Source organism: Saccoglossus kowalevskii, chromosome 4, assembly GCF_978046115.1.
Source record: "Saccoglossus kowalevskii chromosome 4, keSacKowa6.1, whole genome shotgun sequence".
Lineage (NCBI taxonomy): Eukaryota > Metazoa > Hemichordata > Enteropneusta > Harrimaniidae > Saccoglossus > Saccoglossus kowalevskii.
This window is the reverse complement of record NC_140644.1, coordinates 16,283,066-16,355,154: the sequence shown is the minus strand read 5'-3', so window position 1 is coordinate 16,355,154 and position 72,089 is coordinate 16,283,066. Positions and strand designations below refer to the sequence as shown.

At 35.0% G+C, this 72,089-nt stretch overlaps 1 protein-coding gene across 1 annotated transcript; it reads right to left on the bottom strand.

The window, feature by feature from the left end:
- Window positions 1–20,432: 20,432 nt before the first annotated feature.
- On the bottom strand, window positions 20,433–57,249 carry LOC102806600 (prokineticin receptor 2-like). Its single transcript, XM_006819645.2, has 3 exons — window positions 56,813–57,249; window positions 20,752–21,442; window positions 20,433–20,438 (listed from the first exon to the last, which is right to left on the bottom strand). The coding sequence occupies exons 1-3, from the start codon at window positions 57,247–57,249 to the stop codon at window positions 20,433–20,435; spliced, it is 1,134 nt and encodes a 377-aa protein (XP_006819708.1).
- Window positions 57,250–72,089: the final 14,840 nt, after the last annotated feature.

Sequence of the window (72,089 nt, the reverse complement as noted above, 5' to 3'; positions counted from 1 at the left end):
ATTCTCCTGTCACTTACAAGTTGAAATCGGAAATTTACGGGAGACATTTTTTCAAATGCGCGATATGGCCCGTGCCACAAATGTTCCAATTTCTTACTCAAACCTGAAGTCGCTTTAGGCGTATGCAAATAAATAATGTCGCCTACCTGAAAAGTATTTTCTTTCGCTCTTCGGTCAAAATAATATTTCATTTTTAGCTGATTAGCTTCAATGCATTTTAAAGCATTTTCATGGGCGATGATTTCTCTTTCAGTAGTTCTGCGTAGTCCTGGGGTATTTTACTTTCTTTGTCGGGTTCTAATAACACTATATCTATGGGCAACGTTGCCTGTCTCCCGTATGTTAAATAAAACGGTGTTTCCTGAATCTTTCTGGCTACTCTATACGCAAATAATACAGCCAATATAAATACGTCCCAATCTTCTTGTCTAGAATCGCAAAACATACTCAGTATTTGAATTAATGTCTGATTGAAACGCTCTGTATTCGTGTTGCATTGTGGATAATAGGGAGTGGTATTTGCTTTCCTGATTCCAAACATTTGACAGGTTCCCTTGATTACTTCAGAAAGGAAATTTTAACCCCTATCTGATAGGAGGCATCGCGGGGCACCGTATCTACATATGATTTCATCAAACAGTATTCTAGCGGTCGTGCAGGCCGACAATTCCTTGGTCGCCTCCACCCACTTAGTGAAGTAATCCGTAAACACGATGATATAACGATTCCCCGCCCGAGTTTTATGTACAGGTCCCACGAAATCAACGCCTACTCTGTGCCATGGGGCTTCTACTTTCAACCGAATGAGTGGGGCCTTTGAACGTAATGTAGGAGATTTCCTGGTAGCGCAGTCTACACACGTAGACACCCAACTGTGAATTGCTGATGCCATTTTCGGCTAATAATAGCGCTGCCTGATTGAAGAATAGGTCTTTGCAAACCCAAAATGGCCTGCCGTCACTTCGTGAAATTGTACTATGGAATGACCAACTGTTTCGACCTTTGGAGAACCAAAGATGGTAAAATTTTTCGTTTTCCATAAAATATTCATCCCTAGTATAGGTCAGTATTCATGCTTTGCGGGGTTACGGCGCCAGGGTGTCGTTTGTCAAGTAATTTATAAATTGATTTATGTCAGGATCCATATATATAAATGTACCAAAATGAGCCAAGTACGGGTGAAAAGTACGGGTCGTACTTTTCAGAAAATAGCGAGTACGGGCGATATTTGTAGCGAGTACGGGTGATATTTGTAGCAAGTGCGGGTGGTAATTTAGCAGTACATGGAGGTAATTTAGCGAGAGCGAGAGATAAAATGTAGCCAGTATGGAGGGTGGTGGTAAAATATAGCGAGTACGGGGTGAGGGTATTGCGGGGTAAAATGTACGGGATTTATACAACAATTACGGGTGCAGCAAAACACTCCATTCAGAAAGAAAATATCAGTGGTACGAACTGAAACTAGTTCAATCTAACGAACCGAAACTAGTTCCATCTTACAAAAACTAAATGGCAACGTGAAGCAGCCATGTTTAATTAATTATATATTCACGCAATTTGACCCATATGACGTAGCAAAACGGACGCCTCGTAAACAAACGTGCCCCGTAACTGACCAGACAAGTCTAATCATGGAGCTACAGAAATAAATAAATAGACTAATTCCCCTTGGCCTGAGAGTGACGCAACAGTGTTCGTAATAACGTTTTTGTCTGGAAACTGGAAAACACCATTCTGACACTGAAGGAGAAATTATATTTTCGTTTAGCATGTCACCAATTTGTCTCTCTATTTCTCCCCTTTTTTGAGGAGTGACCCTGTACGGTCTGCAACTAACGGGGTCATGTCCACATTAAAATGGTCTATGTTTTCCCTAGGGTAATTATCGTGTCCAATTTCATTCAAATTCAAGTGCTCCTTTTCTAAGCCAACGTCAAATATGCCAGTATCTGGGGTTGAACATTGTATCATTCCAACTCTAACGCCTCGGGGAATTTGAATTTCCGGGTCCAATGGATTCATTATTCTAATTGGTACTTTATTGCTCTGTATTTGGAAAATCCCCTTCACAGTCAATACCCCGTAGTTAGATAGATTATTTACACATTTATTTTTTGTGACTACACCATTGGGGTAGTGCAATCGTGTATTACAGGTTATAATTTGTTGTGATCTAGCGGGGCATTCTTACACTTCTCTGTGACCATATTGGGGATTTCGATTTCAAGTGAAATTTTCGTGTTGAGAAATCGATTACTGTTTTATGTTCGGCAAGGAAATCTGCTCCAATTGAAATTTGAAATGACAAATATCTCCGCATCTGTGTCTAATAGCGACCAAATATACTTGTCGTCTATTTTTATCTTAATCACATTGCTACTATAAATATCGGTTGAAATTGAACACAAAAGAGGACTTTCTTTTATTTCTTTTCTGTGGTCAGGTCTATTTTCCGCCTCATCTAAAATAGACCTCTCTGGTTTAAATTCTCTCCCGGCATGTTAGCTTTACAATTCCTAGCAATATGGCCCCTATTCCCGCAACTATAACAAATAATATCCCCTCTCCGTGCACTGTCTCTGCAATATCTGTAATATCATCAACATTTTTACGGCGGTAACATCCAGCAGCAGTATGACCCTCCTTATTACAGATTTTACAAATTGGGATTGAATTAAATTTCCTACTCTGATATGCAGTCTTCGTCCCGCCAATGGCTTGGTTTTCGAAATGTAACGGATTGTACACGTATTGGGATTGATGACTTTGTTGCAGTAACTGTTCGGTCTTCTGTGTCAGTCTTTTTTCGCCAAGTTCGATTGCTGATAGGTCGGCTCTTGTCTTCTCCGCATCTTGTTTTTGCATGTTTAACACTATTTCGCTCAATCTAGCACTTCTTCGGGCTTATTCGATGGTCTGCGGCTGGTGTGCTATTACTTGGCCTTTAATGTCATTTTGTAGTCCGGCACGGAAGTAACGCAATTGTTCGTCGGGGGTTTTATGAAGTCGGGCACACCGTGTTTTGATGTTCGCGGCATAGTCTTTCACGGATTCAATTCGATTCCCAGTTTTCACTCGGACAGCTTTTGTTCTAGTACCCAATCGAAGTCGGCGTTTTCTAAATTTGCGACAAAAGCTGCCGTTAAGGCTTCATAATTGGGGCCGTCCGATCTCGGTGGAACGTTTCGAAGTCAGTCATCCGTAGGCCATCGACGCATCAACGTCCTTTTTACAATGAGATAAAATAATTTCAGCGATTTCTTTACAGAATAGTCTTCAACAAAACTTAGAAACATCACATAGTAACAGACTCGTTGCAAAACAAATCAACCGACAACCAGTTTAACGCCCCATTACGTGATTTTATTACATTTAAAAATTTTCCATTTTAAACTGCTCATACACACACAGTGGTTTTAGCAAAATGCATATATATCACTGTCATATTGTCAATGATAAAAGTTACTGAAAGCATTTTGAACAATAGTACTAAAGTGAAATATATACGTTCTTCTGCATTCTCCATGAATTTCGTAACTTGCTATTATCACGGTAAAGAAGAAAACATGTGGTTACTTTCAACAGTTTGGATCACAACCGTGTCTCAAAAACCTTTTTACATCAGTTTTTCGTTTATTTTTTCAGCTCGTAGCGATAGAATCAGTCAATTTAAAACTATTATGTGTGCTATTAGAAAGCATTTTGGCACAATTTTACTGAAAGTCGATTTTGTCATTGCATATGGATATTACATGTAATTTATTTATTTCAACCAATCGTGCCATGCACCCCCGTGGGTGAAAGCAGTGATTTATGTTTTTCAAAAAGGGTTAAAGCATTCACCGATTTCATTTTTTGCGAGGCGGTGAACTGTGTCATAGAGAGGGTTTGTACTGAATATTAACATATGTAGCGTTCTCCTGGAAGGCCCAGCATTGCTGCAGTATGATACTGTTAGGTGAATTAATAATGAAATGCTCTCCAATGTAATAAACTGTCCAATGTTTCAAAATGGTGCTTCTGCTATGAAGTTACAAATGTTTTTCCCCAAAAAATATATATCACAATGTCCTTGTTTTACCATTGCTAAGGTCGTTCGTATTTTATAATTTACAAGGATTCTGTCCACATATTTATTGAAATTTTCTATTATGTTATATATTAGCTAAATATTGTATTTTGACTATACAAACACTTGTCAAATTACGTAAGCACACGCATGCATGCGCTTCTAATAGAAGAGATACGGTATCAAAATATATGCTATATATGACAATCCTTTTCGTTTTTTACTATTTATTAGTCACTCCGGATTAGTATTGTATATCTTTTTTTGGCTTTATGTAATGAGCTCTTATCACTCGCTCATTACCTTTTACATTGTGCTGCAATACCTTGACAAGTTTAACCTCAAAGTACTTGTTAATCCTTTTAAGTGGTATTGTCTTCCATTTTTTATCAACGAATTATCATTCCCTCTTTCACAAAATATAGTTTATACTATACTATACTGTGTGCAGTATCTCACTTGAATTTACATAAGAAGGTTCACTCAATCATACTTTTAGTTTGAAGCCATATTTCAAATATTTATTCAATATTTTGTCAGTTGCAAGCACTTTGCAAACTGTCTGTGTTAATCATTACTATAAAAGATTTTGATTTTTCCACTCACAAATAAAATGTTAAAACTCTTAGTTTCTTCATTATTTGTACTTGTATATGTGACTACTAATGTAAACTAACAATTGTCAATTTTATACACAAATATAACTTTTGACCCGGAAATGCCCCCTAAGTAGTACTGTGGAATACTTCATTTTCAGTGAAAACATTCTGCCGTTAAAATTAATTCCAGTGAAAATACCATTTCCCCTGTACTCTATTTAGACTTGACACAGCACAATGAAATGAAAATGTCTGAAAATAAAAATGAAAATGTGACTTCATGAGAGTTTATATGACACCCACCCCTACCCCTCCATATATACTACACCCCAAAACATTCCTTTACCAGTGTATTCTATTTGACTTCAGGAGAAATTGAAATAAACAAATTATATGACGAACGTAATTATAATTTCAGCCTCTAGTTCAGCACTAATTAAATAAACTACCTCGCTTTATGCCAAGTTATTCATTGCCTGCATCAGTGACTTTAGAGTCTATGTTTCAATCTCAGGAATTTCACTTGCTATTAATTGCATGGGAGTGCCAGTCTTTTATTTTATATAGTAATGTCAATTTCTTGCGATTACTCGGAACATGAAGCTGTAACCACAGACCGTCTAGGTGCTGTAACAAAATCCCGGTATAAGTACCGGTTAAGCAGGCTTGAACCATGCATATGAAGCCAGCTGAGAGGTATATCCAATACTATAGATTTCTCATTGTTGGGTAACTATTTGCTGCAAATGCAACAAAAATATTACCCACACAGCATTCTACAGGTTACTTGCTTGTATTAGTATCTGAACATACAGGTGATGTTGACCGATCAACGTTAGACACAATAGACATTGGGGCCGGTATTTAAGATGAATTGGGTCGTCATTTTACATTTTGATCAACAAAAGAGGCCCATGCCTTGGATGACCCTGAGGTCTAATGAGTAGATTCACATAGAACCATAGCCAAATAGTACATTTAACATCAAAGTCTGAAGATATGTGCGAAGGTTCGAAGTTTCAATTTATGAACACCGGTAGATGGCCTCGTAAAACCCACTGGGGCATCAACTCATCAATGGACTGCTATGATATGACACAAGTAGGGAAATGTCAGATACTGAACATTCATACACATACTATGCTAACTATACTATTTTCTTGACCAGTTTATTCATGAGATATTTAAATGGCGTATCCTTTCTGGTAAGTTTTTTTACCTAAAGTCGCAAGCTGTGGTATGAAACGGGAACTATATGTGGCCAATCCCATAAAAATACGTAGTTATGCAATGTCCTCTGGCTCTCTTGCTTTCATTACATTATTAACTCTATCCTCTGTGGGACCTATGCCTTTCTCTGAAAGCAGCATGCCCATGAATACGAATTGTAAGGATCCAATACTAGTATTAGCCCATATTCATGTAATCGCTTCAGGGTATCGCGTAATTGCTTATCGTCAGAAATATTCTGTACACCGGCAATACCAGCTAGCGCAGTTGTCATCTTGTGCTGATATTGTTCACTGGCTGATGACACGCCAAATGACATTTGCTTATATTTAAAGAGTCTCGCATGTGTAGCAAACAGTGAGTTAACGAGAATCTTGAGTCATCTCCAACTGATAATAGCGCCTTTCCAAATCCTATTTAGTAAAGATTTTTGAACTATTCATATTTTGCAAAAGCTTATCTACCTTTGGAGATAGGTGTTAACCTCGTCCAATAGCCCCATCATCCATCTACATATCTAAAAACAGGCGAATATCACCAATACCCTTGTTTTTGTGTGTAGTGTGGAGCAAACCAATATACGGTAAAAAAGAGAAAAGCTTATGAATATTTTTTCAACTTATACATGAACATAACTTTGGCGACTGCAAGTAGGTCTAGCTAATAACGATAAAAGGAAGTATATGCGATATCCCAAGGGATGTCAATGCAAAGTACCAGAAATACTACAATTAATGAAGAAATTTAGTATAGAATCACCAATCAAATGTAGGCAGTTGTTACAAGGAGGTACTTGTAGGCCTCCAAGAGGATACCATTAGTAGCGTGCCATGGCTTGCTGTTGTCGATTGCATGACATCTTTTGCAGTAATGTAAATGAAAGATAAACAAATAAATTAATTAATTTCCTGTTGTCTTACTTCATTAATTAGTATTTTGAAGATCAAACACAAGAGGAAAAATGCTGCATCACAAATTCATTTGAAGTGAGTGACGAATTTAATAGAGCCTGGAAATAAATTACGACCACTCAGATAGTGAACTATTTATTCAACGAGTCGTAATACGTTGCTTGACGTCTCGAATATGTGCCCCACGTGATAGGTCTAGGTTTATTCGTTGTATAAAGCAATTGCGGAGGATCACGACTTCGTATTTAATTTTTTTCATTTTATATATGTTTCAATTGATGTAATTAAAACTCCATTTTTCTTAGAAAATACATTTACATTTCAATTTTTAATATTTATTTAGATTTTAAATTCCATAGTTCAAAATGTATTCATAATTGCATTTTCATCTGCTGCTTGACTTGCAATTTGACCCCACTTTTTGATAAAATAGTTGTGTCTCACGAATTTATATGACAGTAACCCTTCTTCTGTGTTGTAACTGTTATGATTTGATGTAGTAATGGCGTCATAGTATACTTAACAGATATAATTATAACAGTCGAATAGTGACACCATGTACTACAACTGTACAACAAATTATGGCACGTCAAACTTGTGGTTTCTTTAGAAAGCGCGTTGAACTATTTGATATACATTGTGTGTTTATTCACAAAATACCGGAATTTACGTCTTGGGTAATTGTACTGCTAAGGTATTTTTCTGAACGCGAGGCGTCGAAGAAAATATCGTGGCACGGAGACTTAACATTGCAATAGTTGGGGTGTAACTTTATTATACGACGACTTTTGTGTAGTAAAACGCTAAACAAAAAACAAGAGTAGAATAAAGTTGTAGTTGTGCAGTGCTGGGTTTGCGCCTGAATTGCAAACAAATAGAATGCCGCTTCACGCCCGAACAACCGACAGTCTATCTTAGCCTGAGTTTTAATACATTCGTCTGCTTCATTATGAATTGCCGAAATTTTTCTTTGTATTTTCTCGTTTCATTTCGAATTTGCGACATTTTTCCGTGGTGTGAATATTTACACCTCGGAACAAATATTTGAGCAGTAATGATTTAAAAACTCAGCATTCGTAAGTTTGGCGCAATCGTGGGGACCAGTTTGATTCTACGGCAGACAGCTCTGGTATACACATTTACGCCATGTTCTACTTCAAATTTTACAAGATAATTTTGAAAGATTTACTGAATCCTTGATATATTAGTTGTACTTTTTTCCAGAAATATAATTCATAGGAACTTGGATAGCCTATATGCCGCTAAATCCGTCTCTAATTGAGTCTCTAGTGATATATTTCATGTAAAATATGATTTATGAACATAATGGTTATCTTCAACGTAATGACGTATGCAATTTACTGGAATGTTACCAAACCCAAACGCCCACTGTATATGTGGAATATGTATATTATGCGGGAAATGGAAAATAGACTTCATTTCATTATATTTTTTTTTATTAATAAAAACAATAAAATTTGTGAACACGCCAAACTTATGAAACGCATTTTATCTACAAGACATCACCATCAATATATTGCACATAATACAGCAATGTATTTGACCTTCAATATCCATCCTACAATATTCCATCCCCACAATAAAACCTGCCCAGCATTTTATTTTGAAAATACAAGTTTTTTTTAAAGAACTAATTTTCGTATATAAAAACCTAACATTTGGATGTTTAGTTCAGTAAACACACCGTGGTTGAGATTAAACTCTGTTGACGACTTTATAACTAGCCAAAATAGAAACGGAGACTTGATTTACATCAAGTTGAAATAACATTTTAGTCATGTTTCTATCCTAAAACAATTGCACAAATTCAAGAAACACAGATAAATTCACATAAAAAACGTGATGTTTCTCGGATAGAATCGGTACCACGCTCGGATCACGAATCAATATTTGAATCTAAAAATTGATATTTTTGAATATTGGTCTGCTTCTTACCGCTTTCTGTAAACTTTCTGACTCTCTGACACGCTGATTTGAACTAATAAACACGACAAATGTGCATTATTGCTGTAAGCAGACGCGCCTCTCCTTAAATTTAAACACACTTTCCCAAAAAATACAGTTTTGAGAACAAACGCACAATTCGAATCTCTGACGACACAAACAAAAGTATATTTCTTAACACATATAACGCTTATTGTCACGTGACAAACCGTGGTACTCGATGTGTCCCATTGTTACAGCGGCGACAATATTTTAAGACAATTCTAACCGTGCATTGACTTTTAACCATGTGTTTTGGGTCTTGACCCCTATGTTATAAACGGTTCATCACAGAGCGCAACACCAAACCGGATAACAATTATTTCTTTTGCAAACGAACATACCATCCACTAAAGATTTCATAACAGAAAATATGGTTACTGATAGTTTTCTTAAAGTAAAGTCTTCTGCTACAATTGAAGTAAAACAATGAGTATGAATTCTCCCAAAAATGTCACATTCTTTAGTAAGGTGTTATTTTTTTTAAGTGTCGTCCGTTACAATATCTGACGCAATGCATATTCTCTTTGAACCTCCTCTGCCTTATATGAACCTGAAATAGTGGAGACTGTGTTTAAAATAATACTAGTTGTCATGGATTTGGTTTACTGCATCATTTTGGTGCATGCGCTTTAGCCAATGGGATGTAAGCTGAGAAAGGCAATTTGTCCATCAGGTAAATAATTTACAAAAGTCGATGTTAAATTACTCTCTATCTATATAGAATGTGTCTTTATTTGCATAACGTAGATACGCCTGAGGAACATAATTGTATGATATATGGCAAGTTAATTGGACCAAGAAGCAGAACAAGCTGAACTTTAATAGTAGCTTCTCGTATATGTCAATTACTCAGATTGGAATGAATTCACCTTTGTATAAAATTGTTGTATTGAGAGGTATTTAGAAGGTGTGTATGGATTCCCCCCAAAATGTCACATTCTTTAGTAAAGTGTTACGTTTTTTTAAGTGTCGTCCGTTACCATATCTGACGCAATGTATATGCTTTTTGAACCTTCTGCCTTATATGACCTTGAACTAGTGGAGACTTGTTTTAAAATAATACTAGTTGTCAGGTAGTAGGTATAGGTAGTAGGTATAGGTAAATGATTGACAAAAGTCGATGTTAAATTACCCTATATATGTAGAATGTGTGCAATTTGCATAACGGAGATACGCCTGAGGAACATAATTGTATGATGTATGGCATGTTAAGAAGAAGCAGAACAAGCTGAACTTCAATAGTTGCTTCTCGTATATGTCAATTACTCAGACTGGAATGAATTCAACGTTGTATAAAATTGTTGTTATACATTAATTAACATGGTGAGAGGTATTTAGAAAGTGGTCCGTATCCTAATTTCCTATGGTGAGTGTCATCATATATAATCATGTATAACTTTGCGTACGTATATTTATATTAAAATGGAAGGATTACAATGGCATTCATATTGTCAACATGTACTTTTCTACATAAAACGTTGTCTTCGTTATATAGAGTCTGTGATGCTGCTTGTTAAATGTACATAAGATGTAATTGGATGACAATCACATGAAACAATGCTTGTTAAATGTACATAAGATGTAATAGGATGACAATCACATGAAACAATGCTTGTTAAATGTACATAAGATATAATTGGATGACAATTACATGAAACAATGCTTGTTAAATGTACATAAGATGTAATTGGATGACAATCACATGAAACAATGCTTGTTAAATGTACATAAGATGTAATTGGATGACAATCACATGAAACAATGCTTGTTGCTAATAAGGCACGAGGATTTCGATTCCGTGCACGTTCATGCGAACATAAATTATATGTGTAAAACGTAACAGCAAAGTATTTGAATATATGGACAGAAGCTAGACACTAATAATTGTATAATATATACTGGTTCAATGTAGAGTGCTTTTGTAAGTATTGTATGCGACAGCACGCCGAGAACTGACACGAAAACCTTCTTTACAAAGACGTGAGGTAAGAGCAAAGTACAGAAATTGTATACGATACTTTTGAAAGATTTACTGAATCCTGGATATAGTGGTTGTACTTTTTTCCAGAAATAAAATTCATAGGAACTTGGATATCATATATGCCGCTAAATTCGTCTCTAATTGAGCCTATAGTGACATCATTAGATGTAAAATATGATTTATGAACATATTGGTTATCTTACAAACTTCAACGTAATGACGTATGCAATTTACTGGAATGTTACCAAACCCAAACGCCCACTGTATATGTGGAATATGTATATTATGCGGGAAATGGAAAATAGACTTCATTTCATTATACATTTTTTTATTAACAAAAACAATAAAATTAGTGAACTTATGAAACGCATTTTATCTACAAGACCTCATCATCAATATATTGCACATAATACAGCAATGTATTTGACCTTCAATATTTCTCATCCATCCTACAATATTCCATCTCCACAATAAAACCTGCCCAGCATTTTATTTTGAAAATACAAGTTTTTTTTAAAGAACTAATTTTTGTATATAAAAACCTAACATTTGGATGTTTAGTTCAGTAAACACACCGTGGTTGAGATTAAACTCTGTTGACGACTTTATAACTAGCCAAAATAGAAACGGAGACTTGATTTACATCAAGTTGAAATAACATTTTAGTCATGTTTCTGTCCTAAAACAATTGCAAAAATTCAATAAACACAGATAAATTCACATAAAAAACGTGATGTTTCTCGGATATAATCAGTACCAAGCTCGGATCACGAATCAATATTTGAATCTAAAAATTGATATTTTTGAATATTTGTCTGCTTCTTACCGCTTTCTGTCAACTTTCTGACTCTCTGACACGCTGATTTGAACTAATAAACACGACAAATGTGCATTATTGCTGTAAGCAGACGCGCCTCTCCTTAAATTTAAACACACTTTCCCAAAAAATACAGTTTTGAGAACAAACGCACAATTCGAATCTCTGACGACACAAACAAAAGTATATTTCTTAACACATATAACGCTTATTGTCACGTGACAAACCGTGGTACTCGATGTGTCCCATTGTTACAGCGGCGACAATATTTTAAGACAATTCTAACCGTGCATTGACTTTTAACCATGTGTTTTGGGTCTTGACCCCTATGTTATAAACGGTTCATCACAGAGCGCAACACCAAACCGGATAACAATTATTTCTTTTGCAAACGAACATACCATCCACTAAAGATTTCATAACAGAAAATATGGTTACTGATGTTCTTCTTAAAGTAAAGTCTTCTGTTACAATTGAAGTAAAACAATGAGTATGAATTCTCCCAAAAATGTCACATTCTTTAGTAAGGTGTTATGTTTTTTTAAGTGTCGTCTGTTACAATATCTGACGCAATGCATATTCTCTTTGAACCTCCTCTGCCTTATATGACCCTGAAATAGTGGAGACTGTGTTTAAAATAATACTAGTTGTCATGGATTTGGTTTACTGCATCATTTTGGTGCATGCGCTTTAGCCAATGGGATGTAAGCTGAGAAAGGCAATTTGTCCATCAGGTAAATAATTTACAAAAGTCGATGTTAAATTTATATAGAATGTGCCTTTATTTGCATAACGTAGATACGCCTGAGGTACCGTTATACATAATTGTATGATGTATGGCAAGTTAATTGGACCAAGAAGCAGAACAAGCTGAACTTTAATAGTTGCTTCTCGTATATGTCAATTACTCAGACTGGAATGAATTCAACTTTGTATAAAATTGTTGTATTGAGAGGTATTTAGAAGGTGTGTATGAATTCCCCCAAAAATGTCACATTCTTTAGTAAAGTGTTATGTTTTTTTTAAGTGTCGTCCGTTACCATATCTGACGCAATGTATATGCTTTTTGAACCTTCTGCCTTATATGACCTTGAACTAGTGGAGACTTGTTTTAAAATAATACTAGTTGTCAGGTAGTAGGTATAGGTAGCAGGTATAGGTAAATGATTGACAAAAGTCGATGTTAAATTATCCTATATATGTAGAATGTGTGCAATTTGCATAACGGAGATACGCCTGAGGAACATAATTGTATGATGTATGGCATGTTAAGAAGAAGCAGAACAAGCTGAACTTCAATAGTTGCTTCTCGTATATGTCAATTACTCAGACTGGAATGAATTCAACGTTGTATAAAATTGTTGTTATACATTAATTAACATGGTGAGAGGTATTTAGAAAGTGGTTCGTATCCTAATTTCCTATGGTGAGTGTCATCATATATAATCATGTATAACTTTGCGTACATATATTTATATTAAAATGGAAGGATTACAATGGCATTCATATTGTCAACATGTACTTTTCTACATAAAACGTTGTCTTCGTTATACAGAGTCTGTGATGCTGATTGTTAAATGTACATAAGATGTAATAGGATGACAATCACATGAAACAATGCTTGTTAAATGTACATAAGATGTAATTGGATGACAATCACATGAAACAATGCTTGTTAAATGTACATAAGATGTAATTGGATGACAATCACATGAAACAATGCTTGTTAAATGTACATAAGATGTAATTGGATGACAATCACATGAAACAATGCTTGTTAAATGTACATAAGATGTAATTGGATGACAATCACATGAAACAATGCTTGTTAAATGTACATAAGATGTAATTGGATGACAATCACATGAAACAATGCTTGTTAAATGTACATAAGATGTAATTGGATGACAATCACATGAAACAATGCTTGTTAAATGTGCATAAGATGTAATTGGATGACAATCACATGAAACAATGCTTGTTAAATGTACATAAGATGTAATTGGATGACATTCACATGAAACAATGCTTGTTAAATGTACATAAGATGTAATAGGATGACAATCACATGAAACAATGCTTGTTAAATGTACATAAGATGTAATTGGATGACAATCACATGAAACAATGCTTGTTGCTAATAAGGCACGAGGATTTCGATTCTGTGCACGTTCATGCGAACATAAATAATATGTGTAAAACATAACAGCAAAGTATTTGAATATATGGACAGAAGCTAAACACTAATAATTGTATAATGTATACTGGTTCAATCTAGAGTGCTTTTGTAAGTATTGTATGCGACAGCACGCCGAGAACTGACACGAAAACCTTCTTTACAAAGACGTGAGGTAAGAGCACAGTACAGACATTTTATACGATAATTTTGAAAGATTTACTGAATCCTGGATATAGTAGTTGTACCTTTTTCCAGAAATAAAATTCATAGGAACTTGGATATCCTATATGCCGCTAAATCCGTCTCTAATTGAGCCTATAGTGACATCGTTAGATGTAAAATATGATTTATGAACATATTGGTTATCTTACAAACTTCAACGTAATGACGGATGCAATTTACTGGAATGTTACCAAACCCAAACGCCCACTGTATATGTGGAATATGTATATTATGCGGGAAATGGAAAATAGACTTCATTTCATTATACATTTTTTTATTAACAAAAACAATAAAATTAGTGAACACGCCAAACTTATGAAACGCATTTTATCTACAAGACCTCAACATCAATATATTGCACATAATACAGCAATGTACTTGACCTTCAATATTTCCCATCCATCCTACAATATTCCATCCCCACAATAAAATCTGCCCAGCATTTTATTTTGAAAATACAAGTTTTTTTTTAAAGAACTAATTTTTGTATATAAAAACCTAACATTTGGATGTTCAGTTCAGTAAACACACCGTGGTTGAGATCAAACTCTGTTGACGACTTTATAACTAGCCAAAATAGAAACGGAGACTTGATTTACATCAAGTTGAAATAACATTTTAGTCATGTTTCTATCCTAAAACAATTGCACAAATTCAAGAAACACAGATAAATTCACATAAAAAACGTGATGTTTCTCGGATATAATCAGTACCATGCTCGGATCACGAATCAATATTTGAATCTAAAAATTGATATTTTTGAATATTTGTCTGCTTCTTACCGCTTTCTGTCAACTTTCCGGCTCTCTGACACGCTGATTTGAACTCATAAACACGACTAATGTGCCTCATCACAGACAAAAGTATATTTCTTCACACATATAAAGCTTATTGTCACGCGACAAACCGTGGTACCCGATGTGTCCCGTTGTTACAGCGGCGACAATATTTTAAGACAATTCTAACCGTGCATTGACTTTTAACCATGTGATTTGGGTCTTGACCCTCGTGTTATAAACGGTTCATCAGAGAGCGCATCACCGAACCGGATAACAATTCATTTTTTTGCAAACAAACATACCACCCACTAAAGATTTCATAACATATTCTTCTTAAAGTAAAGTATTCTGTTACATTTGAAGTAAAACAATGAGTATGAATTCCCCCAAAAATGTCACATTCTTTAGTAAGGTGTTATGTTTTTTTCAAGTGTCGTCCGTTACAATATCTGACGCAATGTATATTCTTTTTGAACCTTCAGCCTTATATGACCTTGAAATAGTGGACACTTGTTTTAAAATAATACTAGTTGTCATGGATTTGGATATACTACATCGCTTTGATGCACGCGCTTTAGCCAATGGGATATGTAAGCTGAGAAGAGCAATTTGTCTATTAGGTAAATGATTTACAAAAGCCGATGCTAAATTACTCTCTCTCTCTCTTTTGTAAGTATTGTATGCGACAGCACGTCGAGAACTCACACGAAAACCTCCTTAAAAAAGAAGTGAGGTAAGAGCACAGTACTAAATACAGAAACAACTTTGAAGCTAAACAATTTTCTTTTTAAATTAAGTATCTAGTTAAATGCATAAGCAAATGTACAATTTATATAAAACACAAAAAGCTTGAAAAAATAACAAGTGTTTCGGACATAGATGGCGCTGTGACAGCAACATAACCTACGTATTGAAAATAATGTACAAGAGAAGCAGGCATTTATTTGAGTACATTCTTATTCTTTTTAAATAACCTGAAAAAAAATTGTTGTCCATACATTAGATGCGTATTACAAAAATATAAACATGTAAATCCGGATTCCAAATCACAGCAACAAATGCGCTTTTACACTATTTATACACTATTTTTGTTCAAGTATTCAATTTAAACAGCACAGAACATGATGTAAATTCAGAATTCAGGCTGTTACCATAACCTCCTTGAATATGACCCAGAATAATGATGTCTGGATATTTTGAATAAATAAATTCATGAATATTATATTATATTTAAGACCATAAATATGCTACATCGAGGAAAGTTGGGGTCCATCATTTCTACCGTGTACCCTGTGTGTTCCTGCTGCGGTATTATGAGACAAGTGACACAGGCTTCAATTATCATTCTGTGAGACTTGTATGAACTGCTCTGCGATCTCATGCTTTCAGTGGTGCCCTTCAGAATAACAGCGCTCCTCAAGCAAGACTTCTGTATATCTTCGTTGTTGTGTTGCAGAATCTATTGACTGTCATTCATTTCTACATCCAATGCACACTTCCAAAGGCAATCCCCTAATTTAGTGAGTTTATTCATTGTATTTTTTTCTTTGCTTTAATTCTTGTAATAATTTTAGAGGTATTAAGGCCAGGAGCTTTAACTCGATATGTTGGTGTATGCATATTTCATTTCTCAGTACTATTGTCTTGTCTACCCCATTCTAGCAGTGAAAGAACCCCGTGTCCAATGTGAGTCCTTTGGGTGGCCCTCACAATAGCAATAAGCAGGCCTTGCACTGTGACATCCATTGCCCAATTAAATAAACACCTAGGTGGAAATGTTTCGTGCTGTTATACCTAACATTAGCGAATGGCGAGAGTATATTTGTGATTTTAATTCTAGCTTCTGCTTAATAAATATTTCTGATCCAAATTTTAAAAATATCACTTTGCATTCATGTATATTTTGTTCAATCTACTGTGACTAGATTTTTTAACCAAGAACTATATATGAAATATAATAATTTTATTATTAGTCGGTATTTGTTCAATGTTTGCTTAGAGATGAGTTCAGCCATACTTACCAGCCATACTTATATCACCGGCAAAATATTAACCTTTGTGATTCAAAGGAGTGCCAATCACCATGTCTGTTACGGAAAAATAAACCTGATGGTGCACTGCTGTATCATCCAAATTTCTGAGTGGGTAATTTAATAGGTACTACCAATACGGTTGTGATCACAACTCGATGAAGAGGTACGCAACTGTATACACATAGGACTCAACTTGGAAAACTTAGTGGACACTATATACTTACCAAGTTGTACAGTATTTTAAGCGATCACAGCCTGAACTCAAAAGAAAGTTTTGTCAAGCTCACATATAAAACACACGCCCGTGACTTCAAATATATTTATCAACGGCGTGTCATTTTATGTTTAACATCCAACAAGTAACACTTTTCTCAAATTCAATGAATTACCCAAAAGCAAGAGTTCTCTTCAGAGCTTTTGAATGAATGCTAACTAATTGCTAACATTGTACCTAATATGGCAAATTTCATTTATAAGATATTTTATTTTTAATTTGAAGGATTTCCCACGCGTGACAAATCGACTAATTTATTTAAGAATACACGTGTAAATAAGTTAACAAGAATAATAGATAATATACATTCAGAACGTACAAGACGGCCTTCACAGAACGCCGGGAATCAAACCTAAATTACTTTCTGTTTAGTAAGTGAGCATAGTTAATTAGTTAATCTAAATTTACACATCCTTATATAGACACAGAAACAGATTAAGGCGCTTATGCGTGAAAACGAGAAAATATCATAAAGAAAAACGTAGTCTGTATGTTGTTACTGGGACGATATCTAGTTACACAGTCCGTAATGTTGATTAAATTATCCTATGTAGATAGAAATATACACGCTGACATAAAGCCTGTGAACATTTTCACAACAAAAAGGTCATACATCTACAACTGATTAGAAACTATTTCGGAAATTATTGAACTATCAGTAAAGTAATTACACTTTATCAGGGTATTATAAAGTCAAATTGTATAAGTATGTATCGCTTTCACTTAAGAAGATTGTACGTCACACGAACAATCTTACATTGAATGTTATCGCCGTTGATTAAATGACATTACATTTTCTTGAATGCGAATAGGTCAACTGATAGAAATTCTATATTCAGTGTAGAGGTTTAACTTGCTATACGCTTATACTATTTTCGTGACTCATTGCAGTTTTTTTTGCTTCATGTATAAAGTGTATCTTTATGTGAAATGTATCTTTAGTATTAACAAAAAATCAGAATGTTTTACTGGTATTCAGTGTCACGTGATATTTTGTGAACGAATGTTGTAAGTGTCAGTGATGACAATGAACATTTATTGAATACGTCGTACTGCTTAACCAGCATAGTTATTATTATTCATCTAAACATATGTGTTAATATCCTGCCATAGTCAACATGTGTAAATCATAGATCGATCATCTTTCAAAAAACAGGTTTGAATTTAAACCGGAGAAAGCACGTGCACGCTGAAATATCCGACGTATTTAGATACATTTAGTTTTGACACTAATAAATTGGCTGTTATTTTCACTCATTTGCAGTAGTGACAATGACGACCGTCAACGAATTAGTCATAATCATGCCTCTTTAACTTCTTGTCTACCTAATCCATCTTTCTCACGCTATATTAGCAAGAGCAACCCGGCACTCAGGGGAAATTACTTCTTCCTTTTTTTTCTCCTCCCAACTAACCGCAAATGCTCACTAATACTCGCACGATCTTAGATTTCAACATACCTGTCAATGTCGCTCCAATGCCCAGGTAATGCTCGGGGGCTTTTAACTCTCAACTTTATATATGTAATGTAATGTAAGCTGGCAGCTTATTTATCTCTACAAATGCATTGCTGTGAGTGGATGATAGAACGTTTGAAGTTATGCGTTCTAGTAAATTAAAGTCGTTCAATAAATTCATTAGCACAAGTTTATAGTGAGTATAACAACTGCTGAAAACGTATATATTTTGGTAACCTAATTGGACAAGTCTTTTATAAAAGTAAATTAGGACGCTTTTATTTGGGAAAATATCGACGGCTCTTGTGTATTGACTGTAGAATTGTACGTTGAATTGGTAAATAATATGGGTTACTAATGTGATCTGTATTTTTTTGATACCGAAAAAACATCAAGTTGCACAACATCCAGATGTTGATTACATTTCCCTATGTAGATATATGCATATTTTCCCCGGGATTTAGCATGGCAACATTTCCACATCAATCAGGTTAGAAACATTTCATGCAATTATATAACTCTCGGTAAAGTAATTACACTTTTGAGAGTGGTTTTACCTTTTCAGGGTAAAGCGGTTTTCGAATTGTATGATTACAAATCCCTTTTACTTACGAATATAATAAATCAACTACAAAACACACTACTTACGTTCAATTGCGTCGCTTTTGATTAAATGACAGTCTCAATTACCTTGAATGTGAGGTAGGTTAACTGATATAGATTTCAGTGTCAGTTTTCTGATATAATTTGGTTTGCATTTATTCCAATATACCAATAAAGCATGTGCTGATACCCAATGTCTTTTTCAGTTCTAAAACATTTTGGAATGGATGAATAAGCACACGTGATTGAGCTTTTAACTTTCGAAATGCGTTTAGTGTTTTCATAATATTTGATTGTGCTGTTATCTGATGTTTCACCGTCTCTTCTGGCGTTTCACTGCGGCTTTCACAGAACCTATATAAATACTTAAGACAGTGGTGCGCGTCTTAGCGATAGATAACGTTCTGTAACGTGGTTCCACCCTGCGAATGAGCCCAGAAAGCAATGGCCGACGTTGTGTTCCAGATAGCTCAGTGGGCAGGATGTCTTTCATACCATTGTTATATGGGCTCGGAGTTGAAACACAACCATTGTGGTAGGAAAGTAAAAGTTGCTCATTGTTCTATCATTGCTGCTGCGTCCTAGACATTCCTGGGACAACGTTATAGAAACAAAGACATTTGATTTGAAACAATTGGCAATATAGCACCGTGACTCCATGTAGAGTGTGACTATTCATTTCAGATAACTGACATACGTATGCTTTATTAGTTAAATGAAGAAAACACATTTACCACTTTCATCTTATAGTAGTAGATATTCAAGAGGTTTGTAATTAATCATAAAAACATGCTTCGTTTCTGTATATGTCATTGTCAATTATTGTCTACATAATAACGTTCATATTGAAGTACGGAAATGTTTCTAATAAACACTATTGATGCCTTTCACTTAGATATTTACGATAACATGCAATTATATTATATTATACAGAATTAAATATATTATTCAAAATTAACAATACAATGTAATTGAATCTCTAATATACGTACTACATAATTTACATTATACAGTGACTGAACTTTGTTTAAATTAATATAAATTAATTTGTGTCTAACTATCACGTGTTAAATTCTGTGTGTGTACAGCTGTAGTTTCGACTCTCAAAATCGTTTCTCATTCGTATATCTGATCCTAATTCACAAAGTGAATATCTGGTATAGAATGTATCAAAATAATCCTAACGCTACATCGAATAACATTTAATAAATGTCAAGTCCCCGATTTACAAAAGTACACATATTAAATATTTACAATATATTAAACACATGCTACATCTATGGGAAAAATAGGAAACATCTAATAACTACATACATTGTCAATGTGACATATACATACATAATATATTGTAATCACTGAAATTGTCATTGTAAGCCCAATCACAGCCCACTGTTTTAGTCACCTTTCTTATGGTCAGGGTAATTAGACTTGAATCACGCAATTTCATGTATACGTGCGTATTACATAAATGTATTTACAAGCGGTGAGTTGGGGTGAATGAGGTATGCGTTGCAATGTGCTGGGTATGTGGTTGATACCATGAACGAAATCCCGCTTGCTACGCTATATCCTTGTCGTCCTCGTACTCACCCTCGGACGAATTGTGAACGTACTCTGTGCTGTGTTCATTGTCATAATATTAGCCCCATTAACGAATCGTTTAAAGCCAGGTATATAAGCAATTAAAATCATCGTCTCTTTTCGATAAGTCTCATTCATCAGAAAGTACACAATCGTATTCAATATACAGTTGGACATGGCAATGACTTCCACTATGTAGAAAAGCGTCATGTTGTTCTTTTTGAAAAATAGAACGTCTTGGTAAAAATTGATAGTGACGTTGTAAGCGTGGTAAGGACCCCAGCAAATTCCAAATGAGATCACCACCGTTATCAGCATTCGAATGGTCTTCTTCTTATTGTTATTAAATCTGAAATCACGCTGTTGCTGTCGCGTTCGCAGAGCAACACTTTCGCCAGGAGCATGGCGGAACCACACTTTACGCACGATGCTCACGTATGCCATGGTCATGATTGTCATCGGAATAAGGTACTCGAAAACACAGAGAAACACAATATATGCCTGCGCCGAGTGTAAATGTTCCCAAAACTCGCCACAGTACTGTAATAGGTTGCCGTTTATGTCAAATCCAGATGATACCACTGTATATAACGGGGTTGGTAGAGACACCAATAACGAGACCACCCATATAGAAACTATGATGATAACAACAGCACACTTCTGCAGTCTCGGGGTTAGTGGGTGGTAAATGACGTAATATCTGAATGAAAAAAAAATAGTTAGAATTCAGTTAGAAATATGTAAAACTAATAATAACCAATAAACAAAAATATTTCATAAGAACATACTACATATGAAGCGAAATGTTACAATAGACAATGAATATCTATATGATACATGGAGTATATGAGTTGTTGGAAGAAATCTAGTAGTTAATCTGACGTACGGCGTATCTCGAATATTTGTCGTTGATATATTTTATTATTTCTAGTACTAGAATTCTGAATTCTGAATTGTTTGTACGTAAAGCGCATTTCAGCAGTAACTACAACAAAAACCATTCACATTCACTTGAAAAAATAAATTTCATTAGAACAGTCTTCACAACTTGGTATTCTTATTTATAATCATATTTGTAAATATTCTTATGTAGTACTGTGTTTACGTCCCCAACTCGCGTGTGGAATTATATTATTTACCCTTAACTTCCAATGTACTCCTTCAATCGTTTTTGACCGACTTCTAGAAGCTATAGGTCCTTGTACATAATCGTTATTATTATATCATTCAAACGCTAATCATACAAATTCCATTGGACGTGTAGCTGGATAGTTTAACTATGTTAGCTTAGATACAATCCAAATTACAGCGAAAATCAGTGAATTAGACAATTGGTCAATGACACCGTTTGTATTCTTTAAATAAATGAGCCATTATAAAGTCAGTAACAGAGTAATGGACTATTGTAAACAAGGTTGACGTTGATGAGCTCTCAAGGCCGGTGTTGACACGCGCCATCAGTTTAATAATTGACTTTTGTACACCAGGGTGTTCCATCGGTAAGCTTGTAATAAACGTTTCAGTAAATTACCAAAACCACATAACGTTGCACGCTGATCCTGTCGAGTAGAATCAATTTCCGCTGTATTGATATATTATTACCATTATAACTTTTATTGCATTGTCACAGTGATATATGGTACTGTCTATAGTATGACTCATTGCATTTAATGAATCTCGTATCGGTTGAGGAAATCACCAAAAACACAAGACGTTGCACGTTGATCGTGTTGAGTGGAATCAATTTCCGCTGTATTGATACATTATTACCATTATAAAGTGTATTGCATTGTCACATTGATATATGGTACGACTCATTTTATTAAATGAATCTCGTATCGGTTGAGGAAAGTGAAGATGATATACCAAACTGTAGTTCTTAGTTTACACGACGGCAAACAATTGACAGGTAGGGGAAAAATATATGGATCCAATAGTATACATGTTTCGAAAGAAGTAAACACACTCTGTTGCACACGTGGCACCAATATATCATTCTGAATCATAATTAATTGATTTCTAGAAAGAATCTGCTGTCTACATCATACGAACTACATTGATGCCAACCAAGATAATTTTTGAAACTATTGTTGTATTATTGTAATAAAAGACATTCTAACATACTGATGATTTCATCTTCAGTGTACAAAATGCACCTGTCTTTTTCTAACGTTGTATTGTAAAGATTAGTACTGTTCATATGAAAGGCTTGATGGATAATTTTCCACATACATGATTTTAATTTATCATGTTGGATATATAAAGTGGATAATTCAAACGTGTTACTATTGTCCCACGTCTTCAAATTTTTACCTTTTATTGAATGATATCATAATGTGAAGTTAAGTTCGCATTATATGTATCACTGCGATTATAGACACGTTGCAGTTGATCGATGTCGTAATTCGATACGGTAATCATGAAATCTGTTGCGCGTGCTTGATTTCTGTTAGCGATTTATTTTCTTTAGACTTCTCCCCAGTGTTTGCTCAATTTCAACTTGTTGTAGAGTACAACATGCTACAAAACGTAAGTCAGAAACTCAAACTCGGCGTATGTTTGTTAATGTTGAGGTGAACATGCTTTATATGGCTTACTTAGTTGATTTTGTCACGACTATCTCGGTTATTGTTTTATAAACTGCATACAGGAGTGATCTTGTTTTTAATTTGTTCAATATCCATGTTTGATTTATAGCACTTCTGTGATTGTAGACAAAATAGAATTACATTACAATGCAAAATGAACATTTAAGTGATCCAGCAATGAATTCTAGCTTTGTATGGTGTTTTATGAAGTATGGATATCCAGTGCAACCTGAGCAAGTCATCAATGTCAACACTAAGGTAAGTATCCACATTATATGAATACTGAATGCAAAGTATATCAAGTATTTTCAATTTCATCGTCATTATTAATCATTTAGAACACCAATGTAGCACTCAGTTGTACATAAATTACATCAGTGAAAATCGGATACATGGCCCCATGATGCACAACAACAAGGTAATACCAAGTGTTGTGAGTGATAAAGTTGTGCTCTACGTGCATCTCCCGCCATGTACCATTTCGAAAATTATAAGAGCAATAATCACTCTAACCCAATTACAATAGTAAGCTTCTGCTAACAATTGTGGATTGATATGTCTTTGTGGGTGGTATTGTTGATCAAATATCTATAACAATAACTGCACTGTAAATCTAAGTGTTTGGAAATGGGACACACTTTTGTTCCCACTCTAAAATCACTCAACACATAAAGGTATAGATGCAGGTTCTAGGACACTTGGAGTGATTTTTTTTTATTTTTCTTACCAAGACAGTCTTGGCTAGATAGTGTTAACATTTCAGAGCATTGCCAATGCTGGAACATACATTTTTATTTTAAAATATAGGGAACCGAGGCATGCGTATGTGATTAAAAGTCTTGGAAGTTTGTTTACGTTTCTCTTTGATTGACAATTCACTGTTGATGTTATATACAAATGATAGCTGGCCTCAGTTACGGTGCGGCGATGTGTAACTTCGTGTCCTCGACCCTGTTTACCCGCCTGAACTAGTATCGCAAACTACAAACAAAACAAGAGACAAGAAGTAGACGCCTCTAGCATGCAAACGGAATCAAAAAATCACCCTTATCTCGCAACATGTCGACAACTTCTAGCCAGTGGTATACTGGTAAATATTTTTGTTTTATTTATTTTCACGCATTTTAAAACTGAAGTATACATTTTTCGTTTCGCTGTAATGATCACCGCGCTAATAGCATTGCGGATACACACCAGGGCTGTGCTGTCATCGATAACTAACTTTTCAGTTGCAAAATACACAAACGTAAAATGCTCTGCTAATTAAAAATTAAAAGAATACCCTGGAAATTACAGAGAAATGGGCAAAGAGGTGCTGTTTTTAAACACCGCGGAAAAATCACGCACTCTGTGATGCCATCTTGATACCTTAATCGTAGACCCCCTTGTCAGCTAGCATGCATCTGTAGCGATGTCGCAAAGTACGTTGTACTAAGGCACTCTATGAATGAGGTATTGCCAGAGGTCAGAGTTCGTTTCATTTTTATCGACCCGTCACGTCTGTAGTTGAATGAAACCTGTCACAATTTACAAACTATTTCGATTTTTTCTCACCAGTGTTTCAGCGATTGAGTAGCACAAACAGCGAATAGGCGCTGTGTAGCAAAATATTACGGCCCATTTGAACCTGTTCGTCTAACTTCGCATGGTCCATTTATTATTTTTTTTTTATAGATTTGAGGAAAGGTAAATGTAGACTCAACCCACTGAATGGTGATCGCTATGTTTATATATCTGTATGAATATCTCATCGGCTTCACATCGTGCTTGACAACTTTGTAACATGAAAACAAAACATACTATATACACGCTTGGACGCCTATTTGTTAATAAACAACTGATAAACGTTGTGTGGAAGTTTCACGTGCAATAAACAACAATTGTGAAAGCTATTTAGATTTGAATTACCCTGGTAAACTGAAAAACAGAAGTGGAGATAATGGCTAATTTGCATAACCATTCACTCAGTAGGAAGTTATATAATGCTCATAATTAAAATGGCTGTAACAATTCCAAATTTAAACCTATTATCGTTTTGTGAAAAGTTAAATATAGTGCATAATATGGAGACCCCGTTTATGTACAGCCTTGCTAAATCTTGCTAAGAATTCAAAAGAGAGAATGTTTGTACCTATTTTCAAAATTTTTAAATCGTCTTTTGAGTATATTCCACTATTCACAATGCAGCGAAATTTTAATAGTCCATAGCCAAGATTGTTTGAATAATAAAAAGCAAAAACAAAATGTCACTCCCAAGTGTTCACGAATCTCATCTATACCTTAATTGTGTTTCTTAAAATCGCAAATGAGGTATTTTAAAACACTACTGTTTTAGGAGAAAAAAACAATTTTACTCTTTTGTGGTAAACATTTAAGGTGTTTATCAGCAATTCCCACGTTAACAGAACTTATTATCTGCATAATTACGAAAAGTGTATATGATGAAAAAACTTGAAGTCGGTGTTTTAATTTTCGGGATAGTTTCGCAATAGTTTCGAAAGTACTAATTATCGCAACACAAATGAAAAGTGTTTATGATCACGTACAAAGATGTCCCAACAGAGATCATGTTTTAATGAAGTGTTTGCAATCATAACTCTTTGGAAAGAGATTTCATTAGGCACACATATTTGAAGGTGCTTTCGTTAGGCATATGCATTGAAAAAAGTATCATCACAACACTTTGAAAAGTGCTTTCACGCAAAGCATAATCTGAATATTGTCAAGTGTTCGTAACAGATAAACATTTTAAAATGTGTTTCCTCTGATAACATAGTTAAAAAATCATTATCATCATTTTGAAAACTATTAATGAGCAAAGTATATCAAATGATGCGCTTTGTGATCAAGCACTTCGCACTGTTATACAGAACATTAAAACACATACATATATAGTTGTTTTAAAAGTAATATCAATTGACGTGTTTTGAAAGTGTTTTCGACTTATGTGCAGCTGAATAAGTATGTTTACAATTCAACTCAAACACAAATTCAAACCTTTCGTGAAGAAATTAAACTGTAGATACCATACCAAATAATTGTGAACATCGACACTTCGAAACAGATGAGTAATGATTTGAAACGAACAATACAAATAGTAACCCCTTTCGTCACTGACATAAATGTGGTCTTCCCATGTGGTATTGTTGTCTCGAATGTAGTCTCACCGGGCACATAGTGGCACAAAATAGCGGAACAAATAGAAAAACATCAATTCAATACCATGCTGATTCAATCCTTGAATCTGTATATATGTACTAAATCCACTATTTCCTTCATATTTAACTTTTCTATCCTTCAAATGCTTGCATTATTCACACTTTTAAAATCATCCCTAACTCGGAAAGCGTGGTATTTTAAAACTGTATTTACCTAACCATAGTTCTCTTGGTGTGGAGGACGAGGACACTGATCAAAAAACTATATTAGCAGGACAAAATCAATTCACAATATTAGCAATATCATCTTGTTCGCTGCGTTATTTTGACTTAAGAATTGAATAGAATAATATTATCAAAATACTATGAGTAATGTTTAATTAATTATCAGTATTGTTTCAAGCAATCTGGATCAGAAATATGTGATGAAAAATAGTTTTGTTGTTATTATAATGTAATGCACATTTAACATACCATGAATACGAATTGAACTAAATTTTGCATGTTTTATTGTGGTCATCTCGGATCCTTAAATGGGATATCTCATCTTTGTAAATGTTTTCACAAAACCTTTCGCAAAAAACTTTATAGTTATTATTCTCTGTATTTTAGTTTTATTGGGACAAACTTGATGATTACGAGGATTTATAAGTATGATAACTGTTTCCGTTTTTCATTTGGCGACGAAGGAGTCAAGCGTAATAGATATTAGTGTACTAGGAAAATTTAATTAATACTACTATTCTACCAAAAACAATAAAACATCCTACCAACCAACCAAAAAAGATAAAAAAACTAATAGGCATGATTGGATCTCCCAATATTAATGGTGAATCAACCACCACGTTTTATTTATTTATGTACAGTTATTAAGTACAGTACAGTAAATTATATTTATGTAATTTGCGCTTTTTAGAACGTTTCTTTCGAGTAGGGAATCCGTTATTTCAAAAGTTTAAAATAAATGTATACAAATATAAAGCAAAAAAACAGCACAATATACAGAAACGGCAGTTAACTCGAACTTCTACAAAAAGTCTTTCCTATGGAACGCCATCATTGTCTTATATAATGTATACACAATATATATACATATATCAATGTACAACTTATACACCTGCATATCAATGGATAATGCATCCTTAATACATACGAATCAATATACATTGCACACATACCATTATATAATGTATACTTATCATATACAATGGATATAATATACAACGAACAATCATCTATACACAGTGGAAATTGTAATAAAACACTGTTCATTTTTTTGACATATCAATACAGTGGCGGCGGCACCGAAGGGGCAGTAGGGGCGGTCGTCCCCGCGACCTATTTAAATAAATTAAGGTGAAACACTCATCTATATTTTTCACTAAAATCCACCGCAAATGTCGGTCATAGCGGTCATAGCGACTTTCAATGATGACCTCTGGATAATCCGCATCTTGTCATGATCACGTTCATTTGCATGTTAGTGAGATTAGCAAGAAGACAACTGGCGAATATATAATTGTCGAATACGGAATGTTGGTTAAAACAACGAGACGCCTATAAAGATGAGAGATATGTCCCGACATCACATCGGGGGCAATTAATCAGACATTATGGCGTGTTGATTATTTGCGTGATTGGCTATATGTGTGGAGGCCACGCCTCGAGCTCTTAAACTCCTTTGTAATTGGCTAACAGTTGAGAAGTGAATAAAGCCGATCTCAGAATTGTGGCAAGCTCACCACGAGGCGCGCAGTCTTAACGCGGTCTTGAGAGAGTTCCGACGTGGCGCTGAGATGAGAGGTTGAAACAATTCGATTCTCTGTGTGGTTTGTTCGATAGAAAGGTGGAGAATTCCCCGAACTTGGTACCTCTGACGTGAAAGTTTAATAACACTCAAATTAATCTGTCACAGTACCATCAAAATTTGCTCCCCAAAATGCAAGAAACAGCGTTCCAGAGGGTCTAGATTTCAACATTTTCCCGGGGAGCATGCCCCCGAACCCCCCATGAAAGGTCGGGCCTTCGTCGCTCGATTTGTTGACATTCATATCAAATCTTCGCCCCCACAGACAAAAAAAGCTGCCGCCGCCTCTGCAATATACGTATTAGTGAATCTTTTTTTAGGATGCGCATGCGCAATCACCACTATGAAAGACATTTGGGCAAAATACTCCCACAGTTGATCTGTACCACATCGAAAGAAATTAGTTGGATAAAACCGTTTTATATTACTATAATAATATAATACTTGTTATTTGATCAGTCTTGCGTGATGACAAATTGATTCATGATGGCGTGATATTACTTTTTTTAACAATTTGATATCACATGCATGAATACCGTCTAAGAATATCGATTTGCTATACTAACATCCAGTATCGAACTTATAACCAGACATTAATATCTGTTTTTAGATACGTTGAAACTTAACCATCCCGACATTGGTAAAATTCATTTAACATTAGTACTAGACGAATATCGGGACCTTTGGTAAAAACATTTATCTTGTATCGATATACTAGTTCTTACAGTATCGAACAGATTGTTACAGTTATTTGGTCTATGGATTATATCGAAAGTTTAACCCCAACAACACAACAAACTCAATCCAAGGCTTACTCTAAAAACTCTGATACTAGTTTCATGAATAATATTGTTGACTATAGACAATGTACTATACATTTATTTAGATCTTTGAGTCGCTGGTGTTTTTTTTATATATAACTTGCACGTATTTATCAGTCGTTGTTTCAGTGACGCTGCGTCGTCACCGACCTTCATTACAGTTGCTGTTTTATTATGGCACCGTTAATGTTTTATTGAAACGTATTAAAAAGCTGCATCTGGAACATTTATTACTCTTTGGTGTTTTAGTGAGACTTACGGGACTGCGCATGCGTTAGCGATACTTAATTTTGTTAATATGTCCGAAAGTGTAGGATTTTAAAGTGTCGGCCTTTGTCGGAAGCTTGTCCGGGGTCGGAACAAGATCAACATGGGTGCATGAAGTGAAAAAGCTGCTATTTTTAAGTGACTTATACAATGTGTGGGAGAGCAACAAATTAATGACTATATAGTTTATTTAGTAAGGTTATCACCAATTAGGAAATATTCATTCCATAATTGGGAAAACGAAATCTGTATTATTGACAGAATAGTAACTTACCTTAAATTTAATTTCCTTTTAGCACCTGAAGAGTAGTTCTATTCTGATAGACAACATGGAATTAAAAGAAACGAGCGTTTGTGTATACTTTGTGTATCAAATGATTTTAAGGATGAATAACAATTCTTATTGATTTGTCCCACCCCAGACTTATTCATGAAAATTGTTTTGAAGCCTCATCTAAAAAAAATCACTGACTTACAAACATGAAGATATATTACAACGTATATCGGGTTTTATGTTTCACGCACGTAATATACGCACGTGAATAAGTTTATTGTCTGAGTATTTCTACACGTCACATTTTTTTTTGTCAGTTATTTTGATATTGCATAATGGGTCGATGGCTTTGGAATACGAAAATAACAAAGTGTATTTAGACTTGACTACCCAGTGGTAGACATGACAAAATGTTAGTAGACTTGACTACCCAGTATATCAAGTTGATCATTCAGACAAAGATTACGACCCAGTGAATGGCAATCACATTATGTTGAAGACATATCACATTCATGTCATAAGGATATCCGATCACGCGTAGGAATTAGAACATATTAGAATACTGTAAAAGAATTAATTATTCACTGGGTTTTAATTTTGCTTATTTCGCTGACTGGAAAATGCGCTAAATTAAAATCCAGTGAATATGTAACATTTAGCATTGAACACATTATCCAAATGATAAAACCGTGAATTTAAAACCCACTGAATATGCCTGAAATGGTAAATCAGCTAAATTTAAACCCAGTGAAAATTAGTCATTTTACAGTATATAAAATACACTTTTAAGACACAGGAAACGACGTGAAAACTGATTTGATATGTTGAACTCTATTTGTCGTCATTAGTATTGAATACATTTTGATGTGCCATTTTTTGTTTGTTTAGGCATTTTTAATATATGCATATATGTAAGACTAAAGATTACATTCAAAATTTGTAATTTGCCAATTTAATGTTGTCATTAAAATCAGAAGAGCCGTGTTCTGGCAGTGTAGGTCTTATATAACTTAGAGCGAAATGACATGTTTGTAAGCCATGACACGCTATGGCCATGACGCATGCGCAGGTGACGACTCTCCCGCTTTAAACTTACACAGGATATTGGATGTCGCATAATCAAGTCTGATTGCCTGTTTATTTACTGAAATTGCAGTCCTATAAAGATGGATTTGCATTTGCATTGTTCTATACCATGATATTGTGATCGCGTCGGCAACAACGTTCCGTGTAATGAAAACGAACGATTAAATACACTGTGCATTCATACCTTTACTCCATTTAAAAAAAACATCACTCTATATGTCAAGCCTTGGCTATATAAAACTATATTAAACTATATAATCATTTGTCGTACTGTGTTGGGATATTTTTACCGTATACAAATATATATTTATATTTCTTTCATATATATTGGCAGTTCAGTGTAGTAGGGCTGTGTAATAATTTTCCATATTCTATGTAATAACAATCCATGCAAACCGATTAGTCCGTCCAAGCAATTTGAAATTATGACTGATTATTGCAAAATAGTACAATATCTCAATATAGTGGTTATACACAATATTTCTTGAATTTTATTAGGTATTATATTATATTAAGTTTCAGGAATCTGAATCTCAACTTGTCTTATTATTTAGTTTTAAGCCGTATTCAAGATAGCAGCCCCATATTGTAAATTGCATTTATTTTATTATCACGCGTATGACAGCTGTTTGTGATCGAAACGAATGGTATCTAGTAGTATCCAGTGAAGACATTACACTTGTTCTTCGACTTAAGTACACCGCAATTTTTCAACGCAGATTAACAGTCGAGAGGGCGGCGTTAGGTACTATGGATGCCTGTAGGAGAAGTTGTAAAGCACTGATTTTTAAAAAGCAGATGTGCTTGCAGTTCATATTTCATTTTCTACCTCGCTGCGGTGCCATTTATGTTATCTATTTATCGAATTCAATACCACCTTCAAAATATATATATTGAAGTAACATCTGCCATTTACGGTTCAGACGTTGGAGCAAATCTATTCACCATGAGTATTATAAAGAGTAATTCGAAACTGTTAAGTTTGTAACGGATATTATATATTCATTAATTTGTCGGCAATCATTGCACTTTTTCATAGGCAAATATGTCTTTTAAATAAATCACCGAGCTGAAACAAACTCCCGGTATCAAATTGTCCACTGTTGACTGGGCGCTCAATGATCTGTAGAAAACCTCTCACTGTGATCAAAACATTAAGATTTGGAAGTTTCCGAGCTCCATTATAACTCTGACAAAGTTCTTTGCACTTTACCCACAGCACCCAAATTAGCAGAGAGTCAAAGTTGGACGGGAATAGCTGCTCATGCATTGACCAATCACATGCGAGCTCATAGGCACCAATGAAATAATTGCCGTTGTACTTAACAGGGAATATTAGCACTAAAAACAAAGAACTGGTGATAGAAGTAAGATTTAGATTGTTTTATAATACAAATCCCTCTTGGAAGAATTGTAAGCACAACTTTTCGTGCGATTGTGAAACGACCATGGTTTGAATTGACCCCAACATTAGTAATTATGGTACCAAAGCATCGCCGAAACCGTAAAAAGTGATGGTTCCAAAATATATATACCCAAATTGCAAAAGGTTAAACTAGCCGTAATGATATTCTATGAATATAGGATCTACAATGTCGTGAATACTTGATTTAGAAAGTGCGAAATGAGTATATGGGATAAACATTGGGATCAAATGTGTAGTAATTTTCATTTGTTCATATAATCCCGTGATATTTTCGTTAAGGTAGACTGGTTCAAGCGATTATCATCACAGTTTTATAGCCGTAGGTCGGGGACTGATTATACTGTAGTGGTGATTTCGAGTGAAGAAAATATTGTGCGTTAAATATTAATCATATACACAGTACGATGAAGTGAACCAGCAGTGAGTTGAAATGGACACCTACTGCTCAAATAACACCCAAGGCGAATATACCATTGAGGGCGCTTTGTAGCTGATTTTAACTAGAACCTAAAGACAAGCTTTTGGTAGCGCGTACAGAAAAGAAAGGTGTTCCAGGGAATCGTATATGTGCCATGCAATTTGGGTTTGCGCTATATTATGTCACACTGCGGGGATATCCCGGGGTTACTTGCCTTTCAGTTTGGTAGGGATGTGCATCAGCGAGGTAAAACCCCAGACCCCATTGCAGACCATTTTCACCTAAAAAACCATACCCCATTATTGTCCAAATAGTGATTTTATATATTTCCATCAGAGACCAAATTGTCATTATATTTATTCAGTTATAGTTTGAATCTACTTAATACCAGACTAAAAGTAATAAACTGTACTCGGGTAAATACATAAAATTCCCCCCCCCCTCGGCAGGCAAACCTGATATTAGACCTAAAACTGGTATTCGAATTTCTTGTAAAAGTATTTTACACGAGTTGACATTATCGCATTGGCAACTATTTCGAACAAATGCGGCTTGAGGACTGTGGCGCTTTCAGAAAGTAATTTGAACAGTAGGCACTTCCGCACGGATGAAACTAAACTAAACTTCCCAAATAAACATTTGATTGTAATCATATTCAGTGTAGAGGTGAATATGCAAATGACATAATCAGAAGATCATTTACTAGTTTATCACAACTTACTGTTGTTACACATGCTGTGATTGGCTGACTCGACATTGAATAAAAATGGATATTACATGGTACTTTGCTCGCCAAGTGGATATTACATGGTATATATGTGACGTCACTGAAAATCTTGCGCAGCGATACTGCACATACCAAATTGTCGTTCGCTACCCAGGTGTTGTTCCGGTCACTGATATTTTGGGGTTGCTTTCAAATGATGTTGAGGAACTCTAGCTATCCGAGATAGACAGTGAGCGTGCTAGAATGGATATTAAGTATGGTACTCCATTTTGATGTTTATGGTGTTCTTTATATGAAGCCGCCATTTACACGTCACATCCGGGCCGCTGGGGCACGTTCTACGCTGTGAGCATTTCTACTCGAGCCACATCGATGCTCACCGAGAACGCTCTAAGCTGAGTGATTTGAGAAAGTCATTCAGTCACTTCCACGGCACTCTGACATTTTTCTCACGCGAATGGTGAAATAACTTGCGTTTGAGAATTTCTCAATTCATATCAATGATTTTATACTCGTTAACACTTAAACCCGTACGTTTTTATTCGCGCTTGTTTTTATCGCCTGGCGCCAATGATTTCAGTGACATACTCTTTCTATATTTCAATGGAAATCTGTCTCATCGATAATGTAAAGGTTATGTGTACATAAACAGTTGTAATCCAGACATCACTCCAAGGCACGATCAATATAGTTTAAATGCAAAAGACATAAGTAAAAATAGACATTGTTTATTATTAATATTTTTTTCTTTTCTGGCGGCCACTGTGATAGGCTTATGTAAGTCTGAAATCAGCAATATGCTAACATTGTATATTTTTGGAATTATAACAATGAGAATTACACCAGGATAAAAAGAATAGGATTCAAACAATCACCCATAAATGAAGGTGTAGATGTTGCTTCAGGCAGGTAGCTCGAATTGGATAAAGATTTCCGTTGTCACACCCAACGGTAAGGTGCAATCTCCACTATAAAAACGAAAGTTTCATCCATCTCTTATCCTATTCAATTAATCCATATATGCCACGTAATAACCAACGTGTTTTAGTGTCCTAGTGCGGATGTAAGGTAATACTTTTGTTCTGAAAGTCATTTTACAACACGCCTTTTCCTATGCAAGCATTCCTCAATGCATGTACACTATGTTCCTAACAATATATTACGAGAGGACGAACTCATTTTTAATTATTGCATTGCTTTTTAATGCAGGATTCATTTGTCTTAAAAAACAGAAAGTATTGTTGATTTCAACTTTTGAAATGTACATATAAAGAAATGTTGACACATTCTGTAGCCGAACATTGATTTCCTCAATGAGCATGACATTAAGTCCATGCAATACATGTACAGTTGAAAACTTCCATATTAGATAGACTAGCACAGCGTGACAGTAAATGCCACTCATCTGCACTTAAAAGTAACAATTAATTCCATACAATAGAACACGTCTGATGTCACGATAATTATGTTATTTACGAACAGTTATTCCGAAATACCCGAACAAACCAATTATGTTTTATTAAATACTTACATAAAACGTATATTTTCATCGGTGTTTCAAACAAAAACATAGTGCTAAACTAAATCCCATATAAGAAGTTAAAAATATTATGAATTTATGCATATGTAAAGTTTTAAAATACATTTTGATTATCTAACATGTTTCTGTTTTTGCACTTTATTAATATATTCGGGGGGTAATACAGAGTACCAGCTTAGTTGACCTTTAGTGAAAATGTTATTTAGTGCTTGCCTGATTCTGACAGTTTTACAAAAACCATATGTTCAGGAATATGGCTATTTCTAGTTCACCTTGCTTCTGTATTCGGAAGTAACAATCATTATCGTTAAGTATAATTCAGATACGTATATGAGAAATCAAAATGTATGCTTTAAAATTGTAAATGCCGAACAATTGTTAGTCATTAGTAATTCAATATAATAATATTTTGCAAATCATAACAGTTCATATGGCAGGTGTTTATATAGCGATTAAGAAAACACAATTTCCATACCTTGGTTTAAATATTGAACTGTATCACAATATATACAGTCTGACTACGCCATACTATACAACTCGTATTGTTCAAAGTTTCTCTGTTGACAACAACTCATAATTATGACAATTGAAAGTGAACTATAAATTATATTGAAAAAAGGGGTTATATTAGCCAAGTATCGATAACCGTCGATGATCACAACAAATACGGACCTTTTGACAAACTAGGCATTTAGTAAGCGTATTACCGTAAAATTATGATTTGTCTGACTTTTTGCAATCGGTACACGTTATAAATGATATGACTTATTCGTAGCGCACTGGTTGATACGCATGGAGTAATATTGCATTATATTGTACACGATAATTTGCTTCTATTTTAGCGCTTGTTTGTGTGGTCTGGCGCTTGCAATTACCGCGAGACATTGCTTTTAGATGCGATTAGTAGAACAGCTCCGCTGATAATTTGAATGTTGTATCTGACAAAAACAGTTGCAATCACGACGTCATTCGTTGTCGGTCGTTCTGAAATATAGAATGTAAGTAGACGCTTCGATCATCGCTTTTGATATATACGACCGGTGGCGGATGTTCACCCCGCAGGAAAGTAGCTAAAGGCGATCATTACCTTTTACATCAGATTTTAAACAAATTTCTGTTTTTAATCAAAGTTTATATGCCTATTACGCCTACTACGTAATGATATTTATTCGTGTACGTCTTTGTTTTTGCAAACTAAAACGAATCATCAGTTGTCAATGCTTTTTAAGAAAATGGAAAATGAGAGGGGCATGTTAAGGAAGCTTGCATAAATTCTTCAAATTGAAATTTGTAAACGAATTTCAACAATTGTTTTAAACGATGACTGCCAGGTGAAGACGGCGCATTTATAGTGAATAATGCAGTCCCGAAGGCAAGATAACTTAGTTCAAATTCTAAACCCAGACCCTTGGGGTTCTGTCATCTGAAAATGAGTGCTGGAAGCTGTTTGCGATGTTAGATTCATTAAGGTTAAGTATAATGGATCAGACAGGGATTTATTCGATGTAGTTATGATGTCATTATATGTAAACTCTCCAGGACTGTGCAAAGAAATTGTTTCAATGGTGCAGACATGTACATAGGTTATCATTCGTAAACGAACGAATGGCGGGGACCAAGCCTAAAAGAATACATATATGTGAAAGTGGTGAAAGATGCATACGCAGCAGTTTGAGAGCAATAAGTATACATTGGAGATTGTAGTAGCATTCGACAGTTAAATAACAAGAAGTTCTGTAATGCATTTTTTGTATTCAAATAAACTTCCTGAAATCTTATAATTCGATTACAAGGATAAACGCTCATGGCATATAATAATATTTAATATAGTTGTCACGAGGTGTTTGGATCATATCAGAAACTGTATTATTAAAAGGACACGCTTGTTATTATGTAATTTTGTATTTATTAATTTATTGTTATAGTATAAATTGATAACAGCCCAGAGGTAGGTTTTGTAGCCCAGTAGGTAGCCGCATTGTCACTACACGTACAGAAAGTACCTATTATGTGACCTCGAGGTCGCACTTGGACACTGCTGGACAAGTATCCGTGTGATGAATGAACAGGTGTCGCGGACCAATTAGCGATTGACACAATTAGCCATGTGATGACAGGGTATTTAAAGACTGAGACAGCGTGGTGCTCGGTTGTTCATTAATTTACTGATACGAAACTCCAAAAAAGTATCAAATATCACGCAGATGGTTGAAAAAATGCTTGCACGTTTTATGTAAAACATATATAATATTTCTTAGAAAGCTGGGAAAGCTGGGATATATATTTATGAAGTCCGAAACAGAAATTCTGCTATGTCGGATTTATTAAACAGGTGTAGTAATTTGTGCTTTTGACGAGTACTAAATACTACACGAGTTATACTACATCGGTTGTGGGGTCACAAGTTTAATATCTATAAATTACACACACAAACAAACAAACAAGAAATCGTAATTTATTGACACGTCGCCGTTCATGAACAGTAATTTCGGAAGGTATAGACCAATCAGAGAACTGAAGTTATTATTATGTAATTGGGATTCATGAACAATTAGTATATTGATTCTATCAGGCTGAGCTTTCGTAATTTTGTTTTCGTCTATTTCTACGTTAAACCCAGATTAAAATTTGTTTATTTCAAACGTATCGAGACCAAAATTTTCACCAAATTTTAGACGTTATAATACGGCTACAAACAAGGTGAACAACTCCCAATATCGTTGATAAAGTTCGCCCCCACAAACAAAATTGAATTACTTCCGATCTGACATTCCAGATGTTATTGTAAGTTTCATTCGATCTGACCTCATACAAATGCTCGAGACACTGGCAGAAAGTTAAATCCATATATATCGATAGTGTCAATAAAATGTACTGTCCTCATGTAAGAAATAATTAACGTGGCAGATGCCATTATGTCGAGTGATTTTGATTGGACAATCAAATGGTTAACTGAAATCATTAATATTTAGGTTATGCCAAAATGGCAGTGCTGTTGGTGCAAATGTTATTATATTACATTATATTATTATACATCTGTCACCGTAACGCCATTACAGCGTGCCGTAATTTTGCTGTATTTAACCGAGTATTTTAATTCTACCCTATTACAAATATGGGATGATTACGCGCGGAAGCTGTCCGTGGGTTTGACCTGGCCTCGCACAAAGAAGTTCTTAAATCTGTGTTAAACATTTTGGATTTCGCCATTACCATGATGTATTCCTAAGAGGAAAAGATGTATGAAAATAAGGGTAGACAGCCAGCACGCGGTCGCATCGACCTCCGCTGCGCGCCGGTCAATACTTCGCTGTGCTTTCTTCAGGCATACTTTACAGTTTTGCTCGTAATAACCTACTATATTACATGTTTTATGACAACTGGCGGATATAATTGTCAACTATGGAATGTTTTTTTTTTAGTCTTCGTGGCGCCTATAAGTATGAACTAACGTTTTCAATGTTATCTCCCGACATAGGGGGCAATTAATCAGTGGATATGACGTGTCTAGTAATTCATGTGATTGGCTGTATGATTGAAGGCTACGCCTTATAGTCTTTATGCTCCCTTGTAATTGGCTAAAAGTTGAGAATTGAATAAAGCTGGTCCCAGTTAGTCTTAACAAGCTCACCACGAGGAAGCAGTCTTGAGGCAGTCTTGAGACAGAGGCTGCCTTGGGTCAGCCTTGAGACAGTTACAATGTGGTGCTGAGATGCAATGTGACTCAATTGAATTCCCTGAACCCTGGTATCTATGAATTGGTTTAATAATACGATAATTAAGGCCTCATAGTAGACCTTCATACACGCACGGGATATGCCTCTGAATTGAAAAAAATATATATATATATTTTTCTATCTTGATGCCAAAATAATGACACACTGATTACAATCATATTAAAAATGCAAATAAAACATTTAGTTTACTTTACATTAGATATTTCTTCGAGTAAGAAATATACCGCTTAGAATTCATTATGATTGTTTGGGAAGAAATATTTTCTTAAACAATTGACTCGTGCACATAGCAGTGCGATCTTGTCTACGCTGTGCATACTATATTGTCCATTGATTAGTGTACCTTAACAACAGGCATGATAGTACTAATGAACTATTTTAAAAGCTCGTACAAAACTTGTTGCCTGGAATTCTCTGAATCCTTTTATTTATTAACATATTTGATACTATATACTCTTCTGTACTTGTGTTTGTGTGCTTGAGAAAATATATAAGATTGAATAAAAAAAGATAGGAATAGGAATAATTGCAATCAAGGGGATTTCAGAGTGCGACTGTGTATGGTGATTTACTACGGTGTGCTGAAGAATAAAAACAAAATATCTTGTTTATCAATGTGTGAATTCTTGTAACAATGTGTGAAGTGAGATGTAGTTGAAGGCACAAAATACACTTACAGCATTTCGGAAACATATATAAGTGTATGTGTATATGGGCTGTGTGTCTCTTATAATTTTTATAATTATATGTGATGCCAAATCTAATAAGATATGTATTTGCTAATTTAAAACAATATTAGGTTTGAATAAATCTAGTATGATTCTAATTGTGCTCTGCATATTGTATTCATATGGCGTTAAGTAGTCTGACTCATCTTTATTTAAATATTTTAATTCCTAAAATCACACGAGAGGTGAGAGTCAAGGTTTCTCGATAATAGTATCACAAAATATTAGTTTCATAAATATGTGCATGTGCTTCCATACGCCATGATAATAAAATACTAGAAATGTCAAGAAAACATTTATGTCAAAATGATAATGCTGTATATAATACAAAAAGGGGTAATTATTTATATGTAACTTCTATTTCTATCTAAAATTCTCATAGTCCTGATTTATATTCTGATCATCAGCCAAATCAAAATTGACAGACTTTGCTTTGTTGAATTTCCTGAACACAAGTCGACGTGTATCTCGATTATATTTCTCACAATACGTAAACGTGAACTACGATCCGCTAACGAGTATGTCTAAGGGCGGTAATTGGTTTGCTGATTTTGAGGTTAACGTGCTTCAACGCAAGCGATAGTGAGTAATGTTGCAATGTATTAACAGAGACGCGTATAATGTATTTTCTTGGATGACAGGCTCAATGATTTAGCCTTAATCACAAATTCAAATAATGTCTTCAATAAGTAAGTAATTATCTCATGTCCCTTGGCACTAATGGGCTAATCCGGTAAAGAAACGTCATGTTTGAAACGCAAAAGTAGTTAATAAATAAACGCTGCTCGGACTGATAAATATGATATATAGTAGATAATATTTGGTAATCGTAGCCCTAAGTAACTATTAAAAATAGCTAGACGTTTCGAGCAATGGCTCTTTATCGATAGCATAGAAATAAATATTTAAACGTATAAATAGAACATAAGAACGTAAGAACACGCACGTCATGTTTCAGTTTCAATTGACATTATTCTTATAGTAGTAATTCTTATTATTTGTGATTTGTTTTGCTACGAGAAATATTGATTTTTTAATATATTTTCTATAGCTAACCATGCTTAAACGCACATAAAAATAAAGAGAACGTGCAATGCCATGTAAAATATAAAATTGTATTCGATTATGAGTAGCGTATTCAAATATGACAGTTGGTTCTTCATTGATTTTGGTAATTGATCAATAATCGGTATGTCATATATAACTTCAACCAGTAACGATTTTTACAATTAGTTTCCATATCGCTCATACGTAATACAATCTAGTTATGTATTATTATCTGTATTAATACATCAATGACAAAAGTATAAATTTTACCTCGATTTCATAGTTATAAGGGACAACTATGGGACATAATTTCAAGCATCATTTCCCGACTGATATTTGAAAACGTATCCCCGTAGTTCTTAAAAGCGCGCGTAAAGCAATAGAGTTACATGTAATGAGAGAGGGTGAACGTCTGAATACGGTGTGGGCTTGCATTTATGTCTCATTTTATTAAGTTGATGGAGTACGACAGAACAGAACAGAAACGAGTGAATGGTGATGCTCACTAGAATTCGCAAATTGTGGGTATCGATGGAGTTAAGTTAAAACAATGTTTTCTCAGCAATGATGAATTTACCTGAGTGATGGTCATGCAAGAGACTGCGTTTACTGATAGAGACTTGATTAGTGTGTTACTATATATCCGATAAGTTAAATCGCTGCAAATAATAGTAGTATTGCCGAGTGTCAATACAGACATTAATCTATCAAGCGATTCTTCAAATCGAGAACTGATCTAACAGCTTGTAATTTGTTCCGATTATTTCAACGGTAATTAATTAGTTATACTTGCTACAGCTACTCGCCGTCTACGTAGGCAAGACTGTTTAAAATAATAACAATTTAGTTCATTTGAAAAAAACACCGAGAAAAGTTAACAAAATATTTATGCGTCTCACTTAGTAAAAACCCACAATTTATTTTGTATTTTATAGTAATTCAAATGGGTTGATATTAAGAATGACTAAGCCTGAATTACTAAGCGAGATTCCGCAAAACGACTAATAGTCCTATGATCGAATACTCAGGGGTTGAAATGAATATTTCTAATATTCAATGAGGTGTTCAACAAGGCTATAATTATCATCATTTAGGTACATCCTCATCACAAATGTCATCAGGAGTTGGCATGTTAAAATTGTTTTACTATGAAACTGTGGTAGGTCTTCGAAGCTTTGTGAAATTAAAACTATACTAAGTAAAAAATTACAGAGAAATAATAAAAGGTTCCAGTTATAGATAGCGTAAACACACCCATCAAATGTTATAACTATTTGTATATTGTATTGTTATGTATTATCCTCTGTATTAATGGTTCAATGACAATTATAAATTATATATAAATATAAGAAATATTAAATAGGTTCTATATAGATATCCATGAAACAGATGGGAAGAATGTTACTTTAACCATATTCAACACAAATATAATTCTAAGTACATTATAATAAATACAAATACATAATACCCAGTTGAAAACAGTCATGAGGGAATGTACATAGCAACCCGTTCAAAGCACCAGTTTATTTGAATTGGACATAGTCACTGTGGAGTTTATATAAGGGATTGTTTATTGTGCATTCTTTAAACAATTAATTTTAATTTTTGCTGAATATTTACTTGGTTAGTATTTGTGGAAATATTCTCTGATTTTAACAGGATCAAATTGTAACACAACTTATAGTATCTGCCCTTACGTTTTGCCTGACTATATGTTAAAAAACTGACAACAACATGATGCGGAATATTTTCCTAACGACAGATAGCTGTAAGTCAGTTCGAAAGATCGCTGAGAAATTATTAAGGTCTTGTTGCTACTCTGTATGTTACCCCCCCCCTCCCAAAAAAAATCAAAATGTCAGTCAGATATTATTCCAGTAAACTTATCATTTGCAAATTGACAACAAAATATATGCAGACTACATTTTGCATCATATAATTGTATGTATTTAGTTCAAAAGAATAGAATAATTGTGTATTCTATTTAAATTATATATCTTGCCAACAAGGTCGAATATTTTGAGTTTTAGGCGCATCAACATTACGTACTAATCACATTTCCCATGAGAGTAGCCCTTGCGTGGACTATGTAAATTTCTAGGCTATTGACTAATTAGAATTTTTATAACGTCTACCTCTAAAATTTGAATAGTTTGAATATTTTTTCACAAAAAAAACGGGACAATTCAGCCAATGGTTTTATTGGCTGTTCCATTACTCAGTTGCAATGTTACAAAGCTACAATGATATGAGTTATACAGATTATTTTTTAATATAGCAATTTTAACCTTTATTCTTAATATTCAGACCGCGTATAGCAAGTTGGTGTTGGCTGTGGCATCTGCGCCATGCTATGGGGCACTGTTCGTTCATTAAGTTACAATTGTCATTTAACCATATTATATGTAAAGTACACGAATTACAATTATTTACAAGTAAATTATTGTGTAATAACAGAAACCATATATGTCTTTCGTGTACATATAATCCTAAAAATCTACACCTACACGTAGTATTTACAATATAAAAAAGATGTTATTGATTAGCATACACGCAAGTGTTATTCACTTATAGAAGTTACACATATCACACATAATTCATTGCAGTGCTCGTTATACAATATCAGTAACGCGACTGGTTATATTTTCACACTTTGCCGGCACTGGATTGCTATGGAAGTAAAACAGCTGGGCAGTGTAAATAAACGTAATTCATTCGAAATGCGTGCATTAGTTTCAACACATTTAGTACACATAATACATAATCAAATGTGGTTTCTAATTATATGCAAGCAGTACAGATATTTTCCGTAAAAACTATGTACTTCTATGTAGTTGATGCCAGCTTGTCAATTTCGGTTAGCTCTTATTTTTCCTTCTTCAAATTCTATTGCTTCCAGCACAACGGTACCGAATCATTGTTCTTCTGGTCCACAGTTAATAGCAGGACATTTAATGTTAACATTTTTATCAATCAATTCCGAATCGAGCGAAAGAAAGCGTGTACGTCATTATTTATGTCAGTGATTCCGACTGAATATATAGAATAACACCTTCATATTTTACATATCACTGTAAAAATGTTGATGAATGTTTGGTTTTGAGTGTTTTAATAACCTTAAAGTTTAGCAATAAATTAAGTGACTAAAGAAGGCATCATCTGATTTTCTTCCTTTTTTTGAATATTTATCTACACATTTAAGTATGCATGAACAACATTTTATATATTTAATGCGCCTGTCTGTAAGTACATTATTGCCACGTATAAATGTAAAGTGGTATTCAATTCCAATACGTGTGTACAATATCAACAATGTTCGTTTTATGTCAATCCGCTCGTCACTGCCTTCATGTCAAAGGGCATATGAGGTCGGACTTCCGAATTAAAGCCTCTTTTAGTACATACAAGTTTCATCTCAAATGAAGAAATGAATTAATCAATAAAACTCAATTGGGCCTGAAACACATTGAGTTTGCGATCCCTCTAATTTTCTTACTTTAAAGGCCAGCCATTTCATAATCATGTTCGATACTAATAGCTTTTAACATGAATTTACCCTAATTAGCCTAAGGGTAGGTCAATGACATATGTGCTTAACGGCTTGCATGAATTACATCTTCTATTATTTCGTTCTCCCGAAGTTTTATTTTCAGATTTACCTTTTTGTGTATGGTGTATAATACATAGTACGTACTTGGCGATTAACAAAATACAATGTTTTTGTCGACCGATGATATTAGGTATTTGGTAGTATTTTTGACGTGCACGTTACAACTGTCATTCATAAATTAAAAAAAACACCAACCTATTAATGTCGCCAATCGATAACGAAATCAAAGAAGTGAATAGGTATCAGGTACACATGATGACAACAGCTGCGGGGCATGCCGGGATCTGTGTAATTAGAAGTATATTCCTGCAAGATGACAAGCTGCAACTTGTTCATATGTTGGAAGAGTAATTCAAATTCTAATAAAAACAATCCAGTTTAAGAGATTGATATTTATATATATTTGGCGTTTTTCTTTGAAACTATTGTTGTGTCTCACAGATTCCAAAATTCTCTATAGGAAGTAGATAATTACTTACAATCTCGCAGACAGTTATTTTTAGTATAATATTTTGGGAGGTTCAAAGCTTGCTGGAAAACTATAACTTCTAAAAGTTTGGTGAAATGTGGGATAAATGTTGCGTACATATTGTGTTGCATGATTTTCTTACGTTTGTCAAACATCGTACGAGTTTTTACGAGATAGCAACGTGGCGAAGCCGATCGGTCATGTCCCATATACCAAATAATGTTGTGTATCAAAGGAGCACAGCATATGAAAACGATTAACTCTCAACATTTGGGTATGTGAGCGAATCGTAGGTTCGGTGAAAATACCAAGTGATTATTTCCTGCATGAATTTCCTGCAATATGATTAAAGTGTGGTAAGCGGAATTTAACAAGCCCGATTGCATCAAACTGTTGCCAACGCGTCTTGAATTGATTTATCATAGTTTAAAACTGTGGGTCAACTGTATTCGTAGAACGGTGATAATGTATCCATACAAGATGTTCCGCTACTTAGAAAGTCTATTACGCTCTAAAACTTCGTGCTCGTCTAAATAATGGTCTCCAAGTATGGAATTCTCGAGATTTATAACATGGGTGTATAACATGAACGTGATATACCGTGTCCACAATGTGCAGTGGTTATTATTTAGAACAATAATAGTTGGGCCAAACATGCACTATCGATACTACATACAGCGAGAAAAAGATATATCGTTATGGAAAGTAAGGTTCGGTGATTTACCTCGCTAATTTACTTGAAAGTTTAATAATGACTTCATCAAACACTTTTAAAGTAGAAAAATGTAGTACGGTTCTCTAATAGTCTATCGCATATGCATTAAGTCCATTATGACGCCATTAGTACTCCTACAAAGTAGCCAATACTATGAGATTACGATATCACGGGTTAGGCGAAACATTTAATACTAGTTTGATATTAGTACTACTACACTATTATCGTGAACAATTTTGGCAGTTACCTAAAACATTTTGAAGGTTAAGTAGTTTTCTTTACTTGCCTTTCATTTGTTGTCTGTATAGGCAATCTCGGGGATTACGATAATACGGGATAAGCGAAGCATTTGATATTAGTTCATCTTAAAACATTTGTTCTCAGTAATAAATGCTATGTCTTTGAAATCATGTTGGATAATTATTGACAGGATTTGTATACACATTTATCTCAGGTTCTGTTGCTCTGTGTATCTTATAAACACCATTGGAGTTACGGTATTTAAGGTAGCGAGAAGGGTTTTGTGACGTTTTTGATTAAAGTATTCTCTGCCCATTGTCTCATTTAGAACCGTAATTTAGCGTACTGTATATATTTCAAAAGCCTAAATATAGAGGGACAAGCTGGCACAAACGGGAGAGTCAATGTTTACGTAATTACCACGTGACCACAAACCTTGTAAAATAGACTAAGTCCGCGATTGCGAGAATACAATGCGGAATTTTCGGGTGAAATTTGCGCAAGGCATTGTCTGAGTGACTGTAATCAAGTCCTTTGAAATGCGTCTTCGATAGTCAAAAGACCTATTCTTCCGATTTCTACGCAGGTTTGTTTTTTGTTCCCTAATTATTCCATACTTGGCAGCTTTAACAGACTATTATTCTGTGACGAAGCATTTTCTTAAAAAACCCAGACATATTTCGCACCATCATTATCTTTTGAACGCTAACTGCGAGTTTGAATGTCCTAGTCCGAACGCACTTGATTTGGCGGGGTCCAGATAAGTCGTACTCAATCAAAGCTTCAACTCGCGAAAAACAGTTTTGGTTAATAAAACACTTTAGATTTGCTGCATTATTATAAATATGCACTAAAAATGGCCAAACACATTAACCACTGATATCATAGAACCCATAAAGAGTGTCAGATAATGAATAATTTCAAGCTCAAGCGTGAAAAATTGCTGGCATTTGAGTCCGTACTTCAGGAACGTTCGGGTTTCCATTGTTATGCAAACGAACAACGAGGGATAATCCTCTGACACACATTACTGTCCCACTGTACACGCTGAAAATTTACAAACAAGCTCATCCAAGTGTCTCTAATAAGAAATCTAATAAAACGGTTTTCATGGTGAAACAAAATGGTCGATGTTTGAAAAATAATTGCTGTGTCAGAGTGCGACACTGAGTGGCAGATTTTTCTTTGCCTCGTCTGTCAACGCTTTCTTTCTTTTCCTCGCCATTGCGTTAGAAAAAATGGTATTAGTAAAATAGAATATTGACTTGGAAAATAAAACTATTTAAAAGAAACTTGCGCAAAGTTACAGTACTTTCGCACAACCTCCCGTCCGCTTCCGCTTTCCAATCACTTTTTTGTCTCGCTTTTGCGACCGCTTGTTGAATTCGACCAGACAATTACTAAAAAAAAATTCTGAGGTTCACATTGCCTTATAATTGTTTTTTCTGTTTTTTATAGATGTTGAACAGCTGACATAAGTTCAAATACTTTTTTTTTAACTATCTATAATTATATACACGCAATCTGACCCTTTGACCTAGATTTGGCTTGGACTGAATATTTTATTTTAAACAATATTCTGACGTGAAATACAAAATGTATTTTAACACAAGTACGACATGGTTGTCTGGGTTTTCTTTCCTGATTATTGAGTCTTCGCAATGTGTTTTGTTTAAGTATTGTTGTTTTCCTCCGAGGCGAAGACAAGCTGAAAGACCATGAAGCTAAATTTTCAGCCTGAAGTGAAGGACTTCCGTGTAAATCCTGAGTTTCGAATTGTTCATCGACTGGCCACCAAATATTTATGGGTATAACTAAATTTGACACGTTTTTTTGAAGCCCAATAAATTATTCATACATGTTTGGTTCGATTTTTTCAGGGCATGTGACCGTTTTTAGTCGAAAATATTTGTTGTAGGAACACTTTTACGGTACGTATAGACCAAAGTCATTCACTGATCGTTACTTAATTTTGAAAATTGAATGTCAAGTTTTACTGTTGACCGACGTGGATTTGATATCGTTGTTTTTTAAATTAATCATTAACATTTCATTGTTTCTCTGCTCTGTCAAAATGAGTTACCTATGTTTTTTTCACGTAAGGCCACACTGATTTAATTTTATGGATGACATCCTCTGGAGACCCCAAAACTAATGCGAGAGGGCGAAAAAAAAAATCTGCCAAAAAAAAAATCCTGCTAAAACCACGGGACTACGGAGCTGGTATTACGAATTGAACCACAGAACAGAGTGTATAAAAAATAAACAAGAAGTCTTTATTTGTAGGAGGCACATGTTGATGTACATATCTCGTACTGTATTATTGTCACAGGTATAATCATTCCAGACAAGCTCTAGTACATGATGAAGTACCTTCAGTCAGAAACACTGCATTCAAGGTACAGCATGAACACCATTTCCAGTACAAGTCAAGGCGGAATGTAAATATCACTACTTTATGACAATAACTAACAAAACATTGCACTGTGTGTGCAAGCAAATTATCCGAATCAGAAAATGAAAAAAAAAATGAGAAGAAAATTTTCTTCACCTCGAACGCGGACTTCGGCCGAGGAGCTTCCTCTGCTTTTGTTGCAGTTTTGTCGACTTTAATGCGAACAAAGCAACCGAACTGACTTGTCGCCTGACCAACTTTAAGGCCACCATACACCTCCACTCCTCTCCAATTTCTCTCATCGTTGCAGACAGAAGAAACGCGGGACAGCCACTCCGGACTATATGTCCTTAAAGTTGTCTGGACGAAACACGCTTGCCGCTATCAATCTCTCGTATAGCTGTGTAAACGTCACATCTCCGTGACCGACGTCAATTGCGTACCAGTCTACAACAATCCCTCCGTTTTTCTTCTGAACTTTTATGCTCACGTATTTTGGTGGCGTGGTCGCCATGTTGGAATCATTTACGACAAAATTGGCACGTTTTGAGGTAGTTCAAAACGAGTTTTACAACAAGCCACGCTTTGGGACAATATGAGTCGGCATATTCCGGGCAGACAACCGATCTGTGGAGACTCATCGTCGTTTTTTTGAGAACAGGCGAAACTAATGCGCGCGCGGATGTCATCCATAAAATTAAGTCGGTCGGGCCTAACTGTCTCATTAAAATAAAATAAAATATTACATCTAGAACAAGCACCCAAAACACGTAACAAGAGGTCCCCGTTCAGTTGCTTTCACGATACTCATAGTGTCATACAATTATTATATTTGAAGTATCGTTCAGAATTTAATATTATTTAATACTAGTTGTATGTTCACACTTTACTATCAAAACCACCATTTCGACCACTCATGATCAGTGTTTGAGCGAGCGGTCGGTGTTTTCAATGAGCGAGCGAACGAAAAAAACGCGATTAAAATGCGGTTGGTTTCCGGTCGGACAAGACCGTGGTCGGAAGTTGAGCGATAAGCGGTCGATGTAAATAAAAGCGGAAGATTGGCGAAATTGGTACTGTATGACCATGTTTCTCCGACGAAGTCTCGACTGACAATAATGCTGACAATGGACGTTAGATAAACATGCACTGTTTGCGATAGGAAGCTTACACCCGTTATATCAGAAACGTCAACAACGGAGTATACAGATAAGATGTTATCATTTAAGCCGTTCCAAAGATAAACATATGCAAATATCCACGAAACGGCAGTTGTAGTCTTTCCTGTTAGCGTTTTAAAACACTAATTTGAGCAATGTTATTTCGCAGTTTCGATCTTTTGAAAACATGGGATGATGTATCAAGGTCTAAAGTAACCGTTTTATAAATTTTTGAAAAATCAAGAAAAAAGTGAAAATTTCCCTTCTCGCTACCTTAAATGGCATGATGACACTGAGAATATAAGTTACTCTGAAACAAAAACAATCAACATGATTGGTAAATTATTATAAGACAATTCTTAAGAAATTTTGTTATTTGATCCTCGGTAAACAAATGTGTATATTGTTGATGATAGGAAGTGTGGTATGGTTCGCTATTAGTCTATCGCACATGCATTAAATCTATTATGACGTCTTCCACTGTATAGGCAATCCCATTCACCATTGGGTTGTGGTATAATGATATACATATGTCACGATTCTAATTTGTTAATTCATAATTTAATAACACGAACCATCAGTGCAACCAATCGATAACGAAATCAAAGAAGTGAATAGATATCCTACGATGACCATGAACAGCTGTGGGGCATTCCTGGAAATGTGTAGTGAGAAGTATAATCCTTCAATATGACAAGTTGTAACTCGTTAATATGTTTGAAGAGTAGTTCAAATACTAGGAAAAACAGTTCAGTCCAGTCCAGTCCAAGGTATTACAATTCAATATAGTTGACTTTTTTCCTTGAAACAATTCACTAATGGGAGTAGATCTTACGATCTCGCAGAAGGTTATTTTTAGTATAGTATTTTGAGAGTTTCAAAGTTTGGTGGAAAACTGTACCTTCCTGAAATTGAATTTTATTTAAGTGGTAAATAAAGCTCGCGTACATATTGCTCACTTTTGCCACATATCGTACAAGTTGCTACGAGAAGACAAAGTGGCGGAGGTCGATCGATGATGCCCCATATAGCAAATAATGTTAGGTATAAAAGAAATATAGCATATGACACTCAACATTTGGGAGATATCACCAACTGTAATTGAGACGGTGTGGTACCACATTACGTATTATAACATATAAAACATTGCAGTAATGTTATCATTTATTAGCATATTGCACAAAATGCGATATAGTACTGTACTAATGTTTATTATATCAAAGCTACAATGCGATCATTGAGACATCGAGAAAAACAACTTTTACCATGCCACAAACAACTTTTACCACATGACGCACAATATGGAGTCAAATAATCATTCAGTTCTGTTAAAGGTAGTAAGTAATACGATTCAACGGTACACGGATGATGGACACTAGTGCGTCAGGCACAATAAGACTAGCAATAAACAGATTGGTCACCTTGCGTGGTGATTTCAGACGAAAGATCGTGCAGCAAAAAAGGCTTCCACAAACCACGAGTATGAGTACGAATATATGACAAGTCATCGGAGTTCAGTAAACTCCAAGCAGCATGATATGATACACTACTATTAAATAACATTTCTGTTGTAAATCCATTGCGTAGTTACAATCTGATTCTGATTTCAGACGTTTTTCTTTGTTCAGTATTATTATAGTGATTACATCAGAACTAATGTGTACTATGTGTACGTAGCTGACGATGCACTTTTTAAGCAACCAGTTCCCATCAACTGTTAAATGATATAGCCACACAGAAAAACTTCTGCCAAGCCAGCGCACACATAGCATTTATGGAGTATGTTACAGCATATACTATTGTACTCGAGAAAGCGCAGTTTTGGAATGGCAATAAGTGAATCTGTAAATCAAAGACCCCTTTTGCATTTGAGCGTCCTCGTGCCGAGACCGGATGAGGCAACACATGTTTAGCGTCAATTGTTATTTAGGCTGTTCGTTTTATTTCTTCTCGTACGTACGTTTAAAAGTATGGCCAGAAAAATCATGTATTACTTGGGAAAAGATCTATCTTGTCCGCAGCTGGTATGAGTAATTGTTTTGATTAAGAAACCGGAACAGAAATAAAAGACACGTTGTATACATTAATCTGATAAAAATAAATATAAAAACCTACAGGCTGTTTATATTTTCCGGTACTTATACACGTTATGTATTAAAATATGTGAGACAATTAACCTGTGCAATCAACACACTCAACCACACACATTGCTGCTTACTTTCGTGTCTTGCCCTGTACTAGTTCATATCTTTTAATTATGTGACATTCTCTCAAATATATTTAGTGATTTTATATTGATTATCAAAACAGAATTTGAAATAAAACAAGCCGGGAAGTGTATTGCTATTTAAAAAAATGTCATGTTACTAGGATTGCATTATTTCTTTCTTACGATAGATATTTTTTGTACCATGCTTATCACGTGATTAATGGCATCAGTCTTTTTAATGAAGTATCTACTAAGTATAGCAACACATTATTCGTTGAGTGCAAACGGTTTTTTATATTGCTATAATCCCTTCGTGCTAAGTGAGTGTGGTATTGGATATGGTTTTAATTTTGAACCATCTTTGCGTCAGTACGTGTACTCATAGTCTATAATATACCCTTTCTTCTAAATTACATGTACGCTTTGACATCAATAGTACAACGACGCAGCTATAATTGCTTTTAAGTGCAAACACGCCAGGCATTGCTATAGGGGAACTAAATTTGATCTGAAAAGGAATAAATTTTCAGGTGATAGGTTGTTCATTGACGGGTCCGCGAGAATTCCAAGAATACAATCCGATTACTATATGACGACAATAAAATCCCAAGAGTTAAATTGAAACACATGGAGACAGTTGCTGATAGACAAGAATGTCAATAAAAAAGCAACCTAGTCTTTCGTATTATAAAGGAAATAAGGAAACGTGGATGACACAAACACCTAAATGAAGGAATACATAACAACCAATCTCGACAGTGAAGAGAACCGAATCGAATTTTAAAAGATTTGCCCACTGATTAACTCCACGCTTCAACCGAAAGCAATAATTGTTTTCACGTTTTAAACAATATTAACAAGTGTTGTATGCAAGCTAGGAAATGAAAGGTATGGATATAACATCTTCCAGAATACGAACTAAACGTATATCGCAAACACGTGAAGAGAACAAGGTTGGGACTGGGGTTTAAGTCAGAATATAACTATGAATATTAATAGTTAGTTAAAAATATGTACACCTAAAAATATCACACTGAAAATATGGTTTTAGAAAATCAAGACAGAACATTGTGATTTTAATAATTGTGTACAGCATTTTAATTTTGTGTTTTTTGTCAGCAAGTGAGAATGTCGTATTGATTCCAGGATTTTAATAAATTCGTGTAACGAGAACAACGCGTTCACATTTTAGAAGGCACATTCCATCTCTAATTGTTAAACGTTCTTGTGATATAAAAACTAAAAGAGCGTCTGGTAACATTTTTTGATGCCAATTAGACGTGAATGCTACGTGAATTCTACGCACATAGTTTACATTGTTTCACGTCTTGCCGAACTACGCAATATAATAATAGAAACTTGTCAGCCAAAGGGTACAACGTGTTGTACTTGATATTATAAGAGACACGTAGATATAATAGATATACAAATGAGGAAAGCCAAAGCGATCGGTATGATAATGATTGCTTGGATATCAAAAACTTTTCAAAACAGCAATGAAATATAATTCTAATAAAGAACGTTGGTAATTTTTCCCAAGCAACTGCTAATGGGACACCTGAGAATGTCTACCTTAAAGATCGGTATGATTATATAAGTCTCTGTTTGTAATCTGGTTACAGGCATAGTAACAATTATCAAGAAATAGGAGAGCGTTAGAACGATAGAATTTAATAGTATATAATATGGAATATAGGCATCCTAATTACTGTCAACTATTTATCAAATTTTCAAGATGTAAACGCGACGTTGGTAATTTTCATTAAGTATGATTACTATCTTATACTAAAATATGTTTGGATATTTAGAGTAGTAACAAATTCCCACTACTGGCCCGGTTAGACTTAAAATACACCACGAATATTCACTTTTGAGATATAATTTTTGGTATGTGTTGGTTCTTGTATATTTCAGCTTCGTCGTCCTGTACTTCGTTTAGTAATTCAAACTTCCCAGATTGCTTAAAAACGGATAGTTTCGCAATTTTGAAACGGAAAATGTTTTGGCTTAATTATTTGCTGAGGGATGGCCACTTAGGTATGTGCTCTGTAACTTGCAGCACGTTAAGCTAAACGCGTTAGGTAATCAAACAGAAACGTTGGACTAAATTACAAAAAAGTACGTTCAAGGTTTTCAATTTTTCATAGCATAAAAACGAGTTGCTTCCTCGCTTATTGTTACACCCTCAAATCGAATGATTTCCATTCCCCTCAAAAGTCAACAATGGTTGAGCCCCCTATTTTACACTACCATTCAAAACATTCATTCTTGCTTCATATGTTTATTTGCCTTAATTACGTTTCGGTGGCTATGATATTGCATTACTTGCATTACATTGCGTTTTATCGCCCACATCAATAGTCTCTCACCCCTTGGTTATTACACAGGGACTGTGGTTATTACAGGTGTCACTGATTCACGTTCCAAATACTGGTTCCCAGGCGCCTATAATAAATAACTTAAGCTTTTTTGGCCTAGATGGAATTCCTGTTCATACGCATTGTCGAATGTTCACATGATTGTACGTAAAAACACACTCTTGAACTTGACAATCATATTCACTTTCAGATTAATAAGCAAATATATATAAATACCAGTTGCATAAACATGAAGATTGATGATTTAGTTGCTGGCCGGGATAGGTGCATTTAGTGTTCATTTATATGCAATGTAAAATTATATCGCTGCTATGGGCGCGACAGCTGACAGACTGAATTGTTTCTGCGGCTTTCATGGCACGAGCAACTGATTTTAACTGACTTTTTTCACTATTTTGACGTATTCAGGGCTGTATATAACAGTCAGACACTGACTAGTAAGTAAGTATTAGTAAACAGTCCCTGACATAGTCAATATCGGAGTTTGAGTCAGTTAGGCCCTGAAGATAGCTTCATCACACAGTATTGCATTAATTAACACAATCCCATAACAATCTTATACTTACAAATAATCTGATAATCATTGACAAATTAACAATCCCTATTATTAACGCCAGTTGTGAACTTGATTAGGACTCCTGCATGAAGTTACACAGGTAGAGAAAATGCATCATTCTAGCAAGGAAAAATATTGATATCTTTTTTCCAGGTTATATATATTATATAATATGTACACACTATATCTAATAGGGTGGGAATTACAAAGCCAGTTTATAAAATTGTGAACAAATATAACTCTGACCGCAAATATTCCCTCTAGAAGTGTTACTGACGAAATATTTTATATTGCAATTTATTTCAATTTTAATTAGTTGTATTGCAATGCATTAGTAATAATAATAATAATAAATATATATACTTTTGTTCATTGTTGAGACTGAGTTATACATTATTACAATTTATCTATATCGGAAAATTGTTATGGGGATTATTATCAATGTCATTAAGATCATTAATTACAGTCCATAAGCAGTATAAAAATACATGATGCAAAGCCCATTATAAATGATCAAATGTTTATTGGTCTTTGAAACCATTATCAGAGGCATTATCAGAGCATGTGTCTTATTTTGGAACTTCAGCGCAACTGCACAAATCATAAGGGCAAATTAATATCGTTTAAGGATGGTATTCCCAGAATAGCGCCAGTTGTTAAAGAAACATAAACCTTCTCAAAAACGATGAAAGGACCAGTTACTGCGACAAAGCCCTGCTTCCCGCAAAAACCACCCGATACGAAACCCACTCGCGAAGCTACTAGTATCGATATTGAATATTTTTTGTCGTACAACATTTTGTCATTCAATTATTTGTCTAAGAAAAAGAGTGTACTTTACTTTAATCAAATTTCAAAACACCATTCAATAGAGGAAAAAACTTATTGAGAAAAAATTAGTGTCACACACCTATTTGGGTGTCCATGTTATTAAGCTTTGGGAATAAAATACAAAAGCATTTTCATTGCAAAAGTGTGATCCGCATAGCCTTCTGTATGATGCGCATTTCTCCTCTCCTGAGGCATTTAGACATCATGATAACTTTTATGCTAGTGATATGAATTATTGAATGAGCGGCTCTAGAAACGAATTATTTATGAAACTGTAGCCTCCAATTAGATGGAAAAATGATCAATCAAAAAGGCCTTCTTTACCATACAGATATATCCTTTGGGGTATGTGTGGACTATCTTGCAATTTCTGTAATGTTACTTATCTAAGTACATCATACCATACTTCATTCAATTATATGGCAAAATATGCGTATAACACTACCCGACCCTCATGAATCCGGAATCGGTTAAAACGAGAAATGGTATCAGGAATTCATGGCGACATTTCATAGGCATTTCAATGTTTGTTTAGAGAGTGTTTTGTTACATGACTAACTACACTACTAAAACGATACATGAACAACACAGATACCTTACATTCAATCGATATTTGCTAATGCATTATTCACAGTTTAAGAGATAAAAAAAATATATTTTTGATTGAAAAAAATGCATGGTTCATATGTTAATGAGCCAGCACTACAGGGAAAACGGTCCAAAACATTGGTACAATTTATTTTACTCACAATTTCGCGAAATGTTCATTTAATGTTTCAACATCATTCAATTTGTGTTTTTTGAGAAAAAAAAACAGCGGTCTCCTAAAGCTGATGTTACAGTCACCTGGAATGTCGTCGTATGAGGTTTTACGAGAATATAAATGTACAATAATGTTTTGTAACAAAAGGGGGATTGGATAGAAAAACGATTAACACCCAACATTTAGGGTCGTGATGATACAATAGCTGCGAGCGAACAGAGAGGTCGCCGAAGAGATCAAGTAATTTATATCTGCATGACTTTTGCGCGATACCATGTCAAGAGGTTAAGTCGAACTATCATCAACAGTAATCGAGTAAGAGTGGTTTTACATTGTATAATACATTGTATAAATAACATTGCAGTCGTTTTAATATTTGAAAATATACCATCATCAATTTATATTACACACCATCATCAATTTATACAACGATGTTATCTATACGAATATGTGCGTGTTTCGTAAATTTTGAACGAGCACGTGTGGTAGATATATTGAACATGGCGTCGACAGTTATACCTGTATCACGACTGAGAAAAGCCTTCAGTCATTGCTGACAATTGATGCGTGATGATTGTGAAATGAGATTGAATTTTTCAAATGTGTGTACGTGGTACCATGGGTCGCTATATTGCTTGTACATACAACAATGCTGCTTTTACTGTGCCATCAGTAGTGCACAAGATAAGATATTGTTTGTTGTGGAAAATGTTACCGTTATTGCGGGGTCAAAATGCCATTTAATATGCAGATATATCGAATCATAACATATAACTGAACTGATAAAAGGATATAGAAATTATGACGACACCAACGCTTTACTGTCAACATCGAGCGAGCACTATGGTTACGTAGAAATATTGAACACGACGTCGACAGGAAAACATGTATCACGAATTGCAGAAAGCTTAGAGGACATCAAGCAGTCATTGCAAGCGATTGACAAAAACGATGCGCGATAAATGTGAAAGAGCAATGAAATGTACAAATATGTATATGCGACACAGATGATTTTATATTGCTGCACATACACCTTGTTCCTAACTAATGTTTATTATTTAAAGCTACTTTGCGTTCATGGTCAATTATCTAATACATAAATACATTACGCGCGTCTTACCTTTCCATCGCTATTACCAACAACGTGTTGACAGAGACATTGAGAGAAACAACTTTTACCGTGCCAACAATGGTGCACAATATAGATCCAAATATCCAGTTCTGTTCAAGGTAGTAGTACAGGGTCAACGGTGCACAGATGATGGCTACCAGTGCGTCGGACACAGCTAGGCTAGCAATAAACAGATTGGTCACCGTGCGTAGTCGTTTCAGGCGAAAGATCGTGAAGCAAAGAAGGCTGTTTCCAAAGCCACACACCAAAAATATGAGTACGAATATGACTGTAAGTACGATTTTAGCAGCGGTAGGAACTACCGGCAGATTGTTGTATTCTCCATAGTAGTAATTTCCGTACAAGTCATCAAAATCCGGCAAACGCCAATCAGCATGATTAAATGCACTACTGTTAAATAACGCGTATGCCTGCTGCACATCCATTGTTACAATCAGATTTCAGCCTTCAGTACGCCGCAACTGATGTGCACTACGGATACGTTTTACGGACTTTTACGGTACCAGTTCTCATCAACTGTTATATAACTACACTGCACTCATTCGCCAAGCCTGTGCACAAATATTATATATGAAGAAGTTTACAAAATATATTATGTTTAAACGGGCATGCGCACACTAAATCTACGATACAGCCCATTTCGGTATATTATTAAGAGCGCCATCGGGAGATGTAGACAGTTTGATATTTAGCGACAATGTTTTATCTAGACCGTCCGTATCATAGTACGCTGGAGATATTACATCTTGTTGGCAGCTGCTATGAGTAATTATGTTGAATAAAGAACAGAAATAAAAAAACACATTGTATATATTAATCGGAAAAAAAATCAATTACAGCTTCTTTAGATTAACTACCAATGCCTATAGACGTTATGTTTTATATTATGCATTCATATTCTTTTGATATCGGGAGGTCAGTTATTCTGTAATCAGACATTCATCCATTGCAGTCGCTTTCTCTTTCTGTGAACTAGTTCATACCTTTTAATTATATGAGGTTGTTTCAACCATATTTAGTAATTTCCTTAATTCTCCGATTACCTTAATACATTATACTATATGTAAATTGCTCAAAATGCACATTCATGTAATGACGATTACGTGACTGACGAAGTACGTACGCAATATAACAACACATTATTCGTTAGAAGTTGTTGTCTTTATATTATGTTATGGGTGAGGGTGTCATTAATATAAACCAGCATTGCGTCATTAAGTGTGCTTGTAATCTGTGACGTTGACAGGGGTCATCGTATTGAGAATGATGTACATATTTCATCACATTTGAACGTTTTGACACTCAGTACTGAAAATAACAATGCGACTATTATTCATATGTAATTTTCATCTGTGGAAAATGTAATAAATGCGTGGCATAGAAGTGCTCTGAAAGGAAATGGTAGCTAAAATATTAGATATCAAAATGGTCGGTCGATAATGCATACATCCTATACTTTTGTTAGTGGTTCGGTAACGTACAGTTATTCATTTATTACAACACACATTACCTGACGCGACTTCAATTTCGTTTACTATGTGCCATGATGCAATGCATAGAAAACTGAAAATCCACACTGTGTTTATGTAGACATTATATGAATATCTCACCCCTTGCTCAAAACAGGAAGTATTTCTTCGTAAATAATTGATGAAAATAGGTTTGATAAGGTTTGCATGCAGACTCTTTTTGTACAGACAAAATACGCATGTATTAATCTGTATTCTTCCTAAATACCTCTTATTATCCATTTAGAACATGTTTTGCATGCATGTACTAAGGATATAGTGAGTATTAGGCAGTATTCTTCGAGAATATTTTTTAAAATTTACCTGTATTCTTACCTATCCAGTGCATGGTTTACAATGGGATGGAGGAATGACACTTATTCATGAGGATTAAGGGTACTCATTTATTAAATTGATTGACAGTATGTGTCCTGTCATGCAATATCATGCAGCAACTGAGTGAGCATATTTGCTTATCATTTGAGGAGTTATGACCAGCATATTTATTATATTAATTGTTTTTTAGAGAGAGACATTTTATGCTGTATATATCATCTGCAAACCAAATCTTGCACACAAACGTATGCAATAGCAATCAACTCTGACAGTTTATCTTAACTGTAGGTAGACACACTTGAATTATATTTTGGTGCTGTTTGTGAATTTAGAGTTTCGAATTGCGTATGTTTACCTGAATAAACCGACTTCCTGTGAACACCGACTAGTTTCATTAGTCCCGTAAAACACACATAGACCTCTTTGTTAAAAACCCCTGGCCAGACCGACCCCTGTCTACTTCGAACATCGACCGACGTGATTGAACTCACGGTGGTCATTCACACTGAGCAGATCGACCGCCAATATTATGCTGTCGGTAACAAGTTGTTTAATCGTCTCACTTTAACCCGGAAGAGCGACCATGCTCAGTAACGTGAACGAACCAGACAGCGATGTATTGCCTGAGTACACATAAACAAAGGCAAGATTTCACAGCGTGGGTTGGTGGTGTTAACGAGTGATTATAAAACGAAGTTTATGCAGCAAGCTGTGTTGGTTCCAGTTGTAATCTGTCATAGTGACAGTATTTATTTTAATTATGTGTACAATTATCACCTAAAACAAAAGAATTTCCCTACAAATATGAAACCAGAACAAAGAAAAAAATTATTCTGCATATGGGAGCCGATCATAACGATCCAACTCTACGCTTTACGCTTTACCGCTTTACAGCATTGCGTTATTGCCATGACTCATCAACCACAGTAACGCCGGGGAACATAGCTCACCGTCGCTGACAATGTGGAACTCATCAAAGAAGCACAGTCGACAAAATTAACTCTACAGCAACTGGATCAAAAGTATGGCATTGGCAAAACGACTGCTACTGACATCATAAGAAAAAAAGCTGACTACCTGAGACAGTACGAAGTAAATGTTAATGGTTCCCTTCAACGCATCATAACAACGTCCAAATGTGAAGAAATGTACGGCATGATGTGGACAGCAGGCAAGGGAAAAAAATGTTCGGATATCCAGCCCTATGCAGCAAGATAAAGCACTGTCGTTTGTCGAAACTGATGGTGTACGTGATTTCAAAGCATCAAATGGTTGGTTGGAAAGCTGGAAAATGCCGTTACTCCATAAATTCATTCAAAATTGACGGAGAAAGTGCTAACGTTAAGCCTGATATCGTTCGTGATTTTAAATAACGTGTTGAAGAAATGTGCAATGGCTACAGTCCTGAGAATATCTGTAATGCTGACGAGACCGGTGTTTACTCCCGAGCTCTTCCCGACAAGACGCTTGCAATAAAGACCGACGAATGTAGGGGGTGGTAAAGTGTTCAAGGAGAAACTCAAGGCGCTGTTCACTTAAAGCCATTTTTGATAGGAAAAGCTGCAAAACCTAGATGTTTAAAGAACATTGATAACAAAACCCTGCCAGTTTATTGGAATTCGAACAAAAAAGCGTGGATGACCGGCGCACTGTTTACTTAATACCTACGAAATCTAAACAATCAGATGCGTCGCCAGCGAAGGAAATGTTTACTGTTTATAGACATCTCATGGTCCGGACATAAGACTTTCACACGCTAAAATGAAGTTCTTTCCCGCAAATACAACATCGGTGTTACAGCCATTGGATCAAGGAGTTATTCGTGCATTCAAGGCTAGATATCGAAAGAGACTGTTACGTTCAGTAATTGCTAAAATTGTCACAGCCGAGAGTGCTAGCCAAGTTGCAAAATCTGTCAATGTGTTAGGAGCTGTTTACTGGATTAACGCGGCATGGACTGAAACCAAAGAAGCAACGATCAGAAAGTGTTTTGCTAATGGTGAATTTAATGCTGATATCGCTGCAACTGACGACAATGAGGGTCAGAGAGACGAAGAAATTGCAATTTGATGCAGGGAATTGAACACATTAGCGGTTCTGGGGCCCTGTGTAGCGTGGAACAGTATGTCAACTTTGACGACAACATGTCCACCGAGGAAACGTACAGCGGCGATTGGGAACAGGAAATTGTACAAACTTCCTTGCCAACACAACTGAAGACAGCGAAGATTGTGACGATACAAATATCGATTGTGACAACATTGAGAACACAGACTCCAACGATGGCAGTAAAATGGCACACGAAGATGTAATAACCATGTTGACAAAATTACAGAACTTTGCACTGAGTAAGGATTCTCGTTATTTACCCGCCGTTCAGAACTTAAAATCAATCACCGAAGCCGAAATTGTACAAAAACGCTGTGCTAAAAAGCAATCAACATTGGACAAGTATTTCATGAGACAATAGACTGGCATTTTATTTCCAATATTATCAATTTCGTAAAACTTTGTTTTGGCTTCATCAAAATTCAACATAAATTATGCTAATTACACAAAGGCGTCGTCTGCTCTCAGCTTTGAAACAACAAAAATGACGTACCTCTTGTGCCGTTATGCATCGTACACTAGTGTTCTTCTTTATTTATAACACATTGTGTATTTGTTTATCCATGTAAATGAATTTTATTCATAATCAATGTGATTGTAAGACATGCATATAAAGTGAGTGTTGCTTGTACATGAAACTAGGGCCAAGGTCTAACTTGTGAACAGACTCCTATTATTTTTACATGTGATTTTTTGCGACCACACCTACCCTGATAATGGAGGTCGATTTGAACAGGTTTCACTGTATAACCTCTCCTTACATGGCAACATGTCTCGTACTACAATTAAACCCAGCAAAGAAGTAATTATAATTAAACACCTCATATACAACAGTTTAAATGTCTAATTGTACAATTAAATTCTTAATAAACTACACTGGAGAAGTCTCTTGGACACTCCTTGGACGACAATGGACAAATTGCACTCAAAATCCTTGTAGACGACAATGTACAGTCTCATACTACAATTGAACCCAACAGAGAAGACACTGTACAAATCACATACGACAATTTTACTTCTCTAGAAGACAATGTATATGTCGCATAGTACATTAAAACACCCCATACACACAATTTAAATGTTTCATACTACAATTAAACTCCAAATAGATTACAATTTATAACTAATACCATGGACGACGTTGTTCAAGTTTCATACCAAAATTAAACACGTCATAGATGATGCTGTAAATGTCTCGTACTCCAATATATCATCCCATAGACGACAATGTACATTTCGCGTACAACAAATCATAGAATACAGTGTACATGTCTCATGCTACTATGAAACTTGTGACAGCAGATTAAATTACACATGTACTGGCGAGTACTTCCTCTAAGTGTACCAGTTCGCAAATATACATAAAATCTGAAGCTTACATTTTTGGACGTCTTTGTGTATCCGCGACTTGAGACAAATTATATGACTATGCTTTAGAAGATATTAATTACGTAAATATTAATTAAAATAAGTCTACTGATTGAGATACGAGTAAAAACTATCAGAATCATATGCGTTGTGGTGTACATACGTTGTCAAGTACATCACATCAACCAGTACAATTACATATACCATCTTGGATAAACGTAATAATACATGACATGCAACATACGTTGCTGTGGAATACTACCCCCATTCTTTCTGTAATGTTAGAAACAGTCGCGAATTCTAGTTGTTCCTAATGCCTATAAAAATATATGCTAATACGCTTTTAACCAATGTTGCGGGAAACCAAATGGGAGTACCTGAGCAGATCCACTTCAACCTTTCGAGACCTTATCGTGCCTTCGAGGGTTGACCACAAATGGTTTATTCCAGGGGAAATGACAGCTGCAAGTGATAACCTCGGGCAGTTTATCCTGTCCCATAGTCAACACGAATACTAGATGTAACACACGTGACATGGGGCAATTCAAATGAATATATGAGTATTATTTTTGCTTACTTAAGGTATAGATGCAGGTTCGTGGGTACTTGGGAGTGAATTTTCTTTTCTTTTGCTTTTGATCATCCAAACAGTCTTGGGTATAGACTGTTAATATTTCGCAGCATTATGAATAGTGGAATATACTCAAAAGACGATTTTAAAAGACAGAAACAAGTACAAACATTCTCTCTTTTGAATGCTTAGCAAGATTTAGAAAGGCTGTAGCAAACTACTTACTGAATGAGTGGATATGCAAATTATTAATTACCGCTTGTGTTTTTCAGTTTACCATGGAAGTTCAAGTCTAAATAGCTCGCACAGTTCTAGTTTATTTTGAGTGAAAGTTTACTTTATCAGTTGTTTATTAACAAAAGAGCGTCCAGGCGTATGTATAGTATGTTTTGTTTTCATATTACAAAGTTGTCAAGCCTGGCCCCAGTTACATGTACAAGCAACACTCACTTCATATGCATGTCTTACAGTCACATTAATTATGAATAAAATTCATTTACATGGATAAAAAAATACACAAGATGTTATAAATAAAGAAGAACACTAGTGTACGATGCATAACGAAACAAGAGGTACGTCATTCCTCAGCTCCTGAGAGCGAGGTTATTTGTAGATATGCTGGCGATCGCCACTGTGTTTCCGGAAGTACTATGGGGGATTGCATGATGGGAGTAAAAAGTCTTTTGATCAGTAAAATAATTTTAGAAAGGTAAAAACTAGAGTGACTGTGAAATAAAGGTTGGTTTTAAATATTAAATATCGTGGAATCTGGATGAAATAATTAAAAGAAACTGAAGTGGCATGAAAGGGCAGTAAATGTAGCCAGAATGCAAGGTCAGAATCCGGGGTCAAAATACGTCACAATACATCCATCAAGGCTGTTGCAAAGTGTCAACAACTATGGATGAGGTAAAAGACTTCGTTTGCAGTCTGTTTGAATGGCTGGAGAAAAAAAATCATGCAAATTCTATGCTTCAGTAACAGTATTTGCTACTTTTTGTGCAATGGAAATTAATACAAGAAATGCTGCCAATAAACATGTCCTTCTAGAACACAAAACAACCTTGGGACGTTTATCTTGAGAAATTGAGAGGACGAAAATCCTTTGGGACAGTCGTTGTGAAACAATAGACATTTTTCGCCAGGGTATCAAGGTTATTTTGATTATTTGAAGATGGAAACTGCTGCTTTATGGAAGAGCAAAGTTCAATGTCATTGGCACAATAATGACGTTTTTAGAGAGATGACTCGCTAGAAGTATTCGCCGTGACTCCGGACTTTTCATTCGGGTTTATACTACACTTACTTGTTACTATCAAGAAAGTTTAATGTCTTGTGTGTATTTGCACAATGTGAATGAGGGGTTTATTGTCAAAATATATACAGGTGCTTGTATGGATATTGAAACTATACAACATTTCATGTTTTATGTGTTAAAAGAACATTGTTAAATCGTGGTATGATTCCCAACTGTCACCAAACTGTACGTGTTGACGAATCGTATGCACTTCTGGGACTTGTAATAATTTTCTGGAAACTGTACAGCAAATCACATATTTTCCTTATTAATTGTTCATAGTTTTTCTAAATTTTAGTTTTTATTGTTCATAATTATTTACAGTAATAACATATTTTTCCGATTGTGTGCATGACAGCTTTGCCCACACACAATTGGACAGAATATGTATGGATATGTGTGAGTATGTTTCATGGATTAATAGGCCACTCCTTTGCTTCAATTCCAACTACATCTCTGGAAATATCACTTGCATTGTATACAGCATCTAGGGTAGAAATAACATTAGATGTGTTAACACAAGTCGCATAGACAGTTCAAGAACACAAAACAAACTGATAACAACCGATATAGCACAAAGAAAACATAAACGTAAGCGACATAGAAAAATCAATATGAAAACACTGTAGTATATATGAAGTGATGTCAGGAGTTTCAAAAAGAGTGAACACAGCCTGCAGCTAATACATGAATTCATAATACCTGATTTCAAAAGTCATCGACTTGTGTTATGTGAGCTTAGTTAACTAGAATTCAGTATTGACGCCAGTTCATGTAGCGTGTACAAGAAAATCATTAACTGTGTTATGCGACACTGCGTGTATATGTATTTAAAGAGCGGTGGTCGTTTCGGTTAGTTGTTTTTTATATGGGTTCCTTGAGCCGTATAAAACGCCTGCAAAACTCATTGTTAGTAGACAAGAAGTTCAAATCTGCGACGCACGACAAACACCGCCTTTCAGTTTACCCATGGACGCATCATGAACACGATAAAAGCTTTTTGATTTTGTTTCTCTAATTAATTACATTCACAAATAAATATCACAGTATTCAATAAATATTAATGCCTATGGCCGTCCAATAATTTTCCACAGAAAAACTTAGGAACACATACACGCTCGTTTCTATTAATCACTTAGTCAATTATTTGTCAGTGACGGGGCGTCGGAGTGCTAGGCAGTAAGACATTTACTCACAACTGCGTGTTGCAGACAAATTGGATATTCATGGGGTATGCACCGAGTACGTTAAACAGTCTGCTACCCGGTCGTGTGATAACCATCCAAATAGCCTCCATCACATCATTTCATGACAGGTAAATTTGATTTGAAACACCGAGAGATTCTGAAAAAGTTCATTTTGCATATTTTATTGACTGTGCGCGTTATTAATGAACCGCGAACGATCCAGAACCCACAGGTGGTTCCAATGGGCGCTATACTATATCAGTGATGGATAAACTGATACTTGATGCAATTGATTTTCTGTTGTTTTTTTTGTAAAAACATCAGTTATATAGAGTGGAATCGGAACCAATGTGGGTATTAAATTGTATGACGTGTTGTTTTAGTAATTAAACAAATTATCCTTTTTTAAAAATAACCATTTACAATTATGATCATTTAAACCAAATTGTAGATTGATTGGAGATTTTATGGTAGCACGAGACCTGTTTGTTGAAGTAACGAAGCACGAGACCTGGAAGTTTTGTAAACACTACCGCTCATCGCTTGAAATCTTTTAAGTAAAATATATAGGCGTTTATTATATTATTAACATATTGGATTGTTTAACTGAACCTATATTTAGAGTCTTTACAAACTGTTTTGATGGAGTTTTGTCCTTGTGGCCAGACACTTGATGAATATACATCATAACACAGTGGGGCAATTGCATAAATCCAAAATGACCACCATTAAACGACAAATCTCTACCTCAAACTTACTATATTGATTGTAGTGTACAAATTACAAGTCGAAGCAGAAACTTCCACTATCTGAACAATACTTTTATCAAAAGTCTTGAAGAAAACTCAACAGTAAATTACCGTGGCGACAATCTTATTTGACGAGAATAAAGTGTATTTATTCGAACAAGAATTGTTCAAATGGTCATATGATTGGTTCAAAAAAAATGTTGCCTTTTTAGAAAAAAAAATAATTAGAAGTGGAGATGATGCCGTTGCATGGTGTTATGGTGGCCATTTTGAATTTATGCAAATAGCAAAACTACCCAGAGATGGCATCATTGTAGATTGTATAGACTCCAAATTCGGGTTGGTCAGCTCGTCTGCTAGACTAAGAACTATGTATTTCATTGTTAGTAGTATTCCATATATTTGACTGAATATGAATATATATATAAAAAAATGAACAGTAAATTACTAATATATTCCGTTATGAATTTTTCTTAATATAAATTTCTGAATTATCTTGTTGAAATCAGTTTTTTTTTCAGGGTTTTTTCTCCCCAAAAAACGACATTTCATAATGTCGAAAACGGAAAGTCTTTATCGTAGTGGTTAACATAGAAAGCAGAAACACAGATATCGCGGTGGTTTCATATCGTCAAATTCCAAACTTGTGAAAGTTAAAATTAAAACAACTGACAATAATAACCTAATCTCAGGCTATATGGTAATTGTAATAGTTGCAAGTGTATGCTTATTAGGAAATATCTGTATAAATCACCTTAAATCATTGGCATGTTCAGCATGTATATTTTTTATTAGAACACAAAATTACAGCAAAAGCTGCGCAGGAAAATGGAGCATACGTTGCGAAAAACCTAACTAAAAAATACTCTGGTATCAAAACCAAACAAATTACTGTCATCTATTATATATGAAAGATCAGATTGCTTTTTCTAGAATGTAATAGAGGTTGCCAGGAATTGTGATTCACACTAATTATTTTCATAGATTTGTTTAATGACACTGTATATTTTATGAAAGTTCATAATACATACTAATTAAGAATTGTTGTTACCTGAGATGCAAACATCTTGTGATTCAAACGAACATTATGGATAAATTAAAATAGGTAACAGTTACCGCGGTTTTGCTTAACTTTATTTAAAATGTATTTTTGTGTTTTCACTTTCAGGTAACAAAACCGTGGATTGTTTAAAGAATCAAGCTAAATCCAAATGTAAGAAAATGTCCAAATCACATTATTACATCAGGGAATTCTGTATTCTATCGTCATTGGAATGTGCTCTAAAGTATGTTAGAGACTTGACTAACTACAAACAATTTTTGTTACTTTGACAAACCTTCGCTCATACATACATACATTAACAACGAACGAACACAGGAAATAAAACACTTTTCCCATCAGACCAGTGTGATTATTTGCAGATCATTTGCTAAGTTATGAGTTATAATCTCGAGTTTCATGTTTATTATATGTTTGTTCTTGAATTTGTACTAAAGCGTTTATTTTTCGAAGCCTTAGGCTGGTGAGATTATCAGTTTTCGGTTATAAATTGTCGGAAAGTTGAGCTTAATAACAATTTAGGATTATGACTGAGAATTAGCCAACCAATAAGATTGTTTTAATTTCAACGAATCAGCTCGTTCGTCTTTTCGCCAATCATATACAAGGCCATATCCATTGCAACCAGGCACGTACAAGGCCATATCTATTGTAACCAGACTTTCAGGGAATTAAGTCTGTCGGATTTACGCGAAGCAATTCTCCACGTAATAGACGCACTTTAAGCTGGTTCAATACTGCCTATCGATTTCAACGAACGCAAACTCCCATCAGCACCTCCCATGACAGTCGCAATATATACAGGAAGTCGCGCGACTGAATACTAAAAACCGAAACTATGCGTTTACTGTAAGAAATACTGACAAACGATACGAAATAGCGAAACGCGACAAACTCTGCTACAATTGCCCGGGAAAACATAGGGCTAGTGATTGCAAATCTAAATTCAGCTGTCGCATTTGTAAGAAGAAACATCACACATCACTTTGTAAAGGGATTACAACATCTACGTCTGAATCTATTGCTTCGCAACCAACTACTCAGACTCGCGCTAACTTTACAGCAACCGCTAATCCGTGAAGAGTAGCAGTACTACTGAAAACAAAGTAAAACACAAACTGAGTATCAACAAGTGCTCGTAACAGAGACACATTTCAAAATGTATTTAAACTGATAACATGGTAAAAAATCATTAACATTATAATTTTTTTAAAACAAAATATATCAAATAATGCGTTTCATGATGAGGCACTTTGCATTATTGTACAGTAATCATAACATAACATAACATAACATAACATAACATAACATAAAAAGTAAGAATTTATTCCTAAATATATACATTAATAAGGTAAGTTTAAGTGTAACATTTAAAAAAAACATAGTAAAGGATATTATAAATCGTGTGAATAAGTGTGTTTACTGAAAATCAAATCTTTCATGAAACTGTAGATACAATACCCCATATGTGTGAACATTGACAATTCAAAACAAATGAGTAATTAACTGAAACGAACAATAACATCTTTTTTAACCCTTTCCTCAATGACATAAATGAAAAGGCCCAATCTATTTCATGTGGTATTGTTGCCTCGGATGTAGTCCCTCCAGGCACAACAAATTCCTGGGGGGAACAGTGAGACATAGAAAATCATTAATTTCATCTATTGCGATCCCCTTCACTCAATCCTCGACTCCGAATATATGCACTACATCTATTCTATTTCAATCATCTTTTACTCTTCTATCCGTCAAATGGGTTGCTTATTTTGATTAATTTTAAAATCACCTCTAAAACGTATAGTTTGGTATTTTGAAAATATATTTACCTCTTAAATCAAAGTTCTTCTCGCATAGAAGACGAGGGCACTGAACTAATAATAATCAATATTAACAGAACAAAATTGATTCCGAATATTAGCAGTATCATCTTGTCCGCTCCGATCGTTTCTCTTAAAATCTGAAAAGTATAATATTAGCATAATGCAGTGAGTAATGTTCAAATAATTATCATTATTGTTTCAAGCAATGCGATATTTGAATCAATAAATTCATGAACTTGAGATTAATCAGTTATCCCGCACATAAAGAAATGAATAGAGTCCGCTGCGAATATAAATGTAGTACACAACTGTCGACGCTGGCTCTATCAATTACACTTTTCACACGCTTCATCATATCATCATACCTTCAGTTTTGTTTAGGATAACTTCCGGTTTCCTTCTTTCCTCAGAAAATCAAAAAAGTCGTCCTTCGGTTCAAATTGTTATTGCTTCTACAACGAGTATGCCACCTGTCCACACACTCCCGATAGTGTAATTTCAATCATGAATGAGCAACACGCAACATACATTAATATTCAACGTCGTTTACGAAAGGTATCTCAAAATATTTGCAAACTTATTTATTGTTCATATTGTATTTATTGTATTAATTAAATTTCTAAATAACAATTGAATGGTTATGTATTATTAGAGACTTCGAGGCGACAATTTGCACAGGTGCGTGGTAATCACCATATTGGAATTCAACACCGAGGCTCCGCCAATAGAATGAGAGCTGTAAAAAAATTGAGTCTAATGATTAAATCACATGGAATTAATGTCTGTTTAGCGCAGCGTCATCCAGCTTACCAAGTCGAACATTGATAACAACACCGTGCATGTTTGATTACATCGGTTATTAAACTTGTGGCAGGTACATGGTATACACACTCGCAAAATACTAAAACCGGCAAATTTATCGCTACATGCACAGTATAACTTGCTGACAAATGTGATGTGTGTGAACATTTTTGACAATAAATATGCTGCATACGGGCGATAATAATTACTCTGTACATTATAGATGCATACCGTGGACGATATATTAAAGTGTCATGTATATAATCGGATGTTTTAGATTGAAATATTGTATGTGTGTTTGTTGCCTCAAAATAAAACAGTAAGTATTTGACGAATTGACAGGAAAAATAAAGATTATCGATCATAGAATAATAATATAAAAAATATACATTATTGTTTGAAAACATTCTAGAAGCAGGGCATTGTACATGTCAACGTGTACAGTTTACACAAGTTACAAAGTTTTATATATAAACCGTTAGCCATATTACAATTCACTGTTATAGGTAAATAGTCGAATTGTATTACAGTATACATGACTAGTGTATACTATTAATGTGACGTTAGTATATACATTTACGTGGTTTCCATTCATTGCGTGGTAAATGAGTTTAATATACATATGAAAATATCTGCTTACAACTGGTTTTTAATCCGTGTCGAAAACGTGCACAAAATGGTCATTCTGTGCATTTTTTCGACACGGCTTATCAGCCACCTCAAGTGCCAAATCACTGAAATAAACAACCAATGTCAATAGAGTAGCCTAGGTGTTAAAAATGGATTAAGTACTGGCAAACCAACTTCTGCATAGGTTTGTCTCTAAAAGCATGTTTTGTGGTTCATTTAGTCATCAATTTTGAACTCAGAAGCCCTCAAAACCTAATATTACATGTAAGAACGAAATCAATTTGTCGGGATTTCACGTTTTCACTGTAAACGGGATGCTGGCTATTCCCTCTCTGTACTCCCTCCCGCGTACCCTAGTACTACCAACTCCTACCATGTTCTCACTTGGTGACGCATCGAACAAACTTGAAGAGTCACATACGTTACGTCATTTTCCTATTTTTAAAAATAGAGTCTGGCACACAAATACACATCGTTCATTGGTAATACACTGAGCCAGTTTGGTTTTAAAATCAGGTTTTACAAGTTGGTCATTTAATGGTGGAGTTTTAATGGAAACATATATAACATATCGAAAGCTTGGAATGCCACCTGTCTATTGCAAAACACACAAAAGTGAAAAAAAATAAAAATATAAACTGAAAATTAAATTTCGTTTTAATAGATGTTTATGCAATGCATTCTCTATGGCACATCCTGTGATGCTAATTTGACTGGAGAGCACTGGCCACGGGCGGAAGTCGGCCATCTTGTCCATCCAACAGTACTCATTTCGATCAATCCCCCGTTTTTATCGCATTTCAATCAACCGCATATCGCTTAATTTCCGACCGCAAAACGACCATATTTTTATCTTTTTTTTTCTCACTCGCTTATTAAATACACTGAACGCTTGTCCAAACACTGATCACTACTGGCACATGAGTTGTCGGAATCGTTGTTTTAATGCTAAAGTTTAAGGATTCAACGAGTATTAACCACTATTTAATTCCGAACGACACTTCCAATTCATCAGACTTTGTATCGTTCGCAAATGAAACTTGTTACATTCTCTATGGCACATCCTGTGATGTTTATTTGACTGGTTGGAAAAGCGAGTGAAAAAAATGATCGAAAAGCAGAAGCGAGCTGGAGGTTGGATGAAATTAGTGCTGTGCATTCAGTCCTTAGTAATAAATATGATCGACCAAGATCTATCATTCTGAAGTACACCAAAAACAGAAAAATTGCAGTTTTGAATATTGACGCCGTTCTTATTTTTTTACATGAGCCAACAAAACATGTATGCTGCTCAAGCGATGATCGATCGAAAGAATTGGTTATGTGAAATTGATTAGCATTCATGTAGGTCCAACTGAATCAGTAATGTTGTATCGTCTATTTCGTCAACCGAACGTTACAACCCGGACCTGCTCGACGATTATTATTGCAAATGTCATTTTTTCCTTCCTGGTCAATGAATCCAGAATCAATTGGGTATAAGTACGTTATTTTAAAATGATTTTCATTTGGTTTCACCTCCCCTAAGAACTGTGGGTCAGAGTACTAGTATACGCCAGACCACTCGGTTCGATGAATGGTCTTGGTGTGGATTGTGGATAAGACTACAAAATGGATTCCGATGAGGTTGTGATTATTCAGATTTTTTGACAACGGATTTTTACTATTGAAATGAAATTATCACGTCTAGGGGTAAATTGTTAATAGGTGAAGTGATGTTAAAAAATGTAAGTTATTCATCGTCTTGCGTACACCGTAAAAACAAAAGATTACGTTTCAACACAGATCTCCAGTCAAGAGAGTGGCGTCTGGACGTAACCCCGGAG

Excerpts from the sequence above, each read along its gene's own strand:
- LOC102806600 (XM_006819645.2), bottom strand. The coding sequence starts at position 57,249 with ATGGATGTGCAGCAGGCATACGCGTTATTTAACAGTAGTGCATTTAAT. Across the intron at positions 21,443-56,812 it reads TTGGTAATAGCGATGGAAAG|ATATTACGTCATTTACCACC; the intron begins GTAAGACGCGCG and ends TTTTTCATTCAG.